Genomic DNA, 72,089 nt, shown 5'->3' with positions numbered 1-72,089 from the left:
CCCCTTTTATTAGTATGTAGTGACCTTCTTTGTCTCTCAAAACATCCCTGCTTTTAAAGTCTATTTTATCTGTGATTAATATTGCTACACCTGCTTTCTTTTGGCTGTAGCTTGCATGAAATATTTTTCCCATGCTTTCACTTTCAATTTTTTTTGTGTACCTGTGTTTAAGATGAGTCTGTTGTATGCAGCATATTAATGGTTCATTTTTTGATCCATTCTGTGAATCTATATCTTTTAATTGGTGACTTTAATCCATTTACATGAAAGTTATAACTGTGAAGGCATTTCTTGAATCAGCCATCATATCCTTTGGTTTATGTTTGTTGAATATATTTTTCCCTCTCTCTATTAATATCCTTTAATGTACCCATACTGAATCTCTTTAGTACTGAACCTTTCTCCAAGTCTCTCTCTCCTTTCTTTGTTTCTCTGTCTGTATGGCTCCCTTTAGTATCTCTAGGGCAGATCCCTTGTTAGCAAATTCTCTCAGCATTTGCTTGTCTGTGAATAACTTATGCTCTCTTTCAAATTTGAAGGAGAGCTTTACCGGATAAAGTGTTCCTGGTTGGAAATTTTTCTCACTCAGAATTTTAAATATGTCATGCCACTGCATTCTCACCTCCATGGTGGCTGCTGAGTAGTCACTATTTATTCTTATGCTGTTTCCTTTGTATGTGGTGAATTGCTTTTCTCTTGCTGCTTTCAGAACTTGCTCCTTCTCTTCCGTATTTGACAGTGTGATCAGAATATGCCTCGGAGTGGGTTTATTTTGATTTATTCTATTTAGAGTATGCTGGGCATTTATGATTTGTGTATTTATGGTGTTTAGAAGATTTGGGAAGTTTTCTCCAACAATTTCTTTGAATACGCTTCCTAGACCTTTTCCCTTTTCTTCTCCTTCTGGAACACCAATGTGTCTCATATTTGGATGTTTTATATTATCTATCATATCCCTGAGATCCATTTTGATTTTTTCAATTTTTTCCCCATTCTTTCTTTTGTGCTTTCATTTTCCATTCAGTCATCTTCTGTGTCACTGATTCATTGTTCAGCTTCCTCTAGTCTTGTACTGTGAGTATCCAGAATCTTTTTAATTTGGTCAACAGTTTCTTTAATTTCCATAACATCATCTGTTTTTTTATTTAGTCTTCAATGTCTTCTTTATGCTCTCCTAGGGTCTTCTTGGTGTCCTTTATATCCTGTTCTATGCTCTCCTTGATGTCCTTTATATCCCGTGCCATGGTCTCATCATTCATCTTTAGTTGTTTGATTAGTTGCTCTAGGTACTGTGTCTCTTCGGATCTTTTGATTTGGGTGCTTGGGCTTGGGTTATCCATATTGTCTGTTTTTTTTCATATGCTTTAAAATTTTCTCTCATTTTTGGCCTCTTGACATTTGCTTAAATTGATAGGGTTCTTTTAGGATTTGTATAACAATTGAAATCCTTATCTCTAATTGGTGAGATCTACAGCTTCGTGGAGTTCACTTTCTCTGACTAACCAGCAGGTGTTGTCCACGAGCCACCTGTTCTCCTCAAGCCAGTTCTCCTCTGCTTTGCCTCCATGGTGAGTGGGGAAGTAAGTCTTGTGGGGTCCAATTGGTGCACCAAGCCTGCTTGTGTAGTTGGTGTTGCCTGCTCTGTATAATGGGTTTGTGTCTGGGCAGTCAGGGAGGGGGGAAGCTCTTACAAACAAATCTCCCTGGTGTTCGTGGAGTTTCAAAGCTGCTGCAATAGTCTAATCCTTCAGTTCAGTCCTGCCACAGTTTGTCTCTGCCACTGACCCACAAGTCCTTGGTATTGGTGTGTGGCCCCTGAAACTTGCAAGTGGGTCCCTCTTCCAGGCTTTGTACCCCCTGGTCCTCTGTTGAGGGACGAGTGTGCTATGTCACAGGTGAGTGCCATCCTCCCAAGGCAGTTCTGAGCTGCCAGTCTGTGTAGGGAGGTTCCCAGTCAGCTGAAATGACATCTGAATGGAGCTTGCTAATTTGCACTGCCCCACCTTCCCAACTCTTGGACAACCAGCTGAGGGTGCAGGGAAGGCTAATGTCCATGCCCAATTTTGTGGTGTATGCATGTTATTGGAAGCACTTCCATCACACTCAGTTGTCTGAGGCAGCTCTGGGCTATGGGGCCAGTGACAGGCAGTAGTGTTTCCTGTCCACAAGGATGATGGCTGTGAGTGGATGCCCCCCTTTTCTTGGGAAGTTGTGGTGTTTAGTGAATTTTCTCAGCCACTGGATTATTACCTTTGGCTCAGAGCTCTCTTAGTTCTTCTCTTGTCTTGATCTACCCAAATTGTAAGTCTTTGAGGCTTTCTGTATAGGACTTCTTAGAGTAATTGTTTTAGAAAATGAAAAAAAGATATAAAAGAAAAAAAAGATAAAAAAGGGCCCTCCTGGCAGATCTAATGTGTTATTGAAATGCTAAAAGACAAAGCAATTAGGACTATTAAGGAAAGATCCGGGGGGCAGAGAGATCAGTTTTCCTTCAGGATTTGCAAATGAACCTCAGGGACTGAACTCTGCCCTTCCCCTTTCTATGTTCACCAGAACTCCAGAAAGCCTGCACTTTTATTGTTGAGTTTTTCTTGCTCTTTTTTGCTATGCCTATCTCCTCTCTGTTGGGCGGGCTGCTCTCAGATTCTCTGGTGTCTGGTCTCATTCTATCTATGGTTGGAGTTTGGATCAATAGAATGAGTTTCTGATTAGTGCTGCCACTGCAGTTTTCCCTTCTCCTTCCCAGCACTGATGATCCCTCTTCCCATGGGACTGAGACTGGCAGGGAGGGGCATGGGTACTCTGGCTGCAAAAACTTACAGATTTCACTGATCTCAGCAGATTCACGTTTTCATGAGTGTTATATGAAGTATGCCCAAAGTCAGATTGCTCTGCAGTGTCCAGTCCATGCAATTCCTGGCTTTCTACCTACTTCCCTGGAGGAGTAACTAAAACATACACTTCACCAATCTGCCATCTTGCCCCACCACCTAGAATTCTTGAATTAAGATAGAAAATAACATTGTTTGGCATATAAGTAAACAAATGTTTACCACTCCCCACCCAACATTTCTTAGGAAGCTTTCCTTTAGAGATAAGTCAGAAAAGAGATACAGGAAAGGAAGGCAGATGCAGACCCAAGACTTAGGGGACAGTGAGTAAACCCAAGGGAGAGGGTGAGGATCGGGCCCTTAGGAAGGGTGGCTGAGCCTGCTCCCCAGAGACAGCCACAGTGTGATTTTCATGAAGCTAAGCACATTTGCTTTCATAGTGCCCTTTCTCCATAAAAATATATTTTTAATTATGTTTATACTTTTGTTGAAATAAATGAAAATCTAATTTAGATTCAATTATATTCAACTTTTGCTCTTATTTGAAAGAAATTAAGCTGTTTTATAGGCCACGGCTCTGTCCCTATTGTATATTAAGGATAACATAGCCTTGACCAGAATGTGAGTTCTCTTGTTTGGAGCAGAAGTGTAAGAGGTGCTCTGAGGGATAAGGCTGGGTACTCCATGGTTAGGTAGGAGAATTGAAATTAGAAAGAACTTGAGGGTGTTGTTAAGGGATGGATTACAAGGACATAAATGTATTTACACACTTGTGGGAAGATATAAACCTGTAACAAGGTTTTCTACAAGTCAGCCATGTGTCAATTATGAATGAAAAATACTGTAGAGATTTACTGGGGGTCAGTAGGCCTCAAGAACAGAATAGAATCAAACAGTGGGAAGAATGAGTAAGATTCTGAGATATTAAAGACTTTTTTTGTTTGAATATTGATGGGAGCCACTATATATCCTAATGTTGACCTTTCTAATACCGCACAATTCCAAAGCCCCATCTTTTAAAACTTTGAGAGTCCTAGGAAAAGTCAAATACACTATCCTCTCTTATACTAAAACATTTGCACAAAATGATGTTTCATTACATCTTTTTAAATGGACCTTGACATGTTACTATTTGGAATAAGTTCTATTTGCTTATTGTGGAATTTTTGCACTGAACCATTGCTGCATTTAAGTTTGACATATATAACTGTATATGAGATTACACTATAATTATAACACTATCTATCTTTATTTTGATATTATTCTCAATAGAGTTTTGGAAATTGGGAGGTTTTAAATATTTTTCTTTTGTCTGCAAGAGTAAATGGCATAAGAATGAAAAGTTCCTTATACGTATTTAAAGGATAAACCAATATAATGACATGAGTTGCCAAGTTCTGGACATATCCTTTTGGCAGGTTTTACAATTTTACTTGCATGCTGATTAATTTAATTGGTTATTGTGGATATAAAGCTTTTACCTTCCATTGAGATTTTTATATTCTTTACTATATATGTTGCTAAAATTTTGAAAATTTCCATTATTATTGTGATTAATCTGATATTTTATTACTGTTCTTGCCTAAACCTCCATCTTGGGATATGATTTATGATTTTCACTAGTTTTTTAATTCATGGATTTTTATTTTTGTTTTTTTTCCTTGATTTTTCTTGGGTTTATTGTTATTTAAATTTTAGTTTCCTGAGTTGAGCCCTGAGTTTAGTTTCTTTTATTTTTCTTGAATTAGAATAAAGATTATGCATTTAGATCCATATTTAATTTCTCTGCATCCTGAAGTTTTCATTATTGATACTTTCCAATTAATCTTTAATTGCATGTTTGAGTTACCTTTTGATCCAAGAGTATTTCAGTAATGTACTTAAATATTACAAGTAGATATATTTCTATTTACATTTTTATTTTAAATTTCCTGTAGTATTCTCATTGGTTCAGAAAATGTGATGCTGTTTGTCCAAATATGAAGTCAATTATGTTGTTTATTTGGGCAAATGTATAGCCTCTCTTTTTTAGTTTTCTGTTTATTTTTTAAGCAGTTTTATTCACATTCCATACAATCTATCCTAACTGCACAGTGTCTCCTGGTATAATCACACAGTTATGCATTCACCAACACAGTCCATATGAGAACATTCTGATTTCTTCCAAAAAAAAATCCCATGCCAACCCTTCATATCCCATTATTGACAATTGCCTTTGGTATTGTGGCTTTTTTACAATAAGTGAAAGAATATTACAATGTTACTGTTAACTGTAGACCTTGGATTGAATTAATTGCATTTTACCATAAACCACCCATTTATTAACACCTTGGAATAATGATATACATTTGTTTTAACTCATGTAAAATCTTTATTATATTTCTACAATTAACCACTGTCATGAATCACTCTAGATTTTCTAAGTTATACAGTCCCAGTTTTTATCCTCTACCTTTCCTTTTAGTGACATGCATGACCCTAATCTTCCTTTCAGCCATTCACAAACTCAGCTTTGTTAATTACACTTACAGTATTGTATTTTGCAACATTTATATATTGTTGATCTCCACATCATTAAATAGTTAATGTTCACTCTCATTTCACAATTTTTGAATTTTAGGACATGACCATTAATTTTCTGAAATGTATATAATCTCAGAACTGACCTAGGCCATCTCTTTGTCAGATTTTGATAAATATTTTAATTCCCTTGGGAAATTATTTTGCAAATTAAATCACTACTCCTTTGTATTTGATTTTTCAATAGTGCTTAATTGCCCACCTCAATCCTTCCATTTGGTTCCCTCATTCTACCCCACAGCTTCTTCCATCTCTGTCTCTGTTTTTACATTGTCATTCTTGAAAACCATTCTTTCTTTTCTGTAATAAGCTCTGCATGTGCAGTGTTTAGTCATTAATTTCATTCTAAATGTTGATCATCAATAATTATAACTATATAGTCTTGTTTATGATGGATGAATAACTGAGCCATGATTGACTCTCCTTTAAAGCTCAGTGTCCCTTCTCCTACAGCAATGCTATTCCTAGAAAAGGACAAATAAATGTTTTCTTATACAACAATATTTCTTATACTACAAAATTACTATATTAATTCTTCATATACAGAACTTGGCCTTATTCTGTGCTTCTGCTTACGCTGTTCAACTTCTGATTGCCTGTCTCATTTCTTGTTGGAAGAAGTATTTGCTTTCTTCAACATACTTTTAACTTACCCCTACATATAACTCATTTTATCAGTTGCTTGACTTCCATCCCATTCTTTTTGAAGACATTATTTTTTTGAGTTTGTGATTCTCTACTCTTTTTACCTCATTTTGGATTCCTCAAATAGCTGTAATACTATGACTTCTTGGTCTTCTAGGTTGGTTCCCAAACACTTTTCTTTCACATTTCCAATAAAGCTTAATATTCATACATTTTAAACTAGAATCCCTTTTCAAGCAACTGCCTTAGAAGATGCATATCAGTAGAAAAATTTGTTAGTCACTCCATTCATATGTGAATACATCAATTTATCCTACACACCATTTAAGATTTTTCATTAAGTTTATTTTTAAATGCAATTTTATTGAAATATAGTCACATACCACATGATCATCCAAAGGGTACAATCACTTGTTCACAGTATCATCACATAGTTGTGCATTCATCACCACAATCAATGTTGTTACTTCAAAAAATAAGAAAAAAATAAAAGTAAAAAAGAACACCCAAAACATCTCATACACATTCCCTCCCCATTATTCACTTGCCTTTTGTTCCCCCTTTTCTACTCATTTGTCCATACACTGAATAAAGGGAGTGTGAGCCACACCATATAAGCTATATGGTAATGAAATCATCTTGAAGAACCTGGGATACTGGATTGCAGTTCATCAGTTGCAGCTATTTCCTTCTTGTTATCCTAATACTTTGAAAACTAAAATGGGATATATCTGTAATACGTAAGATTAACTTCTTGAATTACCTCTTGACTCCATTTGTGATCTCTCAGCCAATGAAACTTTATTTTTTTTGTTTCTCTTCCCTCTTTTTGTCAGGAAGACATTATCAATCCCATGATGCCAGGTCAAGGCTCATCCCTGCAAGTCATGTCCCACATTACCAGGGAGATTTACACCCCTTAGAGTTAGATCCCACATAGAGGGGAGGGCAGTCAGTTTACTTTCCTAGTGGGCTTTGAGAGAGGGGCCACATTTGAGCAACCAAGGAGGTTCTCTAAGAGTGACTCTTGGACACCAAATAAGTAGGCTTAGCCTCTCCTATGCAGTAACAAGCTTTATAAGGGCAAGCCCCACAATCAAGGATTTGGCCAACTGTAATGGTAGTCCCCAATGCTTGTGAGAGTATCAGTAATTCCCCAGGTGTTGAAGTTTAATATTTCCACAATTTTCCCCAGGACCTCAAGGGCTAATACTCCTTATTCCCTGCCTAAATTACTCTGGGATGTATTGGAGTTTCATGTTAACCTGTACAAACTAACGAGCTCTCACTTCTTATTCAAGGTTCCATGTAATTATGGTGTTTGAATAAACTAACCATATAAGTTAAATTATAGAGTGTGCTACAGAAAGTATAGATTTTGCACCAAATAAAGATCTCTTCCTCTGGTCTTACACAGAAATTGAGGTTTTAAAACACAGTCAATATCATCTTTCACACTTTAATCTGGTTTACCTTAGTTCTAATCAGTTTTGTTTCATTCATAACTAATTGAAGTATGATGTCTTCTTCAGCTTTTTTTAACATTTGCTGTATGGGGTAATGCTGACATTCATAGCTGCTGAGCTCTGGCTCTGAGTCTCAGATGTCACACAAATAACCTAAGTTACAGGAACCAACCAGGTTATACACAAAGAGCTCAGAATCTCAGAATTTAGAGATAACCACTACAACTCTTGAATAATTGTGACTGCTGTAAGCACTTACAATCTAGGAACCATTACCATAAGCCTTCCCCTGATAACCTATGCTCTCAGATTCAATTCTCAGAGTTTGTACATATATCAGAGTTAGTCCATATTAGTGAGGTGTTATAATATTGGTCTTTTTGATTCTGTCTTATTTCAATCAACACAATATCCTCAAGGTCCATTCACTTAGGTGTACACATCACAACTTCATTTCTTCTTGCCATATCTTGGAAGTCCATTGTATCTATACACCACAGTCCACCATTCTGTTTATCAGTCGATATACACTTAGACCATCTCCATCTGTTGCAAATCATGAATATGGCTGCCCTAAACACCAGTGTACAATGTCCACTCATGTTCCTGCTGTCAGTTCTTCCAGGTATATACCCAATAATGGGGTTGCAGGACCATATGGCAACCCCATAGTTAGCTTCCTGTGGAACCACCATATTGCCCTCTGACTGGGCTGCACCATTGTACTTCCCTACCGACAGGTAATAGGTACATCTATCCACATATTCTCCACCACTTGTATCCTCTGCTTATTTTTAACAGTTTTATTCACACACTATACAATCCACCCTAAGTAGACAATCAATGATTCCCAGTTTAATCACATAATAATGGCTTTACCACCACAATCTATATGCAGATATTTCCATCTCTTCCTCAAAGAAATAGGAAAAGGAAAGAAAAAATGAAGAATAAAAATACAAATGATAGAAGAAAAATAAAAATAAAATACAAGGAAAAGTTCAGACATCACCACCCCCAAGAATCCCATATCATTCCCTTATATTCACCTCTTATGGACATTTAGCTTTGGTATATTTCCTTGTTATAATTAATGGAAGCATCTTACAAAGTTACCATTAACTACAGACTCTAGTTGCCTTTGACTGTATTTTTCCCCTACACCATCCAATTTTCAACACCTTGCCATGCTGATATTCATTTGCTCTCCCTCATTTAAAAACTTTTTATATTTGTACATTTAATCACCATCACTGACCACTCTAAGTTTTGCAAAGTTATGCAATCTGAGTCTTTATCTTCTATCTTTTCTTCTGGTGTCATACATGCCCTTAGCCTTCCTCTTTCAACTGTACTTACAGTCATCTTTGCTCAGAGTACTTACAATTTTGTGTTTCCATCAAACACGATAATGCTATCCACTCCATTTGTGGATCTACACAATCTATCCTGTTGAAACTTCTATAATTCTTCAGCATCAAATGCCTGATCTATAACCTCTTTCTATTTCTGATAACCTGTGTTCTCAACTCTCAAATATGCTCATCCATGTTATTCTATGTTAGTGAGACCATATAGTATCCATCCTTTTCTTTCTGGCTAATTTCACTCAATGTAAAGTCTACTGTCTACCATTTTGTCTTTGGATTTTAAATGTCATACATCATTTTACTTTTATTTTTTTCTTTCTCTCCCTTTTACTCTTACTGATAGTCATCAATTCTATACTCTTCTCTAAACCTCTCTCTCCTGACTTATCCTATCTGCCAGTGGTTATCCCTTTAGTATTTCTTGTAGAGCAGGTATCCTTTCCACAAACTCTCTCAGTGTCTGTCAGAAAATATTATAAACTCTCTCAGTTTTGAAGGAAACTTTTGCCAGATATAGAACTCTTGGTTGGAAGTTTTTGTCTTTCAGTATCTTAAATACATCATACCACTGTCTTCTCTCCTTCATGGTTTCTACTGAGAAATCTGCACATAGTCTTACTGAGCTTCCTTTAGATGTGATGGTTTGCTTTTCTCTTGCTGCTTTCACAATTCTGTCTTTGACATTTGATAACACAATTATTATATGTCTTGGAGTCAGTATACTTGGATCTATTCTCTTTGTGGTATGCTTTACTTCTTGGATATGTAACATTTTATCTTCCATAACAGGTGGCAAATTTTCAGTGATTATTTTCCCCATTATTCTTACTGCACCATTTCCCTTCTCTTCTATTTCTGGGACACCCATGATACATATTTGTGTGCTTCATAATGTCATACAGTTCCCTGAGATCTTGCTCATATTTTTCCATTCTTTTCCCTATCTATTCTTTTGTGCATAGAATTCCAGATGTCCTGTTCTCCAGTTCATGAATACTTTCTTCTGCCTCTTCAAACCTGCTGTTGTATATCTCCACTGTGTTTTTCATCTATTTTATTCTGCCTTTCATTCTCATAAGTTCTGCCAATTGTTTTTGCAAACTTTCAACTTCTTCCTTATATTGGCCCATTGTCTTCTTAATATCCTTCATATCTTTTGCCATATCTTCCCTCTACTCATTGATTTGATTTTTGAATTGGTTTAGATTTTTTTGATTAATAATCAGCTTTTTCAATTCCTGTATCTCAGTTGAAGTGTATGTTTGTTCCTTTGACTGGGCCATATCTTCCCCCTTCCTAGTGTAATCATAATTTTCTGCTGCCTAGGTATCTGGTTTCCTTTTTTACCCCAGTCAGGTTTTCCCAAACCAAATCAACCCAGGTCTCAGGAGGAGAGTGTATACAGTATCAATTTTCCCTAAGGTGAAACCCAGAAGGTTGTCAGATTTTCCAGTGATGTCTCTAGACCTGGTGTTTTCCTGTCCTGCCCAGCAGGTGGTATTTGTCAGCCCACAGCTCCCCACCAGTGTAAAGAGGTACTTAACTCTCAGTGAACCCTGTCCAGGCCAGTGACTGAGGGTATCTGAAGCCAAGCTTAAGCTGTTTCCATGTTTTATTCCCCCCCCAGGCCCTGGGGTCTATGTTCCCTGAGGGAGGTCCATCACTTGAGCTGGGCCCTGCCCCCTCCTTTTCTTAGGGAAGATACACCCTTTAGGGTATTTTCTCTTGCACTTGAGTTTTCCCTTTGGCTTTCTATCTTATCTCCACCTTTCCCTGGGTCAGTGCTGACAATTGAAAATGCCTGAGGCTTTCTCTAATGAGCTACTTATAATGAGAGAAAAAAAAGGGAAAAAAGCAAGAAGTCCCATTTCAGAGCCAGTCCCTAGCCCTCTAGTTCACCAGCCAAGAACTACAGTTGGTACCAGGTACTGTGTGTGCCCTTTTTTGGGACACAGCCTTTTTCCAGTACTCTGAGCTCAGCAGACTCCAAAAGCCTATGTTTTTATTTATATATGTATTTTTTTCCCATCATCTAGGCCTCCTCTCTGCCAGGATAAATCTCCAGGTTCCTTTCCTGCATGCTCTGTGTTTATCTGTGCTCATAGCCTGTATTTAGTAGTCCAAAGTTGTTAATTATAACCTCAATTGGAGCTTGGTTGAGCTACATTCTCTTTCTCCCAGCAGGGACTGCTACTTTCTCCCCCAGTGAAGTTTTGCAACTCAGACTGCTTTGTCAGTGGGTGAAGGGTGCCAGTTTCACAGTTTAGGAAGCTTTACTTACTGTTCTATGCTGCAATCTCAGCCATTCCACCAATTCCCACTGGTGTATGATGTCCAATCACAGAAGTCCCCACATCAATTGTTCCAGACTATTTTCTAGCTGTTTTTGGCTATTTGCTAGTTGTTCTAGGGGACTAACTAAATTTCCACCTCTATGTGCTACCATCTTGCCCCACCTCCTTTCATCAGGTTTTAAAATAATTTTACCTAGAACCTTTAAGTCAATTTTTCATTCATTGTTGCCACAGATAAGTATGAAACCATTCCCCTTCTTATATTTTTGTAGTTGACTTGTTTTAGTGTTATTGGTAAAAAAAAATTGAGGTTTTTTCTTTATCCTTGTTACTTTCAGTTTTAATAAAACTTGCTTTAGGGGTGGGTCCTTTGTGTTCATACTGCAAAGCAATTTGATAGGACACTTCATCTTTAAGCAAAAGCTTTATATATAGCCACTTGAGTTTGCTTGGTAAGTGAATCACTGAAAAAATGAAGGGATTATGGTTTCATTGCTGAATTTCTAAACATTTTAGGACTACTTTTTACTCATACATTATCTACACTGGGCTTATCTTCCTAACTCAATCTCTGGAATAATCTTGCAGGACAGTTCACAGTGAATGGGCCTTCCCAACCTGTTATTGCTCATGTATTCAAAGATGTTGTCTTCTCCTGTCACCTCAGTCCCTCAATGGATGCCCAAGGCATGAAGTTGAGATGGTTCCAGGATTGAATCCCATTTGTCATTCATATGTATCAAGATGGCCAAGACTACATGGAATTGCAAAGGAAGGAATACCATGGAATGTCTGAGTTTCTGAAGGAGAACATTACCCAAGGCATTGTTGCCTTGAGTCTCCATAAGATCCATCCATCAGATAAAGACCAGTATGACTGTACGTTTCAGACCTTGACATTCTATAATGAGGTATGTTTTCCATTGCCGGTTGCAGGTGAGGTTTGCAAGCAGTTATTAAGGATATTGGATTATTCAGTTCCTTATCCTTTGTTTTCACTCATTATTTCTTTTTCTTTCCCATTATCTTATTCTTAATTCTTTCTTTCATTAATCTTTATGTCCATTTCTACCTTTGCCTATTCAAGTTTCCCCTATTATTTATTTTGTGACTTTTTCAATATTACAGTCTCTATCCCATGAGTTATTCTGTCTCATTGCTAATGCTCAATTGAGTCTAATCCTCTCCTCCTATTCAGCTTATTGATTAAGGAAATATTTAAATAGCCAAGTTAATATAAATAGATTTAGAAAAAACAGCAGTAAATAAGACAGACATTTTACAACCATTAAAGAGTTCTTGAACAAATGAAATCACATTTGCAAGACAAGAGATTTTTATATTTAAGAAATGGAAAGTATTATAGTATGGCTTTAAAAATTTAGTATGTAAGTGGCATTGAAGATGTGGTTGTGGAAGGGATGTTGGAAATTTCAATATGGACTAAGAATTTTAGCTTTCTTTTGGTTACTATTTGCATTTGTAGTCATCATGGTTCTCTAGGGAAATTGAACCAACAATTGAACAAATTGACTGTAAGAATGTACATTTGAGATATTTATAAGAATTGTCTCATGTGACTATGGGGTGGGCAAGTCCAAATTCTGTAGTGCAGCCACAAGCTGGGAACTCCAATGAAGGTTGTCAATGAATTTCCCAGGAAATGCTGGTTGGCTGAAGTAGAGATGAAAATTCCTTCTTCTGACTGCTGAAGACATCACTTCTCCTTTTAAAGCCGTCAACTGATTAGATGAAACGTCTCTTATTGTCAAAGGCAGTCTCCTCAGTTGATTGTAGATGTAATCAGCCATAGATGCAATCAACTTACTGAAGATTCAAGTCTATGAAATATTCTCACAGTTACAATCAGGCCAGTCCTTGCTTGACCAAACAACTGGACACCATAACTTGGCCAAGTATATGCATGATCTAAACCATCACAACATGATATACACTGGTTCATATTTTTATATTTAACCATCTATGTTTTTATATTTAAAGTAGGTTTCTTATAGATGGCATATAGCTGGGTCCTGAATTTTCATCAAATTGTCAATCTTGGCCTTGCATTTTTATTCAATCTGTCAATATGTTTTATAACTCATGTGTTTAGATCATTCATTTAAAGTGATTATTGATATGTTTGAATTGAATCTACCATTTTGCTACCTGTTTCATTGTGTTCCATTTCTTGCTTTTTTTCTATTTTACTGCCTTCTCTTGTGCTATTTGAGCACTTTTTATTATTCCATTTTATCTCCTCTATTGACTTATTCCTCTTTTAAAACAATGGCTTTCCCAGTATTTGCCACATAGATTTAAAAGGAATCAGAGACTACCTTTAAATAATTCCATGCCACTTATGTATTATCCATTTTTCTCTTCCATCTTTTTGGGTATTGTTGACTTATATTTTAATTTTACATATGCTATAAATACACAATGCATTGTCACTAGTTATGCTTTAGAAAATCTGTTACCTTTCAGAAACATTAAAATAAGAAGAGGAAATTATTTTATTTTACCTTAATTTATTCCACTTCTAAAGACCTTTGTTTATTTATGTAACAAATAAACAAAGCCCTTTTTTATGTTTCTGGCTATATGCCTGAGAACTTATCTTAACCTTTCTTGTTATACTGTTAACAATTAATCCTGCAGTTTTTTCAGTTTGTCTGAGAAAGTATTTATTTATTCTTCTTACTGAAGAATATTTTCACATGTTATAGAATTCTGGGTCAACATTTTTTTAATCCTTTACAGAGATTACTCCATTGTCATCTTTGCATGATTTATTTCAAGAAGTTGCTTTAATTCTTATCTTTCTTTCACTTTACATAATTTGTATGTTTATTTTCTCTTTGACTGTGAGGTTTTTCAGTTGTCTTTGATTATCAGCAGTTTGGACATACTAGTGCTGGGTGTGTTCTCATCTTGCCTTTTGTTTTCTGAGGTTCTTAAATATATGCCCTGGTATCTATTATTAATTTTACAATATTACTGGCCAATTTTTCTTCAACTATTTCTTTTCTTCATTCTCCCCTTTTATCCTTGTATTCAAATTATGCCTACATTAAACTGTTTGAAATTGTTCACAGCTTATGGAAACTATGTTTTTTGTCCTGCAGTCTCAGATCTCTGATGAGCTCAAGGAAAGTCACTAATTTTCCATTTCCTAGTTTTTTTTACTCCTTTTATGGATGAGAATAATACTATATGCACCTCTCTATATCTTGCAGCAGCAGAAGAAATTTAGCCGGATTATGTAGAATTTGAATTTATGCTAGGATAATTTTATTTTATCAAAAGATGACTTTTTTAGGGAAAATATATCTTAGAGAACTGTGACTGTAAGAATGCAAACTAAAATATATCAGTAAGACAATAAAATTGGTAATTGAATGAGATATTTAGAAGCTAAGTCAAAAGGATTTCTTCAATGACAGAATTTGGAGAATCTATGCAGCTTTATAAATAATGTTTCATTCACTCAGATAGAAAATATGATTGATCAGAAATAATGTTTGGAAATCAGGTGTGAAGTCCGGGTTAGAAATGTAGATGTGTGAATTGTTGTTTTGACAAAATCATTGAAAGGAGGAAGGCTCAGCAGGTGGGTAAATAGCAAGTCTTAGTTTGCAGGTATCAGAGACAGGCTTGAGTGTCCTGAAAGCACCTCCTCCAGGAGCTGACCAGGCCCTCCAGTTCCCCTGGAAAGACAGAGACTATCAGCAACAGAAGCTCTGGGCATTGGGCACATCTGACAGAGAGTTATTTTCTGTCAAGGATGAGTTCAGAGTAGAGATACTCAAGGGGGCATCTCTGAACAAATCAGCTCACCCCCAAAAGCTGGTATTTGATAAAACAATATCAATGGCCAAGTCAAAGTCTCCTGTTAACAAATCCTGCATAGTTACATTCATTGAAGTATCCTACTTAGGATCACTACTCTCATCACCATATTTCTTGTTCAATGGGGGAGATATTTATCTTTCCCTAGTTTTCTCAACTATTATTATTGCCATAGCATTTTTGTAAGTCTTCTTTGCAAATTAATTAACTTATTCAGCAGTTATTTATGGGATGACTATTATGTGCCAGCTTTTGTTCTATGTGTCTGGAATATTGGAGAACACAAGACAGATAAAGCCCCTTCTCCCAGGAAGCAGAGATTCCAGTGCAGGAGAGGAGACTGACAATTAACTGAATAAACATTGTGTAATATATGTGGGATTAAAATAAAAGCTCTTTCAAATGAACATGAAAACTGGGATTGAGGATGACAGTAAATTTTAATTTTAAAAAGTGTTAAAAGACATCTAGTAGTAAAAGGTTGTTTTGGAGCAGAGATCTCAATGAAGAAGGTGTAGAATGAGCCATGGAAATCATAAAAAAATGCCAATCTGTCTGTCTTGAATATTCAGTCAGGCACAAATAAACTTTATCTGCAGTTTTCCTTGAACTTACTACATAAATTAACATGCTGAAGATGGTTGAACCAATTTCCCTGCTTACTTGCTTCACGGAAATTACACAACTGGAAATATCAGTGAAACTTTATTATTTACATGTCTATTTATTGTGTTTTACTTACCTCACGGATGCTCTAATGAAGTTTACTTCCAATTCAGACTCTATTATACTGAAAGTTGTTTAGTATACCCAAACCCTGTCCCTTTAAATTATAAGTATGAAAATATTTCTTTATTATTATAATAATTTGAGGTGTAATACTTTATAAAACTTGGTGAATAAAACATATTTAAGAAATTGTATTGCAGAAATTATTGCAGTCCTTACAATTGATTTGCTATAATATTCTCCCTCTATTTATCTGTCAATTTCCCAGGCATAGGCTCAACCCCTCATATTCATCTTGAAGGGGGTGAGTCCCATGAAATCTGGCTGCTCTGCACATCCTCGGGGTATATCCAGAACCCGGTGTTGGGTAGACAGACTTCAGCGGTCAGGATCTACTGCATCGCTCTGTGACAAAGCATCAGATGGCCAATGGTCTGTTCCCTGTGGAGACAACAGTCATCCTGCTGACCCAATGTGAGGGCTCTGTGTTATGCTTCATTCACAACACTCTTCTTGACCTCAAGAAAGAAGCAAGGATCTCTGTGGCAGGTGAGACCCCATCCAGCCTGTCTCATCAATGTGCTTAGATTCAATCCTGCAGACTGGAGGAAAAATGAAGGGCTACTTTGTCTATTCCCTTTGCTACCCACATATTGAGGTCCAATAATCATGATTCTTCCTATTGATTTCCCAAGGCCTTCCTTGGGAAGCTTACATGAGCTTCTTTTAGTTCCCTAGTAATGCAAATAAAGGAGGTTCTGATTCCACCCCATGGTCAACCCTTCAGCCAGGGTGATGTCTTGAGAAGAATTTCTCTAGTTTAAGTAATGAATGATTCCTGGAAGGAAATTTTGTTCCTATACAATTATTAGAAAGAATTCTGAGACACATCCTGTGTTGGGTCTCCAGGAATGATACAAAACATATTGACATGCCTTGCCATTGGAGTTACCATCTATAAGGCCACACACACTATGGTGGACTAAGAACTCAACATTGGCACAACTGTAAAAGTTCTGCCTTCCCAGAAAGCTGGGTGCAGACATGTGGAGCTGTGGTCCTGGCAACACTGCAGCTGCTGTCACAGCAGGGTTCTTCCCACAGCCCACAGGCTGCAGGTAGACACCAGAGTGATCCTGCAGAGAAGTTCCACCTGTCTCCAGTGCAAAATAGCCAGAAGAGCAAGACACAGGCTTTTGTCCCATATTTCCCTTCCAAATCTTATGAAAATGCATCTCATTGGTGGAACCTAATTTCATGAAACCCTTTGCTGCAAGGGAGCATTGTCCACTTCCCTAACTAGGATAAGTTTGGAATGGATCAAAGCCCTTCCATTTTGCACAGTCCACAGGGACCAGTACAGACCACAGTATCTGATTGCCTATTTTTTGTTGATTTCTTTCCTGGTCACCAGGTTATTTTCTCTGAATTCTTGCCTAGATACCTCCTTGAATTTTCTTGGCTAATACAGTATCTGCCTTTTGAGCATTACTAAATTAGCTGCTAACTTCAGTGTGTATTTATGGGAGTTCTGTTTTGTTAGATGAGTTATATCCCAGAGTCCTCCTCCTCGTCTGTGCTGCCTTCATCTGTAGACAGCAAAGAATGGGTCAGAGTTTGGACAATGTGAGTTATAAAGGGATTGGGAACACATGGTTGGCGATTTGTGGTTGTGACTAAGTGGGTTGTGTGCAAATGGGTTTCTCAACCTCAACACTTGGGTAGGACAATGCTTGGTTGTGGGGACTGTCATGTGCACTGGAGGATGTTTAACAGCATCTCTGACTTCTACACACTAAATGACAATGGTGCTCCCTAGATAAATAGAGAAATTTAACAGAGAACAGATAGGAAAAATACAAAATAAGCTAGATGGAAGAGGAGAAAATTAAAGGGAGGTAGGGTGGGGACTGTGTGCCAATGGCCACAGAATAGGTCGCAATTCCTGAGTTGTCATGACACCCTGGAAGTTTCATCTGATGTCAGAAACAAAGCTAGAATACCAGTTGTGGATGGATGTGGCTCCTTTTCCTAGGGTTGTGTATGTGTGTGTGTGTGTGTGTGTGTGTGTGTGTGTGTGTGTGTGTGTGTGTGGGTAAGTTATTATTCCTATGCCCCTATGCACTTTTCTGGAACACAAAATAACATATAAGCAAATACAGAATCCAACAGATGCTCAAATTATTCTGCAATGTATTAACCACATTGGAACTGATTCACAGTTTTAAAACAAGAGTTTTAGCAGAACTAACTGCATTTAGACTTTCCTGATGTTTCTTGATGAAAATTCAAGGGCACAGAAACTAAATGCAATATCCAGAAAGCACAAGAAGTATTCACTTGTGCAAGAGGTGAAATAATGTTAACTCCAGATTTACTGATGTTAGATATGTTCTCTCTTTCATTCAGCTGTTGAAATGGAAGAGGATAAGGGTATCTCCAATCCTGGGGCCCACAGCCTATTGATTTTCCCTCAAACCAGAGGAACATGCATGCTCAGAAAAGAGGGTCCTCAAATTTATCCTAGTCTCACCAAGAGATATTCCACAGTTAATATCCTTCCTGTCCAGATGTTTCTCCTCCTCAATGCTCTATTGAAGTACAAGTTAGCATAATCTCCAACTTCATATAGCAGCATTATTTACTTATCCTCTCAGCAAATATTTGCGTGTATCTATGTGCTCTTAATGTGCCTATAACTGAGTTTATGCTGATAATCAATATGCATGAACCATGACCTCATAAACCATAGGTCTATTGGGGAAGACAAACAAACCAGTGAAAAATTGTACATTAAATAATCCCAAATTTTGAAATGCTATGCAGGAATGGTCAGGTTATCTGGGTATAGAACCATGGCAGATGGGTTTATTTATATCCATCATCAGGCAATCCTTTACTGAGATAGACACATGTAAAAGGTGGAAATTTTACTACATCAGTATCTTGGAGCATTCAATTCAGGACAATGGTCAAATTGTGGAATCAACAGAACTGCCTGTGGATGTGAAAGAAGACCTATGGGGTTCAGATGAAGTGTGGGACAGAGTGGTTTGAGGTGGGTTAGGAGAGGGAAGTAGCTGAGGCAATATGACCACTGAGCTAAATTGTGCTTTTCTTGTGCTACAAACACATAAACATTTTGGATATTTTAATAAAATATTTACTATATAGACACAAAAATGTTAATATAAAATATCTCAGCTGCAAAGATTATCAATGTCCTATTCCAAAATCAACAGGAAGCCCACAATATAGGTTATTTTAAAGGAAGTGGTGCATGTATGGATTTGTAAATATTAACCATTCATTAGCAGGGGATATCTAAGAAGTCAGGACTTGGAGAAAAAGGAGGTTTTATAAAAACATGTAGATAGATTTTGAGACAGCCTCTCGGAAAAAGAGGAGGTAGTGTGATTGCCTGCCCATTACACCAAATACAGGGAACAAAGACCCTCAGAAGATATTGATGTATGTCTGAAGAAATATGAAGAACAAAAGGCAACTAATGTTTTGCCTCTGCCTGGGAAAGCAACAGGGTGAGGAAAGATAGAGAGATGCTTTTTGACTACATTTCAATAGAAAATTAAAAAAGGAAAAAAAGCAAAATAATTACAATGTCTCCAGTAAACTCTCAATGGCTCAGGGAAATTTAGTTGTATTTAAATACATAAAGCAAATGCAAACATTTAGCTCCTAAATCTATTATTGTGACTATTTTTTGAATCTGGAATAATAGAAAAATAAAACCTTGCCAAGAAAAAACATAGGGGACATAAGCAGATATCCTTGGTCATGTGACCTCTGCTGCCATCTGATGATGTTAACAGACAATTTGGCTTCATTGCTAGAATAAACTAGTATTGCTCAGAACAATGCAAATGACTCTGTTGTCTCATTCAAAGAAATTAGGCACATGTCTACACAAATCACAGAGCAAAAGATACAAAGTCTGATATTCCTTATTGAATATTTCTTACTGCTGTTTAAACTACCCATGAGTTTGATTCTCAGAGAATAATTATAGTTATTTCTTATCCCACATTCATTCTTCCCTTCTTTCTTCCTAAAATAATTCCAGATTGGTCAGGATTTCACTCCTCCTTCTGCTTTAGAGGAAAATGACTGAAAATCTAATCCCAAGGTCTTATCTATCTTACCTTTGGGAATCCCATTCATGGTTGACAAAGATTCATTTTCAAATGGACAAATGAGCAAGTTGAAAGGAGTGTGAACCAGGATGTGTTTCTGGAGGTCTTGTGGGAGAAAGTAAAATTCACACACATGTACACACATGAATGTTTGTGAATGGTGAGTGTGTATATCTGTGTGAGTGTGCATGATATGAGCCCAGAAGTGCTTCCTTCATTGCTTCAATAAGTAATTGTTCATTGCCTTATAAATGCCATTAACTATTCTGGGTCTATGAGTATACAAGTGAAAAATAATGTCTGTATTCTTAGAGTCTTCAGTTGTATTTGGAGGAAACTGTTAACTAATAGATACATGATATAAGTGGAGAAAAATACATCAGTTAAAGAAACAGAAACTTATAAAGGTATTTTCCTTGACTCTAACTGGGAAGCCCATGTGATGAGGAAACACTATGTAGCATCTTGCATGACACTGACAGGTGACCCTGGTGGCCCCCAGGGGAAGTTCAGAGGAGGACATGGGTGCAGAGTCCCCAGAGGACAGTTAAAGGGTCCAGTGTGGTTGGAGACAAATGAGTGAGAAGAGAGGAGAAGGAGCTGAGGTCAGAAAAGTCCTTTGGTTCCTTAGTGTTATGCTGAATAAAGTGGGAAACCGTTGAGTAGTGTGAACACCAAAGTGACATGGGTCTCACCAATGTTTTAAAAACATGATTTGCCCTCAGGGTGGATAAAAGTTTGCTTTGGACAAGGATGGCAGCCAGGGCTCCTTTGGAAAGCCATCTTCTCATGAGCCTGAGAACAGAGTGGCACAAGCATGAAGGCAGAGCTGAGAGACCCACGGGGAAATTGTGTCATACTGGACGGAATGCACCCGAATCCTGTCTACCGTGGGAATTCTGTTTTCATGACTCAGTAAATGTCCTGTAACTAAGATAACTTTAATTGCCTTTCTGTTGCCTCAGGTTCAAGGATCCTGTTACAGTGACATAGAGACCTCACTAAATTCCAAACATGTGAATTGCCTAATTTATATATCATGATCACATTGTAACAAAAGTTGAAACTAAAAAATAATGAAGCCATGGTAAAAATAACTTTGGAAATGGAAACAAACTTGGATATAATAGGAATTATACTGTGTTGAACTAATAACCTGTCTGAGTCTACATACATAAAAATTTTGCCTTTATTAAAGCATAAGAAAGAATGAAAATAAATGGTGAAGAATGTGATTCAAGTTTTTAGAAAGGATACTATTTAACTGTATGGAACACAGAATTTTTCCTTAAGAAAAAAATGTGGAAAGTGAACAAACTTTCAGCAAGTCAAATTAAAAACAGAGGAAAACTGTAAATATATACAATATAGGGAAGAATAAAAGAAATGCAATGACTTATGTACCTCAATTCACCTCTGTCAAAATATGTTCTGCATAACTAATGGCCATAATTCTAATAATCTGTAAATTAAATTATGTTCTCAGAAAATATGTTTATGATATTTACCACTTAAAGATAGAATATTAGGAACAGAGAAAAATCTGGAAGAATTCAAGAAAAGGGAATTGTAAAACAGTTTTGAAAATGGATGCAATCTAAAAAAGTTTTATGAAGAAGTAGTATTGAATTTTCAAAGTAACAATTATTTCTTCCTTTAAACACTAACTGAAGATGCATAAAATTAGAGTGCTTACCAGAGAATTAAATTATCTGTATGAGATTAGTGATAGAAATACAAGAGAAATTGGAAACATAGAAAAGCATACCAAGTTCCTACATAGGAAGATATAGATCTTACATTTGAATTAATCCAAAATTAATCCATAGAATCAGCAAAATTCTAAACAAAATCCCAAACCATTTTGGAAATTGGAAAAACCTAGCAGTTCATTTATAAGTAAAGATAAATGAAAATTGAAAAATAATAAATGTAATAAGTGCAAAAAGTGATCACAGTTACATATTAATATGCATTATGAATCTACAGCAATCAAAATAGCATGGCACAGTGTGGAGGGATACATGGACAAATATAGGAGAGATCCCATAAACCAAGAGAATTGTTGGGTGTTTTTTAATATTTTTAATAATTTGTTGAAAATGACATTTTAGTCCAGAGCTGTATAATATATTATCCCATTAGTGGTTTTCAAAAAATTGACCAATACTTTATGGATATAAAGCATCCGATTTCTATCACATAACATGCAACAACATTTATTCCATTTAAAATATAAAATAAAGAATGACATTAAAGTATTAATATACAATATTCAGAAGGATGAATAGTTTCTTATTATACAGACAAAATCATAATCCATGAAGGCAAGGATTGTACATTTAACCAAATATATGGTAAATGATTGTAGAAGATAAAGATATAATCAACCAATTAAATGGAAAAATAATTTATCAGAATAAAAATATCACTATAGTTATTATACTAAAATATCTTATCAATAATTAACAAAAGAACATTGCAAAAGAAAATATAAAAATACCAATTTCTGAGAACAATCATAAAATCTTCCCACAAATAGGTAACAATTTTATTATGTTGGATAATCAGTGATCCCCTGCCAAATACTTTTTTTAAGTGACTGTGGAAGGATTTTAGGAATATTTTTCAATCTCTGTAACTATTAATTATGGATCAAATTGCTAACTTATTTGACTAAGTACAATTCTCAATAGAATTAAAATTGCTCTTTTGATCCCTCTGATAGATAATCACAAATGTGGGCAATTATTCCTCTACAAGAATGTTGCAGCATACTTTCAATAGTTAATTGATAAAATTAGTATGTGAACATGATTAAAAGTTAATTAATACTACTGGAATAATGAAGTTATATTAATATCCTGAATAGGGAAATCTATACCTACAAACAGGAGATTAGTGTTTGCCTGGGGCTGGGAATGGAATGAGGGTTACTTGTAAACAGATATGAGAGGGATCTTATTCAATGAGAGAAACTTTCTAGAACTGTACTGTGCTGATGGTTCCACATCTCAATATACTTACCAAAAATAATTTTAGTATTCCCTTAAAATGGTGATTTTTGGTATGTTAATTATAACTCGATACATTTGCTAAAAATTAACCTAGTGCAATAAAGACTAATGAAGTCTATGAAGAAAAGTAGCAGTGCCTTCCATCCCTAATGACACTTCAGTGATCACCCTCCACACAGCTATTGCACTAAATGTTTTCTCATTTCTCTGAATGTTTTATGCTGCCATTTTTACTTTATCATTTTACATGTAATCTAGTAATTTAATATGATGATAGGTTTTGATTAGCTTTTTTAATTCTCTCCTCTATTTTCCAAATATCTTTGTATCTTTTTTACTATTAGTTATACCGTTAAAATTTTCAGGTTATTTTGATTATTTTCTACTGCAGTAACAAATAGTTGGAATTTATTTTCTTTGTTCCCCTTTTTTTTTTTTTTTACTTTTTCTAGTGTTTGTGGTGCCTTCTTTTTTATTGCCATCATTTATTTTCATTCAAAGTGATATTTATTTAAGCTCTCACACATATGAGGTACTCTGTAAATGCTTTTTTCCCCCAAAGACATTTCCAATTCTCATGTTCCAATTACAGCTGGTGGCACTCAAAGCACACTTTGGAGGCTATGATACTGAAACATCCTGTATAGTACTATAGATCTAAATCTACTGCTTCTTAATCTCTTCCTTTCCTCATTATTGGTTTTCTTTCATTTTGCTAGAGCACAATTCCAATGAACAGATAGGCAGAAAGAAACCACATAAGTCATAGCATGTCTTAAATATGTTGTGCTACATTTGTCTTTCAATAATAGTATGGCTGGGTGTAGGTTTCTATGTTTAAATACAATTCTTTCTCAGCATTTTAATGCTACTATGCCACTTTACTGTAACATGAAGTGTTGGTGAAATGTTGCTAGCCATTTTAGTAATTTTATTCAGTCCAGAAATATTTAAGAGGTTCTCATTATTTTAGGCTTTCAAAACTTCAGTGATGTACCCAAGTATGTTTATTTTCCTCATTCATTCTGCTCCAAAATTAATTTGTTCATATGACATAGAGGTTAGATATTTGGTTTGGCAATTCTCCAGCATTATATTTAAAAAAAAAAAACTTATTTTTTCTTTGTTATTCTTTCTGAAATGCCCTATTTTTCCATATTGCCTCCCTCTTGGATTGTTTTTTCCATGTTGTCTGCCTTTTCCTTCAAACTGCCTGTATTTATGTTTGCTGTTGGACATAGTCTCCTCTGGAAGATTTTTTTGATGTCGTCTTTCAAATGTTTCTATTTAATATTTTTAAAATCTTAATTTCCTTTTGAGAAACTATTGTTGTCTATCTCATTTTGATTGTTTCTGATAAACTTAATATTTTTATATCTCTGATAATATTAAATGGGGGATTATTTTATATCGAAATATTTTTTATTTGCTGAATGGGTTTTCCCCCATGATGTTTTTCTGTTTGATCATCTGAGTCTATTTCATGTTACACAGGATGTCAATGTCTGGTGGTCCTTGCTGTCTCTTCACGGTTAAGAACAAGGATATGAAAAGTGCCCTGGAGTTCAGGGGATGTGGACATGTGACTAGTGTGATTCACTCAGAGTCCTTACACATAGCAGCAGCCATTAGGCTGTGGATCCTAAAGGTCGGAGTGCAGAGGTCATCTTCTCTGGGCATATGCATTTCTTTTTAGCAAGCTGCTCCCTGAATCTCCACAGACAGAGCTGAAGTTCTGGCTCAAGGAATTCTGTGCTCCATGGAGAGGGATGTGATAAAGAAGACTTTAGCTTCCTCCAGGTATGTCAATAATCCATCAGTTTTCAGCCCACTGCAGTCCTGCCTTACATCAGAGAAAATATTTTGGATTCCTGAATTTTGGGGGACTGTACAGAAAATTGTCCCTTCCCTCAAAGGTTGACTTCTCCACAAAATTTGGGATTGTTTGACCAGTGGCCACTTCTCAATCTCGTTCTTCCATCAGCTGATGGTTTCACTTTCTATACTCTCGGTCATTGTGTATTAGTCAAGAGCTTTACGACATCACTATTACTTTAATCACTGGGGAGAGGGGTGTATGAATGCAGGTAGTTCATCAACCATTTTGAATCTATTTTTCATTTGTTAAGAACAAATTTTAGAAAACTACTAATAGCAAATTTTAGTGGATTTTAATGGAATCCATGCAATAGTAAATATGATATTGTGAATAAATATTGGTTATTATGGAAAATACTCACATAATTGATAAATGAAAAAGATTATAAAAATTATGTTCCTATGGGGATTTTTGTCTCTTTTATTCTGTCCAACATTAACTCTGCATACATTCACTTATTATATGCACACACACACTCAAACATAAATATATAGATAAAATGTGCAGATTTATATTTATATTTATGGCTATACTTATGACTACAAAAACATAAAATTAGTTAGATATATGTATGCCAAAATTTAAAAGTGATAATTCTAAGTGGGTTGTAGAGTATTGAATTATGGTTATGTGTCTAAAATGTATATCTATCCAATTGGTTTGTAAACTAGATAAACTTAAAATGTCATGAAATAACTGAATTTCAAAATAGAGACAAAATCCTTGAGAATTAGTGTCATGACTATGCCATTTGTTAGCTAAGTGTTCTTGTGACTCAAACATTTGCTGGTTATTGAAAACAACAGTATCCTGTATCTGTCATTTTACTCCCTAATTATGGAGCCAATTATTTGCAGGGTTTTAGATAGAAGTTTAACTAAGTATTCTATTATTTTATCAAACCTATCTGTGAAAAACGGGTAAAATGTACTGCCACAATTCTAAAGTCTTCTGGCTGCAATTTGAGAACAGACTCCAATCCTCAGCATGTTTCTCAGAGCCCCCAACACTTCCTTATTCTGCAGGCTGTAGATGATGGGGTTCAACATGGGGATGAGGGTGTTGTAGAAAAGGGAGACAGCCTGGCTTTGCTGTGCTGAATACTGGGTTTGAGGTATCATAACCAGAAAGACACCTGAACCAAAATAGAGGCTTACAATTGTGAGGTGGGAGGAGCAGGTGGCCAGGGCTTTGCTCTGTCCCTCTGGGAATCTCATAAGAAAGACACTTAAGGAAATGATGCCATAGGAGGTGAAAATGAGTCCAAAGGGGATGAGGAGGAACACAATTCCCATGACAAACAAAATCATTTCATACGTAGAGGTATCCTCACAGGAGAGCTTCAGGATAGCTGAGACTTTGCAGAAAAAGTGCCAAATCTCCTTGGAGTCACAGAGTGGAAAGTGTGTGATATAGACAGTATGGAACAAGGAATTTAGGAACCCCACCACCCAGGAGAGAGTAGTCATCTGTAGACAGACTCTGGGATTCATGATGACCGGGTACCTCAGTGGGTTGCAGATGGCAACATAGCAATTGTAGGACATCAGGGTCAAGAGGAGACATTCAGAACCTGTCATGGTGACATACAGCAGCATCTGTATTCCACAGCCAATCTGTGAGATGGTTCTTCTCTGCACCCAGAAGTTGGTGACCATCTTGGGGATGGTAGTGGAGATGAGAATTAAGTCCATAGCAGAAAGATGACTGAGGAGCAAGTACATGGGAGTGTGGAGTCGGGAATCCACCCCAATTAGGAGGATCAGGATGGAGTTTCCAGAGACAGTGATGATATAGCTCAAGAAAATGATGTAGGTAAGGAAGCTGATATATCTGAAACTGGGAGATAGTCCAAGGAAAATGAAATCTGTGTCTGCTGTTTCATTTCCTCTGCTCATTATGTTGTTAGTGCTGAGATAGTCTGGGGAAACCAATTAGAGTGTGAGGGATGGACATTTCTTAGTGGATATTCTCCATAGATCAGTTTATCAAACCTACTGCATGACTGTGTCAAGTTCAAGTATTAAAAATTAGCTTACATCTTCCATTACAAAGATCAAGGACTTGAATCAGACTAGACCAAGTTTCACCAAATCTAACTGTGTGTTCTTGAGTAAATTATTTAATTTCTTTAATTCTCAGTTACTTTGTCTTTAAAATGATGGTAATAATAAGGTTCACATATTGAGACAGTGCAGTGACTACATCATAGTAAGTCAAAATAAACATTATATTCTTTCCCCTTCTCCTACAGCTCTTTGCCTACCTCATAATAAATGCAACCTATGGTTCTTCTCTTCCAATTAATTTGGTGATTTCTCTAAATTTAGGATCAACTTTCTATTCAATTTTGCATTCCCCAAGAATTCATCTGTAATGTTGCCTTACACATCACAAATGCTCAATAAATTTTGCTGAAAATAATCACTTCTCAGACATATCACTGCTTAGAGAAATATAATGAATTGCCATTCTCAGAAAAATTTAAATCATTTTCATTTTTCTATGATATAAAATCATCCATTGGTTAATTATTTAATTGATTAAACTTAAAATTAAATATTTGTTCTGACCACATTTGAACAATTTATGCCTTGAAAATCAACATTGCTTATGAACATTTATAACTGACAAAAACTATAATTGTGACTATTTCCTACATGCAATGATTCTGCTTCTGGGATGAACTAAATCACTTCATCATTTATTTCACTGTTAATTTGAAATGAGACAAATATGAGTGAACCATGCATTGGACATCAATTTTTGAAGGAAAATACTGTTATTTATCCAGGAGCCTATTAATGTATGATAGAATGATATTTTTCCTGCCCAGTTCCTTCTTCTTTGAAATGTTTTTCTTTTGCCTTTTCCCCAGAATATTATAGCTCTTCACAAAGGGGTTCATTGGATATATTCTATGCATTACTAATTTCCTTATGTAGAAGTTGTTATGTTGTAATATTTCTTCTCTCAACTGAATAACAGCTGATTTAACTGTGATTTGTATTTTCAATATTTTGGAGGTTAAATACTAGTTTATGGGAAAGGACATGAATGTAGAAACAAACATGCAGACACACAAGGGCCAAAAGAATAATGGATCAATATTAAGGGAATTCAGTCCCTTGACTTTAATTAATATGATTTTGTAGTATAACTACTTTTCCTCCTCTTCCAAAGTCTTTAGATAATATTGATTAGTTTCTCTCATAGGATTCTTGATAAATGCACATTTTCCCCTTTGGTTTTCTTGACTCATTCCCCACATTCCTCTTTACTAGTAACCAAAGACTTTCTCCTTGACTCATACAGCTGTTGTCTTACAATTACTGTAATTTTTTTAATGTACTCATTTTAAATTACTATTTCAGTGGTATGAAGGAAACCAATAATCTCTATGATCCAGAGATTTTTTACATCATTTACCTTAGCAAAGTGGAGATGGAAATGAGCAACTGGTTCTTGTTTGGAAAGATACTTCATTCTTTTTATATTACATAATAAAGTCCAAGTCACTATCCTGAGCTTCTCTTCAATAGTCATGCTTTGGAATAAAAAATAAAAAAGAAAGGAATCCCAGTTGTTAGACTAAAATCATTGTTTGGGTGTCCCTTATATGGGAAAGTGTTAAAATTTCTCAGAACTTGGTATCTGTCTTGAAATATCTGAAAATTCTTATGAGAAATGGAGTCAAATGAGATAAAACTAAGTCCACAGAGTGCTAATTATAGAAAGTTTTTACCCTCAAAATAATATTTGTAAAAGAATATTTCAAAGTGTAAGAGAATGTAATTATGTTGACTCCCTTTCTAACAGAAATGTCTGGTTACAAGCAAAAACAGACAAAGTGAATATTACAGGTGGTGACATAAGCATTTGCTGAGTAGTGGAACTAGATGAATATTGAGGAGACATAGGAAAAAAATGATTTGTTTCACATTTAGTAGGGGATTCTGTTGAATTTACATGCTCAGATAATATAAACCAGTGTCTCATTTACACTAATTGCCAAACATCTATTCATAGAAATGTGTAACTTGCCAGTGGTCAAATCTTTAAACATGCTCATCTTAATCCCTCCATTGAATCACTTCAACTTCACATGGTTCATAAAAGGTGTACTATTGTGGAATATGATTTTAAAAACAGATAGACTTTCTTAGAATAATGCTCATCCTTGTCAGACAAACCAACCATAAAATGGTGACCTGATCCCAGACCTCCAGAATTTTTTGAAAGTATTATAGTTTCAGCCATTCAATGTACCATTGGGAGTAGACAAGAAACAAGAACATCTTTGATCATGTAGTGTGGCAGGAGGTGGAAAGTTATAATGACTCCCACAGCAGCCTGTAGTTTAGTTCTATGTACCAGCCCTTTTCACCTCCTCAAGGATGTTGCTTCTGGATTCTCCCTCTATGGCATTCTGGATTCTCCCTCTATGGCAATTCCGTCTTCTTTCTGTTTAATGATTCCCCAAAATCTCTTATGTCACATGTCTTAAAATAAAATATTTTCCTTGACTGCTGGCCCTCTGTAGATATTTCCTGTTTCTCTGAATAACTTCTTAGAAAGACTTCTCAAAAGAATTATTTGCAACTGGTGTTTCCATCTCTTCGTTTCCTATTTGTTCTTCCTCCCAGTAAAATCAGACTCCTGGCCCTTACACAGCAGTGACCTCTATAATGACAAACACTCGAATTGACTCCATCCTGCAGCAAAATTTGCAACTGTTGTCTGAGCCCTAATTCTTATTTTTAAATGCAATTTTATTGAGATTACTCACACTCCATATAATGCATCCAAAGTATACAATCGATAGCTCACAGTATTGTTATATAATTGTGCATTCACCACCACAATAAAGTTTCAATCCTTTTAATTATTCCAAAATATAGAAAAATATATATAAATAAAAAATTAAATGAAAAAATACCCAAACCATCCCATACCCCTTATCCCCACTGCTATTATTATATTTCTGTCATTACTTTATTATTTATCTTCCCATACACTGGTTAAAGGGAGAGTCTGTCACCAGGTTTTTATTATCACATGGTCACACAATTAAAGCTATATAGTTATACAATTATGATAAAGAATCAAGTCTTCTGGATTACTGTTCAATAGATTCAGGTATTTCCTTCTAGCTATTCAAATACACTAAAAACTAAAAAGGAATATCCATATAATGCATAAGAATAACCTCCAGATTGATCTTTCAACCCTATTTGAGATCTCTCAAGCACTGAAGCTATATTTTGTTTCATTTCTTTCCCCCTTTTGATCAAGAAGGCATTCTCAATCCCGTGATGACAGGACCAGGCTAATTGCAGGGAGTTCTGTCCCTCATTTCCAGGGAGACTTACACCCCTGGGAGTTCTCTTCCATGTAGGGGGGAAGCTAGTGAGTTTATTTGCAGAGTTGGCTGAGAGAAAGAGACCACATCTGAGAAACAAAAGAAATTCTCTGGGGGTGACTCTTAAGTTCTCCTTTACAGGGATAAGATTCATAAAGGGAAGCCCCAAGATCAAGGGTTTGACTTAGTAAATTGGGATTCTCTAATGCTTGTGGGAATATCAGGGTTCCCCAGGTGAGGAGGTTTAATATTTCCACTTTTTACCCAGACCCTTAAGGGGACTTTGGAAGTACTTTATTATTTTCTGCCCAATTCTGGGGTATATTGGGGTATCATACTAATGTGTACAGAATAACAAGATGTCAATTCCCATTCTGGGTTCCATGCAACCATGTTTAAATAGACTGACTATACAGGTTTTATTACAAAGCATGCTACAAAGAATATAACTTCTGTAAAACCCATAAATGAATATTTCTGTGCTTCATGTTGGCATTAAATTCTGGGTCCCTGTTCATATTTTTCCATTCTTTTCCTATCTGTTGTTTGTAGGATTTCAGATCTAATATCCTCTAGTTCACTAATCCTTTCTTCTGCTTCTTCAGATCTGCTTTTTTGTCTCCATTGTGTTTTTCATCTCTTCTACTATGCCTTTCATTCCCAGAAATTCCGTTTATTCAAGCTTTTGAGTTCTGTGTGGTAACTCAGTGTCTTTTTTATATTCTTCTTTTTTTGCCACATTTTACTTCAACTCATGGATTTGATTTAGAAGATTTGTTGGAACCTTTTTAAATTAGTTGTTTCAACTCCTGTATCTCATTTTGAGCATTAATTTTTTCCTTTGACGAAGCCATGTCTTCATGCTTACTGGTATGACTCGTGATTGTTTTTTCTGGTGTCTAGGCATCTGATTTCCCTGATCCGTTTATTCTGGAGGTTGTTTTCTCTGTTTTACCAAGGGTTTTCCTGTTTGCTGGCTTTGTTCTCTATCTGTTCTTTGACACTTATTCTAAACTTGTGACATAGCTTCTGTTTAACTGATCAGAATTATTCAGTGTTTGTTTTTCTGGTTCTTGTCCTGCCTGTATGGAAGCAATTTGTGAGGAGCCTCTCCCCAGATAGGATCAACCCAATCAGATTTTCCCAAGAAAGAGAGGCCCAGGATGCAGGAAGAGAGTGTAATCAGTATCAAGTTTCCCTGGGGATGAGACCCAGCAGATTGATAGGCTTTCCTGTGAAGACATTTTCTTCTGTGCTTTTCCTGTCCTGCCCAGCAGGTGGTGCTTGTCAGCTCACAGCTCCCACCAGCCTGAAGTGTTAGGGTGCCTTTAGTTCTCAGCAGACTTCCCCCAGCTGGGGACACATTTGAGATGGATACTGAGGTGGAAGGGGACTTAAACTGTTTCAATTTTTCAGCCCCTGGGGTCTGAAATCTATGAATGAGGGCTTCCACTTGTGCTGGGACCACCCCCCCCCTTCCTTTCTTCAGGAAGATTCTCTATTCAGGGTATTATCTCCTTCATCTATTTAATTTATTCATCAGATATTCCTTAACTCCACCCTTGCCTGGTGCAGTGTTGACAACTGAAAATGCCTGCTGTGTTCTTAATGCTAAGAAGAAAAAAACAAACAATGAACATTGACAACAACAAAAAGAACCAACCAAACAAACACACAGAAAAAAACCCAGACCACAAGTTCCCGAATCAGGAACCAACATTAGTTCCAAACACTCTGATTTTTTTTGTCTTAGAGATAGCAAAATTGCATCCCATGAGAATGGATTTGGAATTTTGATATCACCAAAGAAAATTTGATACTAAATTCTGGTGAATAAAGCAAGGTAAGGGATGCCCCTTTTGGCCAGAAAAAAAGTGCTCAAAATGTAACAACTCCAAAAGTCCCCCAAAGAGAATTCTTAGAGAGGATATTTTTAATGCATTTTTATTGCAAACTTTAACATATACACAGAACAGTGATAACTTTCAAAATACATGTTAACAGGTAGTTAAAAAGTAAATTTCAAGGAGTGTCATGGGTCACAGTTCCACATTGGGAGCTATTCCCATTATTGTAAAATATAACATACATACAGAAAGATGTTAACATTCAATGTACAGCTCAACAAGCAGTTATATAGGTAATTTCAAAAATTGTTATGGGTTACCATTCCACAGTTTCAATTCTTTCTTTATTATGCAATATAGGTGAAGACTTTCAAAGCACAATTCAGAGCAGCTATAGAGCAAATTTCAAAGGATGTTATAGGTTAGAGTTCCTCCATGTCATTTACCTCTTGCCAGCTAGTCCAACACCGCAGCATCTAAAATATACATACATATTTCTATATTTATATAAACTTTCAGTAATCATAGACCTCTGTTAAATCTTTTCTTGTTTGTTGTTACCCCTTCCTCTTATTTAATCTGAAAATAGTTTAGGATCAGAGTTTTCTTTCTGCTATAACTGTTTCACCAAGTGATCCATAAACCTTCTTTATTTTACTTCCTTCCTTATCTGGTCCTTTAAAACATAAAAGCTTGAATCAACATGCTCAGAGTCCACTTGTTGCCTGCTTTAACTTCCTGTTCTGGTTTGCTAAAGCTTCTGGTAATGCCAAAACAGAAGAAATAGATTGGCTTTTATGAAAGGGATTTATTAATTCATAAATGTACAGTTCTCAGGCCATAAAAGTCTCCAAACCAAGGCAATAACAAAGGATACCTTCACTGATGAAAGGCCAATGGCATTGAGAACACCTCTGTCAGCTGAGAAGGAATACGGCTGGTGTCTGCTTGTCCTTTGCTCCTGGGTTGCATAGCCTTAAGCTTCTATTTCAGTGGCTGTCCCTTTAAGCACCTGTGTGATTCTGCCTAGCCTCTCTGGGGCAAACTCTGGCATTCATCTATTAGCTTAGCATCTCCAAACCTCTTTCTGTAAGCATCTCCAAGTATCCTGAGCTCTTTCAGCTACTGTCCTCCTTGCTTCTCCTGTGGGAAAACTAAATTATATCTCCCAGCTTCTCCTGGCTCACTTATAGTTTTCAACTGATTGGATTACATCCCACTGATTAGATTCTCTCACTGCAGAAGATACTCCCTAATTGATTGCAGATTTAATCAGCCGCAGATACAATTGACTGATGATTTAATCAACTGGTATTCTGGTTCATTAACCAGCCACAAAATGTCCTTGCAGTAATGAATTAGGCCATATTTACTTGACCAGACACCTGGGCACCATCACCTGGGCAAGTTGACACATGAATCTAAGCAGCACACTTCCCAATATATGGGAGTGGTGATGAGCCTGTTTTCTGTTTAGGAGTAAATCTCACAGTGTTTCTTGAGGGGCATGAAAGAGAGTGAACCAGACCCCAGAACTGGTCCTCTGATAGCCCACATGGAGACAGAGTCCAATTCTTGGTTTTGGGATGCTGCCCCCATGTGTGGGCATCAGGACCCTCTTGCTCTCAGTCCAGCTTCCTGGAACAGGCACTGGGGGGTGAGCAGGAGGACCAGCTGTGTTTCCCTCTCTGAATCTTTCTCAGAAGTCATTTTATTCACAAATATTCCCAGGTCTTGGGCTCTTTCCTGTTTCCTGTACCTGAAGGCATGAGGACTGCCCTCATTTCAGTCCTTCTTGTTCTTTCTGGCTTTCTGGGCTCCTTTCCTAATCCTTTCCTCTTTGGCTCATGCAATATTTGATTGTCTAGATTTTATTGATCTTTATCTCCAAGATACCTGAATACTAACTCATCAACATTTTTGTGTAGATAAAGTAATATAATTCATAAAAAGTTGTTTTTAGTATGTAACCAGTACACATGGCATTGTAAATTACTACGTTTATTTTTTTCTGTTTAATTTTACATGATGGTATTCCTAAATTGAGACTAGAAAAGTAAATTGTATACGCTTCCCTGAGGGATGCTCTCTGTACTCTGGTGCACAATGTAGACTAGGGAAATCTTGATGCAGTGGACAAATATGTGAATTCAAATTGGTTAATAGAATTGCAAAAATAGTCCAGTGTTACAAACAAATAAACAAAAAGCTTTCCCTTTTATGAACATTTTGTCATTAATTCCCTGTTTGTAAACCCCTCTTCAGCAATTAGTAACTTGTTTTCTTGTTTCTGATTCTGGAAATTTGCTTATTGTAGTTATTTCATTTTAGTGAGATCATACCATATGTGTATTTTATGTCTTGCTTATTTCATTCAACATGAAATCTTCAAAATTCATCCAGATTGTTCTTGTATTAGAAATGCATTCCTTTTTAGGACTGAATAATAAACCATTGCATATATACACCACAATTTGTTGATCATTTCATCTGTTGATGGAAACTTTGGTTGCTTCCTTCTTTTGGTAATTTTTCATAATGTCACTGTCAACTTTGGTGTGCAAATGTCTCTTCAAAGCCCTACTTTCATTCCTTTGATGATAAACCTAGATGTGGGATTACCAAGTCATACAGGAATTCTATACTTTATTTTCTTAGGAAAAGCCATACTGCCAAACTTTTTCTACAACACCTGCACCATTTTCCATGTCCATGAACAATGAAAAACTGTTCCAATTTTCCCACATCCTGTCTAATTTTCATTGTTTTCCTTTTGTTTAGTAGCCATTCTAGTCAGTGTAAAATAGTATCTAATTCTGTTTGTGATTTTCAGTGCCATAGTGTCTAATGATGATGAGTGTCTTTTCAGCACATAAATATAATTCTTAGCTATTGGTATAACTTCTTTGTAGAAATGTGTATTTTAAATGTCATGCTACTACCATGCTGTTTTGATTACTGTAGCTTTGAAGTAAGTTTTAAAAGCAGGAAGTGTGAGTTCTCCAGCTTCATTCTTCTTTCTCATGTTAATCTTGGCATTGGGGTCCCCTTGCCCTTCCATATGAGTGTAATGTTTGTATTTTTAGTTTCCACAAAAAAGGCTTTTGGAATTTTGATTGAGATTGTGTTCCATCTGTAAATCATTTTGGGTAGAAGTGATATTGTTTTGGTTTCCTAGATGCTGAAACAAATACCAGAAAATGGGCTGCCTTAACAACCAGAATGTATTTGCTTACAGTCATAGAAGCTAGAATGCTAGCTTCCTCCCAGGGTTGGTATCTTCTGACTGGCTGGCAATCTGGGGCTCCTGGTTTTTCTGTATCTTGCCAATGCACATGGCAATGACTTCATCTTTCTGCCATGGATTCAGTTGATTTTTGTCTTCCAACTGTTCCCCATGGTGTCTCTTTCTGTCTGACTTTCCCTGTGCTTATAAAGGACTCCAGTAATCAGAAATCCTTCTGCCCTTCTCTCTTTCTCCACCTTCTCGGATGGCCACAACATGTATATTTGATGGTATATTTAATGGTGCCCCACAGTTTTCTTAGGCTCTGTTCATTTTCTTCATTATTTTTCTATCTGACTCTCAGCCTGAACCATAATAATTTTCTTATCTTTGAAGTCACTGATTATTTATTTTGCCAGCTCCAGTCTGTTATTGAATCCTTTTAGGGGATTTTTTATTTGAGTTGTTTTGGTCTTCAGTGCTGTTTGGTTGCTTTTAATAGCTTTTCTCTCTTTTATGATACACACTTTTGTTTATATATCATTTTCCTAATAGCCTTTGTTTCTTTCTCCATGTTTTTCTTTACCTTGTTAAGAATATTTAACTTGATTATTTTAGTCTTTTTCTCCTATGTCCAAAGTCTGTTCTTATTCATTTATTTGTGATGCCTTAATGTCTTCCTTTGCATGAGCCATCGTATAAAATTTCTTCATTTTTATTGTAATGTTTTATTGAACACCATATATTGTAATATTTTAATATGTTAACTCTGGTAGTTAGTCCCTGAGCCTTCTGTTCCTTAAATTTATGTCCTGCTAGTGATATGACAGTGATTTTCTTGAGGTACACAGTCTAACAAAAACCAACATACCAATACAAAGAACATCTTTTACAATCTTTGCAAATTTCAAAGTGTGGGCATGTTATTCTTTTTGGATCTCAGCCATCCTACCAAGAAGATCATCCAGCAGCAAAAATTCCAGGGGCCTCTGGGCTTTACTGTCTCATCCTGGGCATGCATTTATTTCCTTAGTGGTTCCCCGATTTACAGGGATCTGAATGCCCACCCTTCTCCCAGTGAAACTGTCTTTCCAGTGCTAGGAGCTCTGCTTTTCATTCCTGGGATCTCATCATAAAGACAGGTATCCTTTACATCTTACTCCTATTAGATTGATTCTTACACTGATTTAGCTGTCCACAAGCTACTTCTTGGTGTAGGTCAAGCTCTGGGACAGCAAGCTATATATGAGTGTCCTGGGTCAATCCTTCATTTTTAAACAACCTAGATTGTCACAGAACTACATGCAAACCAGTAGCACACAGGACTTACTCTGTCTCCTCCAGAATGTTCTAGGGATCCATATTGGAAGTGCATGTAGCTCCACGTGGAGCCAGGGAGGATGTGTTTGAAGGGCAACAAGCATGTCACGGGCTGTTCATACTATTCTAAAGTTGTGTTTCCTTGATTCCAATTGGGAATAGGCTGCTTGTTTTATTTTTGGTGCTCACATTATTGGAATCTCCTCAATTGAGAACATCTCACCATAAATTTTTCTTTGTCATATATCTTGATACTTTCCATAACTGTTCCCCAATGGAGTCTTGGGACATTTCTTTGCCATTCGGAGGAATTTGTACAAAAACATGCCATATTATTTACTAAGTAAATGCAGAAATTGGGAACTGGTAGAATCATTGGAATAGGCATCACTGGGTTCCAGGTGTTGCTAAAAGAAATTTTGGCTTATTTCCTCTTGTTCACACAATACCCCAAGATGCACAGCAGGTTTCCTGGAAGAAGTGCAAATGTGATACCAAAAGCTGGTACATGTTATAATATGGATGAACCTTGGAGACATTATGTCCTGTGAAATAAGCTAGACACAAAAGGACAAATAGGGTATATCTCTTACATGAAATTCTTAGAATAAGCAAATTCATAGATTCAGAAAGCAGAACAGTGGGCTGACTATTAGGGGTGAAGGAAGTGGGGAACAGAGAGGTATTGCTAAATGAGTATGAGTTTGGGTTTGGGATGGTTGAATAGTCTGGAAATAGATACTGATGAAAGTTGCACAGTACTGTCAATGTACACAATGCCAAAGAGTTTTCCACTTACAAGGATTAAAGTGATTTTTATGTTATGTATATTTTACCACAATGAAAAATAATTAATTTGCAAAAAGACATCACAACTGTCATATCTGCTCAGAACTATATTCAGAATCATTTGTTTAGATGCCTAAAGTGGTATCAGCTTTTCAATCCTCTTTGTTGTCAAAAGACTTTGTATTAAACTTTTGTCTGTATATTAGAGATTGTTTGTAATTTTCATGTGAATTGGCTATGTATCAACATATCACCACTCTTTAGCACAGAACTGGGCAATATCCAGGATAAAATCAATATTTGTTTAGTAAATGTGTGATCAATTTTTAGAACCTCCTCTTTCCCTGGGTGTGGTGCAACCCCCATCACTTACTAGGCTGGGATGGAAGAGAGTCACTTTCTACAAGAATATTTCACACCTGAGAATCCAGTGACTTAAAAATCCCTCTAGTTTTCTCTCATACACACTGAGGCATCAGCGGTATTGTTGAGTAACTGTTGAGAAGAAATATTCTGGGATATTTCTGAAGGTCTATGTATATACACGTGTGTGTTTCTGTTGGCAGATGTCTTGCCTTCTATTTCATCAATTTTGTGACCTGAATTAATTTGGAAGACAAAATTAAAGTCCACTGTAACATCTTAATATACATGCACACACAGACACACACATGTCCACAAAGCACACAATACAATAAAGGATACTATCCTAGTTAGTATTGCATACATTTAATTTTCATTCAGCAATATTATATGAAAAAAATACATGTCAGTGTCACATATCTAAGTACTTTGTTGAATATATGCATAAAATTCCACAAGATAGAGGTAGTTTAATATATTTGACATTGATGGAAATTGAGATTCTGTGCAGTTGTTTATATTACTGTGTTGTAATTAGTGTGAGGCAGATAATGATTCTCATATATTTCATAAGAACTTAATATTCTGTGAATATCATATATTACTTTAGCCTATTAGAGTGTCATTTTCACTGTGAAGCTTGCAATTTTATACCAAGTTTTTTTTCTATTTTTGACCAATATAAGATTGAAAATATAAAACTAAAACTACAGGTTATCATTATTTCAATTGTGCTTCTATATAAACTAAAGAATCAGAGTATTTTTCAATGTTGATTATCTACTGTCATTTAATCTTTTCTCAATACCCTTATATGACCTTTGATGATTTTCCTATTATATGATTTGTCTTCCCAGTTCTGTACTTTAAGTAATCATTGCCTAATGTTGATATTAAAGGTACAGCCAAACCAAAAAGATCAAACTTTATCCATTCGTACCTTTCAAAACAATGTGTAATGTGTTAGGATAATTTGGATGATAATTATCTCTAAAATACTGAACTGTCATTAGAATTTGCTCCAAATCATGGGATGTAAAATATCTCTCCAGTTATTCATGGATTTTAGGCTATTTAGTAAAATTTTGTGGTGATATATATATATATGCACACATATGTACATATATAGCATTTCCAACTAATTTATTATTGTATTCCTTGATGTATTATACTTGGATAATGAGTGGGTGCCCCACTTAACATTTCCAAATGTTTAATTGCTCAAAATCAATATTGAGGTTTGTTCATTTATCCAAATGCTGAATTAACTTATTTATTAAATGTCTTCTCTTATTTTATAGAGTATTCAATCAGCTAAAAGTATCACTGTATTTATCTCCCTATCTCAATAATCATATATTCCATTAATATGTCTATACTTTGGTAATTTACATGAGAACAATACTGCATGTGCTTGCAACATGATAAATGGCATTGTAGTTGTCCCTTGGTTTTATTTGGAATGCTGTAGTTACCCATTTTGTATTATTATCCTGTGTTTATTGACCACATGCTAGAAAATTGCTTTCTTAAAAAAATTATATTATGTATGCATAATGATTCTCATTTTCCTAGTGAGGAAGTTGAAAAGAACTTCTCCAGTGCCAAATGACAGCTATGTGGCTGATTGAGATGCTGGCACAGACCTTCCCATGCCACAGTCCATGAACATTTATGGCCAAGCCATGTGGGCTGCAGGAGTGTCCTTTCCCTGGAGGGTAATCCTGGCATCTGGTCATTCATGTCAGATATCCTGTTCATGTTCACCAATCATATTATTTCTTGTGATGTTTATTTGGTCCTGGTTCAAAGAGCTTCTTTATAGACTTTGTGCCAATTCAATACAATTTTAAGCACCCAGGCAATGCACTTGCTGGTCAGAAGCTGATCAACTCTGCCATGATTCAGTGGAGAATATTTCATGTGGGTACATTCATCCCGAATATGCCCATTAATCATTATCCAGGAATCCCTATCAGTGTAATTGGGCACTGATTGTATTGGAGCAAATTCCACTGAAAACCCTGGGCAGGATGATTTAGTTTCATTTGTATTTCAACCAGCTCAAACAGTAGGCACTACAGGGAAGTGTTCATAAGAACAGTTAAAGGGAACATGCCTAAATGTGATCTAATTCTCATCACTAAAAATTAACAAACCATAAGATGTTAGTTCTACATTGTCTGTGGCTTTTCATTGCTCTCAGTTATTGATTTATCCAACATCATCTTAAAACCACCAAAGTAAAACATATTTCAGAACATGCAAAACCAAATGCTGAGGTAATGGTAAGTTCTGTTGACTAGAATGGTGTGGAATTAGGAACTCTAGTTTTTGTTATTGCACTTTTTAGGAGAGAACACCATCTGGGAAATGTGTCAACAGCTTCTGATGGAGTTTTAATTGGCTGGGTTTTTTTTTAACATAATCGGAATACAAGGACTGTGCTGAGAAAAAAAAACTGCTTCAGTATTAGACAGAATTACCTTATCTCCCCAAAGTAAGGTGAGAACTGTGAGAAATGACAATCGATTTTGAAGAATGCTTGTGAGAGTTGTGCTAACTATAAAGACTCATTTTTCTTATTAATTATGTAATATACACAAAATCCCAAATCATAGCAAATAATAACAAATAGCTTTAAGTGTTCTGAGACAAATATAATTAGAGGCTGGGTGTTTGCTTTCAAAAGGGGTTTTTCAAACTATCAGTATGATCAGATGAAGGAAAAAGAAACTCATGGACATAAAGTGGATGTTGTTATCTTGTCACTCAGGAAATCTGAAATTCAAAAATACAAAGATATTCCATCCTGATCACAGACTCTTATATCACCATTGTTTTCCCACCATGTTTCTCTCACTATAGAAATTATACCAATTAAACTTCAATCAAGAGAATTCCAATTTCTTGATTATTTGAATTATGTATGATCTATTTTCATATCAGCCTTCACTTTCTTAATCAAGCCAAAATTCTCTTTTCATTATTTCTGACATTATTTTATTTTATAAATAATTTTAATACACAGAATGCATATGTTTCTCATCTTTCTCACCTTAGATCAAAATAAACATGAGGAGAGAAAACAAGAACTCTGTAGTGGGTCTCACCCTCCTACACATTTCCCAGGAATGTGACACATTGGTTTGCTCATATGCACCATTCACCTTGGATATGTTGTTGCCACTAGGGAAACACTGTCCTTGTCTCCCCCTCTCTCTGGGTTCCTTGTACCACAGCCCCATGTACTTCCTGCTCAGCCAGCACTACCCCCTTGGACATCTCTCTCATTTCCATGGCTAACCCCAAGAAGTGAACCAACTTATTCTTGGGACATCAGACATTTCCTGCTCTGGCTGCAGGGCTCAAATACATTTCCATTCTTCCTTTGTAGGCAAGTAATGTACTCTGCTCTCTCTGATGGCCTAAGACTCATATGTGGCTATTTGTAGCCCCTTGGGTTACATGGTCATTATGAATCCTGAAGTTTGCCTGCAGATGGTCACTGTGTCCTAGGTTTGGAGAGGCAATGAATCCCTGACTCCAACCAACATATACCATCCACTTTCCCAGATGTATCTCATGAGAAGTCCACTGTTTCTTCTGTGAGCTCCAAGCAGAAGCTTTCACATGAGGACATTCAGCTTACAAGAGAGTAGAGCTAGTGCTGGGAATTTTATTTATCCTCATCCCCTTTGGCCTCATTCTTACTTCCTACATTCTCATCTTTCATATTGTTCTCCATGTACATTCTTCCAAGGGGTGGAATAAAGCTCTGGCCAACTATTCTTTTTATATGATGGTGTTTCTCTACTTTGGTCCAACCAGTTTCCTCTACAATATTCCTAGAACCTTGCACAATTCAGAGATAGATGAAAGTCTCTGTATTCTAAGCCATCCTCAAACCCGTATTGAACTTCATCATATACAGCCTAAGGAATAAGGAGTTAAGAAAGGCTCTGAGGGATATTCTGGGTAAGGTGTAATCATTAATTAACATAATAACACTTGGAGATATGAAAATGTCATGATTCAGATTACAATTACCAGTTTCCCCATTCATGAAACTTTTCAATAATGAACACATGCCTTAATTTATCAATTTTAGAAGAAATAATACAGTACATTATGAAACAGTACAGATTAAAATAGCTTAAATCATTGTAAATATTTAACTGGGTGAATATGAATTTGACCCATCTAGTAATTTTATTGATTTTTATTTAGTCAAGATAACTGTTTCTCCAAAACTTAAAAAATCAAATGATAAACTGTGATAGAAAAATAACTTGCCCAATTTGTCTAGTATCAGTTAGATATTGAATCAGCCAAAAAGAGTAAGCCCATGATCAATTTCTGCAGTTACTTGTGATAGAATATTTTTAAGTGAGAATGCTCATATGCTCATAAATATCAGTGCTCAGATTCTCAGGCTGTGCATAAGCTGCACTTAAAAATAATCCACTATTAACAGAGGGAGGATGGGCAACAGATAATAAGTTCATTAGAGCTTTCATAATTGGATTATTCAAAAGTGTTCATTTTGGGCAAGTCAGTCTTGAACATTCATTCTGTATATACTTCCCTGTTTGATAAAAATACCATAATTTTCCAAAAGAAATCTGAGGTTGAACTTCATGCTCCAGATATGAATGGAAATGGCAGCTGTGAATTTAGACTTCTGAGATGAATTCAGGGGATCATTTTCCATTTTATTAAATGCAATATTTCTATGGTAAACAAGCACATTGTTCATTTCATCTATTGTATCTTTGTGTTCATATAAAAGATCTCATATCTCATAATTGTTTAAACTGGGACTCCTGTATTAAACTTCTTTGTAGGACAAACACCAAAATGATTCCTTCTGCCAACCTCCCACCTAGAGATTATCTTCATAGCAATGGCCTCCATTAGTGCTATTGAATTAAAGAGATAGTAATTATTTGCAATTCAATTTAATTTCTAAATATAAGGACATGGTCACATAAAATTGAGATTGAGAAGTTTTCTATTAATTATTCTTTCTTTTCATTCTGTCCCTCTGGCAAAGGAAACATTCCATGTCAGTGCCTTTCATCATAAAGAAAGTTTGTTATCAACATGCCACTTCCATAATTAATTTAGGCATAATTTGGGTTTCAAATTCCAAGTTACTTGAAAATGTATTTGCAGTCATGACTGCCTCTCAAGGGGTCCTTGAGTCAGTGTACACCAGAAGTCCACTTTTTGTCTTCCCCAGTAACTCATGTTAACTTGTCATTGTACCAGGTCCAAGTTGTTTCCCTTGGACAGTTGGTCATAAATGTCAGTCTATGAAGCTATGTTGGAGGCTGAGTGACACATATGGTGGCTGTGACAATGGAGTCACAGTCATCCAATTCCTCAGGTCTAATTCCAGATGGACCACAACCATATTACCATATACTACTACTGGGCCTGCTGGAAAATATGACTTGTGCACATGAGATTCCAGCTAAAGAGAAGCAGCACCTACACATGATCATCTGATTTCCAATGGTCAGCTGCATTGAGTCTACTAAGATCTAATATCCCTGATTTTCTAAGAGCACAGTTCTCAGCCACAGATGGCACTGCCTTGTTTAGAAATCTGTGTGTTTGCATTGTCATTATGCCTGTGGCTCTATCCATCATCATCATCATCATCATGGACTCATGGAGACTTTTGGAACCACTGGATTTTCTGGATTCTTTGTCTCAAAGTTTGGGCAGTTTGCCCTGCAGCCTGGGGCAGTGACACAGTTCCATTTTCTCCATGTCTCTTTAGATACTGATGGATTTTCAGGTCATCTTTAAGCAAATAATTCCAGGTGTGTCACATGCTGCATCATTAATCCAAAGCAGGCCTCTTACTCATGAGTAGGCAGTCCAAGGGGCATGACTTTTTATCTTAATAGGGTATTTCTGTCATGCTCTGGATTTTTGAAACGCTAAAATGTTCATCATAATGGCAGGTCCTTTAACATTTGTAGAGTTTACTTCCCACATTTTTGCAAAGGTCTCCAAGTGCAAAAAACAGTAGTGGTTGCTGTGTGTGCATAAAATGTCTTTAAATTTGAACTAGAAGGAGGTTCTTCCACCAACCAAGGGACTGTGAATGTGGAGCATGGCATTCATGAAGACTATCGGTGACAATGAGGAGAAGTTGGGAAATTCCAAAAATAGAGAAGATTTGGATGAAGTGGGTGTATCAACTCAATGGTGTACTAGAAAAATATCAGCTAGGGGTCTAGCATTAAATTACATAGTAGTACATGGTAATATGGTAATATGATTGTGGTCCATCTGGAATTAGACCTGAGGAATTGGATGACTGTGACTCCATTGTCACTCCTCTACTTGTGTCTCCTTATTTCTACATCCTTCCTCATTGTAGATGGACATCAATACTATAATCATCTTTCTTACAGATAAAGGGGCTGAAATTCAAAGATGAAAATATAATCTCTAGCTTGCTATTACTCTATATTAAAAGATAAATTGTAAAACTTATGAAAAGTAATGCAAACAAAGAGAAAGCAAATGAATTTTCTCTAACATCAAAGAGAATGTGAGGTTTTGAGGACACTGTTTCTTTTCTTATATTTCAAATCTTGGCCCTGCCATATATAACATATGTGTATTATAATCAAACCATCAAATATCAAGGGTAAAGACAGAATCCTGAAAATTGTGAGAAAAGCAAAAAAGCAATGCAACAAATACAAGAAGCCAACAAGAATAAATGCCAATTTTTTCATCAGAAACCTTTGGACCAAGGAGGCAGTGGTATGACACATATAAAGAGCTAAAAGGGGGAAAACAGTCAACAAAGAATTTCCTATCTAGCAAAACTGACTTTCAAAAAAAGAGAGAACAGGAAGCTAAGTAGGTGGGTACCATAAGGTCCTGCAACCTCATAACAGACATTTACTTGGAGGATCTTAGAGTAGGGACATGAATGGACATTTGCATACTGGTGTTTATGGAGAGTATGCATGATTTGCAAAGGGTGGAGGTGGCCTAAGAGTGAATTGACTGAGGAATAGAATGGTGAACTGCTTTGTGTGCATACAATGGATTATTGAGCAACTGTGAGAAGGAGTGAAGCTGTGAGACACACAGCGAGGTGAACTGAACCTGTAGACAGCATTTTGAGTGAACTATGCCAGAAACAGAGGCAAACACTATAATGCCTCACCAATGTGGACTAGCTACATTGTATAAACTCAGAATTGAATCTTAGAACACAGCTTATCAGGGGAACACTTATTGTAACTGTCCCTAGATTGTAAGCTCTCATAGCAGTCACATCTATTCCTGAACTGTAGTGGCTATCTCCAGATTTTGAGATGCTGATCCTTTTATGTATAACCTGATTGATCCCTGGAACTTTGGTTATCTGTGTGACACCTGAAAATCTGCATACATGATTCAGTGTATATGAATGTCAGTATTAGCACATACAGCAACTGTTAAAAAAAGAGTTCAGATTTCACCTAGATATGTGAGTGAAGCTGATGTGGTTAGGACTAGGGCAAATTGGGCCAAAGGGTAAAGGACAATAAAGACTGTGTTTAAAACTTCAAATTCCATGTGAGACCAAGGGAAGAAATATTTAGTTGGTGCAGGATCTATATTTCCTAAACAATATTACTTGTACAGTTTGTTCAAATACTGTGATTACATGCAACTTTTAATAAGAAGTGAGACCTGGTAGGTTTGCATAGGTTAGTGTGAAATATGACACATCCCACAGTAATTTGGACAGAGAATAAAAATATACATGCAGGGCCTCCCTGAGGAGCTGGGAGGAAATACAGAGGTGTCAGGCTTCCTCACCTGGATTGTTGCTGATGTTCTCACAAACATTGAGGACTGGAGGTTTGATATGTTGAGCCCCCTATCATGAGACTTGCCCTTATGAAACTCATTACTGCAAAGGAGAGGCTAAACCTGCTTATAATTGTGCCTAAGATTCTCCCCCTGAATGCCTCTTTTTGCTCAGATGTGTCTGTCTCTCTCTAGCTAAGCCAATGTAGCAGGTGAACTCACTGCCCTCCCCCAATATGTGGGACCTGACTCCCAGGGATGTAAATCTCCTGGCAATGCAGGATATGACTCCCAGGGATGAATCTGGACCTGACATTGTGGGATTAAGAACATCTTCTTGACCAAAGGGGATGTAAAATGAAACAAAATAAATTTCAGTAGCTGAAAGATTTCAAATGGAGTCAAGAGTTCACTCTGGTAGACAGTCTTACACAGTATATAGATAACACTTTTTAGGTTTTAATGCATTGGACTAGCTATAAGTAAATACCTGAAACTATCAAATTGCAACCCAGTAGCCTTGACTTTTGATGATTGTATAGCAATGTAGCTTACAATAGGTGACTGTGTGCTTGTGAAAGCTTAGTGGATCAGATTCCCCTTGTCTAGTGTACGGTTGGATGAGTAGAAAAATGGGGACAAAAATCTAGGTTAAAAATAGGGTGGGAGGTGGTTTGGATGTTCTTTTATATTTTATTTTTTATTCTTGTTTTCACTTTTTCTGGTAGAAATAAAATGTTCAAGAAATGGATTGGGTTGATGAATGCACAACTGCATGATGATACTGTGAAAAATTGAATGTACACTTTGGATGATTGCTCAGTGTATGAATATATCTCAATAAAATTGAACTTTAAAAAAAAATGAGGGAGGGATTAAGATATTCCCAGATAAACAAATGACCAGGGAGTTTGTCACCACTAGGCTGTCCATACAAGAAACACTACAGGGAGTTCTTAGGTTGAAAAGAAAGGGCCCTAGAAAATAGATCAAAGCCTCAGGATAAAATAAAATCTTTGGTAAAGCTAACAACATGGGTAATACAACTGCAAGTACTCTTGTATTTTTGGTTTATAACTCCTCCTTTTGCTTCTTACTGAATCTAAAATTAAATTATATAAAAAGTAATGCTAAATTAATGATTTGGGACATGTAAAGTATAAAGATGCAAGTTTTGACAAAGGCTACATAAAGGCAGGGTGTTGAGTGATATACAAACATGTGTGCTGTTGATGTTCATTTGGCATCCAAGCAAAGGATATATTTATAGATTTAGGATATAAAATCATGGGTAACCACAAAGAAAATATCAAAAAATATGCACTGAACAAAATGAGAAGGTATAAAGGCTTCACTAAAAAGATCAACTAAAAACAAAAATAGGCAGTAAAGTAAGAATTGAGGGACAAGAAATGAAGAAAACACTCAAATGTTCATCAGCAGATGAATGGATAAGCAAAATATGGTATATTCATACATTGGGATATTAGTCCTAAAAAGGAATGGAGTTCAGGTAAATGCAAGTATAGGGATGAACTTGGATGTATCATGTTGACTGAAATTAATCAGACACAAAAGCACAGATGTCATATGCTTCCTCCTCTTTGAAATAACCAGGATATACAAAGACATTGAGATGGAAATGCGAGTACAAATTAGCAGAGGTGGGTGGTGGATGGGGAGGGAGTGTGCAGTTAATGCATAGGGGTATATAGTTTCTATTTGAGGTGATGGGAAAGTTCTGGTAATTGATGGTGGTGAAGCTGGTACAACATTGCAAATGTGATTAATCCCTCCTGAATGCAATTCTTGGGTGAGATTGAGATGGAAAAGTTAATTTTGTATAAAGATCTCCACAATGTAAAAAATGAGCAACTAATGAGACAATGCCATTAAATGCAATACATGTTCCTGGATTGGATCTAAAAATGGTGGAGGAAAGGCTCAAAAGGACATGGCTGGAAAACATGAAGAATTGTAATATAAACTGTATGCTTTATATCAATATTAAATATCTGCAAATTTATAAATGTACTTAAGGTGGTTACAAAACTGGAAATGGTTCTTAGACATGTACAGGGAAGTACTATGTGTTCACAGAGCTGAACACATGTATGATGCATACTATCTACTCTCAGTGTTTAGAAAATAGATAAAAGAGATGATAGAGTAGATAGGTAGATGGAGAGAGAGAGAGAGATTGAGAGAGAGAGAGATGATACAGCAAATGTGGCAAAATGTTAAAATTGGTGTATCTGGGTATCTGGTGTGAGGGTACTATGGAGTTCCCTGTAGGGGTTTTGTATTATTTTTGCAACTGCCTTGTAATTTTTAAATTATTTCAAAGCAAAATGTTTACAAAAATTAGTTAGAGCTTTTGAAATTTATGTGGGAATAACAGCTCTTGCATGATGGTATGAAATTATTTAGAAGAAAAAAATCAGCGAAGAAATTTACTAGAGAGAAAGAGGGAAGTTACATATTTATAAAAGAATTAATCTAATGGGAGGAGAAAATGACAAATCCTCCGATATAGGTTGGCATTTCAACACTCCTCACTCAACAATAGAAATAATGCCAAGACAAAAAATAAGCAAGGGTATAGAAGAACTCACCAACACATTAAGAAGTCAGTCAGTGCAATCAACCATTACAACAGGCTAAAAAATACATAATCATACCAATTGATTCAGGAAAAGCATTTGATAAAATTCAGAAACCATTCATGATTTTAAAAAAAAACTATCAGCAAACTAGATATCAAGGGAGAATTTCCTCTACTTGATAAATAAAATATACCTAAACTACAACAATGACAAAAACAAAACCTATAGCTAATATGATATTTAAGAGTGAAAGAGTGAATGCTTTCCTTCTAAAATCTTTAAAAAGGCAAGGAAGCCCTCTCTCACCAATCTTTATCCAAATAATACTGAAAATTCTAGACATTGCAATATGACAAGTAAAGGACATAAAAGACATAGTGGTTGGAAAAGAGTCCTCATTTCAGTGGGTTTTTGTTCTCAAGGCTTCATTTACTTCACTCTAATGTGGTGTAAGAATCTGAGACACTGCAGTGACTCTTCCCATGACCTTATCCAACCTGAGCACATGTGGAGTTTGGATGTGGCAGGGTGAGGGAAGGGTGCTAAACTTCTTGCTGTAAACTTCAATGAGAGGGATGAACCCCTTTAGACAAATACTTACCTTATGGATTAATGTGGGAAATCTTGGAGGCAGTGTTTGTTCCTCAGAACTTCCCGAGATTATAACTGAGGTTGCCCGCAGGAACTGGAAAACATCTCCTTATATTGGTTATTATTTGTCCCTATTTTACTCCCCCCCAAACCATCCATCCCATTTCTTGAGATTACTTCCTGTGCTTGAGTCAAGCTCTGCTATTGGAGAATTTATCAAATTGAGGAGTAATTTAAAGAACACAGCTACTTGATAAGAAATTATCCAACACATTTTCAAATTATTCTGAATCCAGAATTTGTATCCAATCTACTTAGGGAAATTGAACAGAAGCATATCAAATTGTGGATTGACCTGAAATTTACCAAGGCCATAGATATCAATAAAATGAATGATTAAATTAGAAATAACCATCTAAAAGTTTATGCAAAACATGTCAAATTTTCCATCCAAAGGGAATCACCAATATCTCTTTGCAATAAAATTCATATAACAGACATACATTACTGCTAAAATGATTTAAAAGCAGAATTTGGCAGAGGACAGCAACATAAATGGATTTGGTGTATTAGATTTTGGAACTGAACAAAAAGATAAATTAAGTGTATTAGGTAATGTTCATGATTTCCAAAAAAAAAAAAAAAGTCATCTGTGACAAGGTGGGGAAAGAAATGGGAATTAAAACTCAAATCATGGAATTTCCTGTTAACTTTAGGCACATAATTAAACCTCTGTTTTCTTAAGGAAAGTTAATTTTTTCTTAGTAATTGATACAGAATATCTGGAATGAAAGCTGTGCTGCAAAAAGTGCTGTTCCAAAGTATCACTTTTCATGAAATAAACACAATTGAAGAATTCAATTATAGAGTAAAAGGATCCATGTTTATTTAATGAAAATTCCATCCAGATCCATTGCTTAGGTATGTGAAATCTCAGATGAATGGGCTGTTCTGTAATCTAATTAAAGACAAGTTTAATGATGTCACAGTAATTGTGATCAGTGTCTATATACAGATAGAATAAAATAAGTGTAGAAACAAATCAGAAACTTGCTTTGTTCATCTAAATTTATGTATACTTGATGATAAGTAAATCAGGCCATTAGGTAAACTATTTTATTTATCATAGGCATTTGGCTGTAAATCCAAAGGTTAAGAACTGACAGAATAAAAATTAGCAAAGTAATGCCTATACTTAGTAATCACAGGCCAAGTTATAGTCATTTAGATAATTACAAAATTTTGATGATTTTCATGATGTAAATATAGGCAGTTAAAACTTGTTAATAAAAAATATGTCCTGATCCACAAAGAAGTAATGAATTAGATGGCTGAAAATTGCAACCAGATTCCCAAATTATTCAGAAACTCTTAATATTACCATGTTACCCTGTAATTAAGCTTTACCCAGAACTTTCTTTAGAGCCTCTCCCACCTCCTTGTTCCTTAGGCTGTATATGAGTGGGTTCAGCATGGGGGTGAGGAAGGTATAGAAGATGGAGAGACCCTCATCTTGCTCTGAGCTATGCGAGGCACTAGGAATCATATAAATAAACATGGTTGGACCAAAGTATAGAAACACCACCATCAGATGGGAGGAGCATGTGGCAAGAGCTTTAATCCTTGCCTTGGAAGAATTTAAGTGAAGAACACTGAGGAAGATAGATATGTAGGAGGCTAGAATGAGGCCAAAGGGAGTGAGGAGAAACACAATTCCAATCAAAAAAACAACTTTCTCATAAGTTGAAGTGTCCTCACATGACAGCTTGAGTACTGCCTGCAGTTCACAGAAGAAATGGTTGATTTCTCTTGAGCCACATCGTGGAAAATTCATGGTATATGTTGTTTGGATTAAGGCATTAAATGCACCCCCTAACCAGGACACAGTGGCCATCTTCAAGCACACTTGAGGATTCATAATGACCACATACCTTAAGGGTTACAAATAGCCACATATTGGTCATAGGCCATCAGAGTGAGCAGAATGCATTCACTGCCTCCAAGAGCTGAATGGAAATAAACTTGAGTTGCACAAGCAATGTAAGAAATAGCTGCCATCCCTGAGAAATAGTTGGTGAGCATCTTGGGGACAGTCATGGAGATGATGGCTATGTCCATGAGGGAGAGCTGGCTGAGGAGAAAGTACATGGGGCTGTAGAGCTGGGGATCCAGAGAGAGGAGGAAGACCAGGGTGATGTTTCTTGTGATGGAAACATAGATGAGAAGAATGGTGCAGATGAGGAAGCCAATATGCCTCAATCCTGGGAACAGTCCAAGGAGGGTATAACCTACTGTGGAGGTCCCATTTCCTCTCCCTATGTTTTCTCTACAGCTAAATGAATGAAAGGGAGGAGCATGTCAGTGTCCTCTATGGGAAAATTATTTATAAAGGAAAAAGATTTTCATGTAATGACTTTGTGATAAAATTATTATCCCTAATTTGTCCTACATTTGACCCATCCTTGAAGAGAAACAGACTAAAATTATCTTTAGTATTTATTAATAAACATAGTGATAAATGTCAATAAAATATACATTAATGATTATTGCATCCATAAATTGATAACAATAGCTAGGCCTGTCCTCCCTACCTGTACAATGAAGTTTATGAAAATTAAGAGGATTATTATGAAGTAGCTTTCTACATGCAATAATCTTGGCATGTAATTCAAATGTTGATATTTCAGGATTTTTGTAGTCATATATTTAAGGTTGCTTGGGATATAATTGAATTTCCATGTGATTAACCTGAATAACTGGGATGGAGCACAATGATGATTTGCATAGCATATTAGTACTCAAAATTCCAATTTTACAATTTATTTCACTCTGTGCTGGATGACATCCAAGTAACATAATTATTGCTTTGTCTTCATCAGTATCTAGGCAGCTAACAAGGAAAGTAAGACCATAAGAAGCAGCTCACCCAGTTTTATTGGAAGAGGCTAGACCTCTGCCTCTTGGTGGGAGTGTTCAGCAGGGCAGCTTCAGGCTACTGACTGACACCCAGTGATCACTGGGATGAACCATCTCCAGAGCACTGTAAGTAGGTGTCGAGAGAACTGCAATAGCTGTCCATCCTGTACCTTGTGGTCATCAGAAAAATTCCTAAAAGTAGCTAAGTCTGTCTTCCCTTACTTGTACAATGAAGATTTTGAGAATCGAGAGATTTAGTGTGAAGTCCAAAACTGAGCTACATTTTCTTGCTGGTTGCGCCTATATGGGCAATCCCATGCATTTTCAAATATGTCATATGTCCTTCCATTAGGAATGGCACATCTCACATCTAAATATTAAGACCCTTCTCTATTCCTGAATGAAGGCAGTTCTTTCAGGTTGCACAGTATATACTTAAAGAGATTGCAAAATTTTTGTGTTGTTTTCAACTTACATAAACAAATACTATAATTATTGCATCATCCTTGGAATACTGTGGCACCAGTAAGATTGCTAAAATTCCAGACTTCAACAGATACATCTCAGGTCTCTCCTATTTCTATTCTTACTACTTTTACTTAAGAAACATTGAGTGAACACCTGCATGTTCAAGGCACTATGCTAGTTGATATGAGAGATATGAAGCTTGATAAGAAATGGTACTTCATGATAATTTAAGGCTCAGTGGCAGAAATAAAAGAAAAATAAACATAGAAATAATTCTGACACAAAGCAGAAATACCAGTGATAAATCTGCCTCTCTTCTGCCATATTTTCAGCTCTTAACTCTAACTGTGCATCTATATCTATACTATGTATTTTGTGCCAAAGGACTAAGAGGTCAAAGTGGAAAGGTACACAAGGGAAAGTCCTCAGCCCCTACAACCCAGCAGATGCGCAAGCTGCCAGAACCCTGAGTCCAGTGTTTCCAGCTCACCCAACTGCCTCCATTTCTGGGATGCATTGTATGTATCAAAGGCACAGCAGGGTATCCGGGACTGGAAGAATGATATTCTAAGTGCCTTAGACTTTATGTAGTCAGGAATGGGAGTGAGTGCTGATTCTCTAGTGAAATCAGGGGATGAACATAGTGAACTTGTCTTGTGGAAGACCATGAAGGAACCTGAGAGCACACTGGATGATACAGCTAAAGGTGCAGTCCTGCCCTATTTCGTTACAACCAACAAACACATCTACATACAGCCATTCTATTTCACTGCTTCATCTACTTCATTGACTGCATGACCAAAAACCTTAGATATAACATGTATCTCAAAAAAGGAATCATTGGCAGATTTTTCTGCCATCACCATCATCTCTTATACTGAGGTCATATTTTGTTCCTCTGTATCCTACTTCTCTGACAGGTGACATGATTCTCACATTGCCTGCTTTCTTGCACCTCAGAATCCATAACCGAGCAGTTTCCAAATAGTGAGTTTCACTATTTAGAAGTAAATGAAGAATTCTGGCCTTGTGAAATCAGCAGCATTAGTAGCCCAGAGAAATGTCTTTGGAGACTTCTATCCCTTGCCTTCAATTAGCTTGATTTTCTTTTTAAACAGATTTAACTTTCTTTGAAGTAATTTTAGAGAATAATTACCTGCTCCTTCTATTTGCTCTTTTGAGAATAGCAGTATCTTCCTCCTTCTCAATTCAGCATGCAGAAATAATTGTGCTGTAACTATTCTTGGCTATATGAAATAAGTAGAATAAGCAAATTCATAGAGATAGTGGATTCCAGGGGCTGCAGGGTGAGGGCAATGGGTTGTTCTTGCTCACTGGATGCGGAGTTTCTGTTTGAGGTGATGAAAATCTTTGGGAAATGGGTGTTGGTGATGGCAGCACAGTATTGTGAAACTACTGAGTTGTACACTTGAAAGTGTTTTAAGTGGGAAATTTTCAATTGTGTATATGCTACTAAATTAAAAACTTAAGAAAAAGGAAGTCTTCTTCCAGAAATTATAATTAGAAACCTGGCAGAAAATATGTAAAGTGACTGTTTTTAAGGCAATAGAGAAAAACCAATACAGACCAGACTTGAAGGCCCATGATTTATGAGAGAAGGGAAGCAGTAAAGAATGATTACTTTCTAAAGAACATTTTCAAATCATGATCTGGGGGAATAGAATCCATGATGAAAGTGAGGGATCAAAGGAAAGATCTTAGGGCTCTCAAAATGATTGTGACTTAAGGGACAAACTAAATTTTCTACTCAAAGGGAAGGACACCCAAAATCCACATATAGACCCCTTCTAGACACTGGAATTGCAAAGATAGGCACAGAGGAAGATCCAAGAACCCAAGCAGAAAACAGGAGCTGGAAGTCAAAAGAGATAAGCAGAGCATCCTGATGCCACTTGATGCTGGACAGTGGAGGCTGGAGTTCATGTCCGTCTATTAGGAGAGTCCTCTGTCAGCACCCAGGAGAATCACTGGGTACTCCCCACAATGTTTCCATTCAGCCCCTTGGATTTACAGCTGGTATGGAACAGGGAAATCTGACTCTTAATTAAACCAAAGCATACTGAACCCCCATGGAGGGTTTTGACATGATATTTCTGCCTAGTGTTTGAAAGTCAAAGTAAAGAAATTCAATGAAGCACTGGTAAGTGATGGGGGTCATGATGACCCTTTAAGGTAGCCAATTGTCTCACCAGTTAGTGACATGCAGGAATGGATGTATGCATTTCCTTCATCCTTACTCTCCTTTGGAACCAGAGATCAGGGAAAGGACTCAGGAAAATCAGTTGGGAAGGAAGTAATACCTATTCTAAATATTCCTAGCTAATATTTATATGTCGGTATAAATTATGTGTCACTTAAAAAACACACAAGAAGGTGTTTTTTCAATCACTGTCTACAAATATATTACCTAGTATGTCATATACCTAATAAAATAAAAACATTATTTTGCTCTGGGAATCTCATATCCCTTTGAAGGATACTATTATGTAATGCATGCAGAATGCATTAAAATATGAGGAAATTCCATAGGATGTTGGCTAGAATCTGGAAAAATGGAATAAATTTGATAAATATAATTAATCCTAAATTTTGAATTAAACATAGTGTCTGCATTGAGGAAAAGTGTGAAAGTTACTTCTGCAGATTATGTCATCATGAGAGAGAAGAGCAATAGACTAAATAACAGAAAAAATTATTAATCTGTGATTTTACATGTTATAAATTGATAAGCCAACCCTGAAAAATTTAAAATAACTGAGGAGGGATTGTCTATATTTGAAGGAATTGTTCTTTGGTGTTTGTTTTTGTCTGTGGGAGAAATGCATACGTAGATATGCACATTCAAACTTTAAAACAATTCCTTATAACCAAAAGTAGTTTTATTAATCCAATTAGTTGAACACTCTCCATAACCCCCAAGTTATTGAAATACCTGTAAGTACAACTACTTGAAGGCAAGCATCTTTTTTACCATATAAGTAAACTACAGACTGACCTTGTATATCAGAATGCAGGATATTTAAAAGACTTAGTTGTGATCAGACGTCCTCAATACAAAACAAGTTATAGTACATGACCGACAAAAATCCACATTACCTGAATTTCTATTCAGGATGGGAATGACAGTGAAATAATGTTTGGTTCTTTCTCTGTGATGCTTATCTTAACACTAACAGTCACACACAGTGCCTTGAAGTATATAGAACTGAATATCATGACTCATTCCAAACAGAATGTGGAGTGTTATCTGAAAAAAATTCCACTTGTTGATCATCAAAAATTTTTTCAGTAGGAATCTAAAATTCTATCTCTATCACAAATAATTTTCAAGTTGTTTTGCTTTTGGATAACCAGTATTTTAGGTAATTTTCTTCATTTTCTTTTCAAATTTCAAACATGAAACAAAACAAAATCTATGAACTTGGATGGCTATGACTACATCAGTTCCAAATTTTGAAAACAGTAATTATTTATATATTTTTCTTTCAGGTATTTAATTTCCTTCTTTGTTCTTTCCTTATTTTAATTTCAATTTAATTAACATTTGAGTTCAATACTTCATTAATTTACTTTCATTTTTGCCTGTTTCATCATACTTTTTTAAGGATACTTATTAATCCTGAAGATGTACTTTTCTCTACAATTTATAATGGAAACATTTTTTAGAAATAAAAATACTTATAATATTTTTATGTCTTAGTGTTGTTTCTTTCATGAGATTGGAGGGGCAGTTTTCTACATTTCATTATTAAATTGTTTATGGTAGTATTTTTAAAATAACTTTTATCTTGTTAACAATGTTTCCTTCTATTAATATCTTTCCAAGAGATTTTTAAATTAATGTTATTATTTTGAGATAATTGTAGATTCATAGGCAGTTGTAAGAAATAATACAGAGAGACCCTGTACATCATTTATACAACTCCCCCAATAGTGACATCTTGTAAATGTAGTACAATATAACACCAGGATATCGACACTGATAAAGACAAGACACAGAACAGTTCCATCACTGCAATGTTTCCTCAAGTGGCCCTTTATACTTTCAGGATTATTATATAAATGGAAACATTTAGTGTATGACTGTTTGGGACTGACATTTTTCGCTTATGAAAATTTCTCAGATATTCAACCAGGATGCTGTATGAATCAATAGTTCATTGCTTTGTGTTGCTGAGTAGTTTCCCGTGGAATAAAGGTACCACAGTTTGTTTAACCTTTCATCTGTTAGATGTCATCTTTCACAGATGGACTTATTGCAGTGTTTAGTTATTATGAGTAAGCTGCTAAGAATATTTGGGTACAGGTTTTAGTCTGAACATAAGTTAACTTTTTCTGGGATAACTGTCCAAGTGTGCAATTGCTAGATAGTATGGTAGTTGCATGTTTAGTTTTTAAAAGGAACTGTCAACTGTTTCTCAGAATGGCTGCATCATTTTACATTCCCAATAGAAATGGGAGTGACCCAGTTTCTTTAATCCTTGTCAATATTTGATGCTGTTACCATTTTTTCTTAGTTATTCTGAGAGGTGTGTAGTGAAGTCTCACTCAGTTTTAATTTTAATTTCCCTAGTACCTCTTGAGGTTGAACATCTTTTCTGGAGTCTGTTTACATATCATCCATGAAATGGATGTTTATGTCATTTGCCCATTTCTAATGGGATTGTTTGTATTACTGATTGAGAACTTTTTATATATTCTAGATACTAGCCCCTTGTTCAGTATGTTATTTTCAAAAGTTACTTCCAGCCTGGTAGCACAAAATTGTAAATGTTGTTAATGCCACCTAATTCTCCAGATGAAAAGTAGTTAAGATGTGAATTGTAATATATGTATAATGACAACAAAATTTAAATAATAAAAATTCAAATAATAATAATATAAATGGATCTTAGACATTATAAAATACCACAACCACTTTTTATTTTACGTGCTCTCTCTCTCTCTCTCTCTGTATGCACACACACACACACACACACACACACTTTACTGTATGTACCTGCTCGAATGAACTGATTTAACTTTGCAGTTTCAATTGGCCTACTATTCAAATGAAGTAATATCCTCATGATTCTGATAGTGTGTATTTTAGACTCACTGAAATTGCCAAAATGGAGGAATTTTCACAGATTGTGCTCTCCATTCAGTAAGAATCATTATAATTACAGGTTAATTCCCTCTGACTGAGGTTGCAACATTAAGAAAGATTTTTATTGAAAACCATCCTCCAAATTTATTCACAGAAAGACTTTTCTTTGCAAGTTTGATTGAATATATTTAGTGGGTTAAATGAATTATTGATGGGATTTCCCAGGATACACATACTGTGGTCTGAGTGAAAAGAAATAAAATGAAGACAGTGGTCTACCCCATATTTTCAAATAAGTGATCAGAGAAGAGAGAGAGAAAAAATGAAGTGATGAAAAAGAAATACAGGGACTTCAATGTGTATGTATTGCTTATTTTAGAAATAGAGAGGCACAAACACAGAAAAGTAGAACTAAGAGCAACAGTGAAGTTGACAAAAGAAGAGAATGAGTGCAGGAGAGTACAAAGTACAGAAGTGACCTGAATGAGGCAAAAGAACCAGAGGAGTAGCAGCCTGGTGTGAGCAGACAGCAGGACAAGTCATGGATGTTGTGTACAGGCTGCTTGTGGGTCATGTGGAATGCGGGGGGCGGGGAGTTTCTGGAAGGCAAAAAAGCAAAAAAAAAACTAAAGTGAAACAGAATAATTAGGCCACATGTCTGAATGAATTATACACTTTGTCAGCGAATTTACTCAGCATTGGTGAAAGCATGGAGAAGATGTGAAGAGAGTGACTGAGTGCAAATTCCACTCTGATAAGGGGAAATTACCTGGGTTTTGTAAGGGCATAAATTGTGTGAATGCCCTTTCCTCAAAAGGAACATCACATTATCCCTCCTCTTGGTTAATTCACCTGTTGGTGTTCTATCAGCATCCTCATGGTAATGACAAATTGTGCAATTGTTTCCATAATTATTATTTCTTGCCTATCTTACAAACAAGAATATTCATCCATGATAGGAGAAGCAATATAAATTTTTATGGTAGTGATTTTGAACTCAGAACAATTCCTGTTTAAATTAAGTATAAAATAAATATTTGTTTTGAAATAAATTATTTATGAAATTAACACCACAGTAAATACCATGGTAATTTTGAGTACATACTATAGGCTGAACATTTACTACACTTATATCACAAAAATACATATTAAATGACTATTGTAAGCAAATATTTTCCTTCGGATATTGACAAAAATTGTGTATCATAGATAATGAACTGCTGGTAATAACTATTAAATGGAGATTACATGTTATGCAATACTAATCTTAAATTCTTTATATTCTGAATTAGTGTCTGGAACAATAGATGGGATGAAAAATCATTGGGAAATTTTATGAAAAAACTTTAAGGGTAAAAGTATAGGGATTTGACTTGAAAATTAATCTTAAATTCCAGAAGATATTCAAAACTATAAATCTGAAGAACTTCTACCTAGTTAACCGCTCTGGAAAGGAAAAAAAAAAAAACAAAAACAATGGATAAAGAGTAGAAATTCTACATCACTTCAGTTCAAAGTATCAGTTAGAAGTCCCTAAAAAAGTCTGCTCATATACTGACTCACATAAAATCAACAGTTATCCATAAAGATTATGTGAAAGATACTAATGCTTGCTTTAATTTAAATCTTTCCATTTGAAAATAGCTTGCTAATTAATTTAATCATCAAGTATTACTTATAGCTTAGAATGAGCCAGACATTTGCTAGTTACAGGGGAGAGGCAAATGAGACTACGTCTTTATTCAGTAAATGAATTTTCTTCCTTATTCTTCATCTGCTCTAGAGTTTGAAATTTACTTCATAGACAGAATGGAGAGTTTACTAAAATTTGCAACTCCTGACTCACATATACAGCCTAGAGTAATCAGCAGTCAGACCTCTATCACTCTTTTGCTCTTTTAAAAATTTTCTTCTTGCAAAAACATGTTTGTACTGGGTATGAAGGATAGGAACATGTTCTAGCTGTTGAGAGATTTAGTGCTTGTTTAGTTGTATAGTTACATATTTGTAAAATTTATTTTTAGATTTAGTGATCAGAAAAAATGATGATTTTATAAAAACTCATTGAAACAGCATATTTAGATTTTAAAAGTGCAATGTTATTTAAAATAGATGAAGAACTTACCTACAACTTATGGAACACTGAGTACAATTATCAGCATCTGTTTTAATTTATCATGCTTTAAAAGGTAAAAAGTTACATGGATCCCCATAAAATGAAGAAAATTAAATTTCTCAGGAATTTAAAAATGTGTCTTAAGACTTCAGTTCTATTTTTTCCAGGTAAATGGAATGGCAAACACTCCATTCCACTAATACTCAATTAGTGGTCTCCAGATGTTTCCCTTTTTGATGTACAAATGAACTATTGCTTTCTTAGTACTTGAAGAAGAAAGAATCATCAAAGTCCAACATGATTTTTGGAGTCAGTTTGGTTATACACCATGCCCAGAAACAGTGGGTCTTCTAGAGGCTGGATTCTGACATCATGAAAGTGAACATGGGACAGAATATTTAAGATACATTGATAATCTTACACCATTTACAGTCACAGCATAATTATTAGAAGATGCTAGTGATGCATAAGAGGAAGGAAAAGCTCTTCTCAAAACAACTCATAATTATCCATTAATAATTATTCTTGGGGAAGTTAAATCAGGTGAAATAAACTTATAATTAAAGGTTACAGATAAAAGTCACTGAGGGCATTCCTCTGGGAGAGCCCATGGTCCTGATTGCACATGTCTGGGATTTTCTGTTCAGCTCACCTACTAAATGGCCAAGCTCATCTAGACACTCCTGAATTATGGAATTCAAGATGCAATGAAGCAGGTAATGTGAGATGGTAGAATTCACTTACCTGAGGACTCAAGCTAATGGCCTTTTTCCAAGATGAACTGCAATGCACCTCACAGCATCTGGAATGTGGTATCAGCACAGGAAATGAGTTACTTCCACAGCATTTTGTTCATAAGGTAAGTCATAGAAGACGAAAACCAGAAGAGCTTTGATGAGCAGGTTGCCATGTGTGTTTGCAAGGCTTTAGAACATGATTGCATATTTATGCATATATTTGACAGCAGTTCTAATTAATTCAGTCTCTTATCCCACCCAAGAATTTCCACTCTCTCAACCCATTTTATAGACAGTTCAAGCCCCTAGCATGTCATTCAAGATGAAGATGTCTTCCCAAATTAAAGCTTCTTTTCCCCTGATATGCAAACTTGCCAACTGCATTGCAATCTGGTGTGTTGGGAAATGCAAGTATTTTATGCTCTTACAACACTGCACATACTCTGGATCCAGCAGCCTCAGCAATTTTAGATCTCAAACCCATTCTTCAAAGAACATTTGAACTTTCCTTTTCTAATCTTTGCTATTAGTACAATATAATGAATAATGGGGAGTAATGTGTTCATTAAACAGAGGTGGAATTGTTCTTTTTACTAGAAATGCACCTTTCAAACTGGAAGACAGCTTTAGCTGTTGGAAAATAAATGGGCTTTTTACAAAAATGATGAAATGATAAGAAAATTCAAACTCTCCATGAAGTTTCACAGTAAGTCTACCAATTTTCTTTTTTTCTCTTTCTGTAAGTTAAAACCAGAATATGAATGATTTAATGGAATTTGGTAACTATAATAAAAAAGCTGGGCATGTCAGCTACCAGCTCACCTCAATTTTGTGTCCTACCATGACAGTTAGCCAATGAGTCTCTCAGGGCAAAGAATAAACTGGAGTTGCCCTTCTGGTCCACCCACAGTACAAATCAGAGAAACTTCTGCCTGCAGTGAAACTTTACGACCTACCTCACATATTATATTCCCCTGGTTAGCAATCCAGAAAGTATTGGAGAGAAATGAAGTAAAAATTACACTTTGTAGATGCCCTCATATACAGAAGGGAAAACTATACTTTTATTATAATGTTGAGAGAGTAATTATACTTTATACAAAAAATTAATAGGGTTATTACATGCATTAACTGTGTGGTTGATGCAAACACTGATTCAAATGATTGTGCAGATATGTATGAGGAGTAACTCTGCAACTTTAGAAGGAACTAGAGAGATGAAATTATCCAAAATTATTCTAAGCTTAAGAACAGAACATGTTCACACAGAAAAATCTAAAAACTTTTAGAAGTTTATGCCTGTTACAAATCTGGTGGAATAGGTTGGAGGCTTATGCAGAGTATTTAAAAGACACAGTAAAGTTCAAATTCATCCACATGACCTTATCCTTACCTAATAATTTCTAGATGATACAACATTTGAATTTTATGCCTTGATTCATGCATGCAGGAAGGAATCTTTTGGGATTACCCTTTAAAGTTTATCTTACTAGACCTTATCATTAGTTTTAAAAATGTCAAAGGTTGATTTAACTTTGTTCCCTCCTAGTTCTGGGTCAGATTTGGGAGAGTTATATGATGCTTGATTTTATACTATGATCAATTAATGGAAGGCTGTCCTCCTACATACTATTTCCTGTTAAATGCATGTATCTTTACTATTATTTGTCTAGGTGTATAGGAAACATGGGGAGAGGAAATGAGACTTCTGTAGATGGTTTTACCCTCCTTGGACTCTTCCCAGAAATGAGACATGCTGGCTTTCTCATCTGCACCATTCTCCTTGTCTATGCTGTTGCCATCACAGGAAACACCACCCTCATCCTCCTCATCTCTCTGGATCCCCAGCTCCACAGCCCCATGTACTTCCTGCTCAGCCAGCTCTCCCTCATGGACATCTCCCTCATCTCCACAACTGTCCCCAAGATGCTAGCCAACTATTTCTCAGGGACATCAGCTATATCATACATTGGCTGTGTGACTCAGGTCTATTTATATTCCTCCCTTACAGGCAGTGAGTGCATTCTGCTCACACTGATGGCCTATGATAGATACATGGCTATTTGTAATCCTTTAAGATATGTGGTTATTATAAATTCTGAGACTTGCCTGCAGATGTCCATTATGTCTTGGTTAGGGGGAGCACTAAATGGCTTAGTGCAAACTTTCTTTACAATGCACTTTCCCAGATGTGGCTCAAAAGAAATCCACCATTTCTTCTGTGAGCTAGAAGCAGTCCTCAAGCTCTCATGTGAGGACACTTCAACCTATGAGACAGTTGTGTTTCTATCTGGAATCATATTGATCCTTATTCCCTTCAGCCTTATTCTGACCTCCTACATTTTTATCTTCCTCACTGTTTTCCACTTAAATTCTACCAAGGCAAGGCATAAAACTCTTGCTACCTGCTCTTCCCATCTACTGGTGGTGCTTTTCTACTTTGGTCCTACTATGTTGATTTACATGACTCCCAGATCCTTGCACACCACAGGGCAGGAGCAGGGTCTCTCTGTCTTCTACACCATCCTCACCCCCATGCTGAACCCCCTCATATACAGCCTAAGGAACAAGGATGTAAGAGAGGCTCTGAGGAAAGTTCTGAGAAAAGTCTAGTTCTAAATAGGATCATAACATTCAAGTCCCTGGTTACTTAGTAATTTTACTAAAAATTCATAGCTATCGATTACATTACTTATTTTCAGGTTAGGGTATATTTATTTATTTATCAATTTTTAAGTCTGGCTATGTGATCTTTATTAATATAATCATATAGTTTTATTATATAATTCAATGGATATATAATTTGGCACCTGTGTAATAAATGTAGCACTACTTTATTCATTTTTATCCTGTCACTTATTAAGTACTGTATTTAAGCCAATCAGCTATGGTAAAAAGCAGCAATTTACCTGATTTACTTAGCAACAAATAGTCATAAAGTAAAAGGATTAATTTTATTTTGTACCTATTTTTCTATCCCTTAATGACAACTATCATAAATAGCTATTCTCTTACTTTAGTAAAATTTTCTTCAAATAGATCATAAAGCAGCCCATTAATAGAGATCTCAGGGTATATGAACAATGCATTGGAATGGAATTTGTATTACATTTTAAAACAGGCATTAATGATTTTATACTTTTGCACAATTACAATGAATTCTTCAATTACATATGCTTCTTTCTGTTCATTTGATACTATGGCAGAGCAGCCCAAGCATAAGAGATTGCATTCCAGAATTTCTTTTCCCATTTTAGGAAAAAATATTAGTTATTTTCAGAAGGAGGAAGTTTATCATCTTCCCAAGTTGAACAAAATGTTAGTTGAAAATTCTGTGGTTTGAACTTGAATTCCCAAATATTTTCCCACAATACCACAGGTAATTTTTCTTTTAGGAATCAACAATATTAATCAGTACTATTAGTTTACCATTTGTCTCTGATCCAAATGCATGTATACTAACTTAATATTATGTTGTTTCTAAAAAAATTATGTTGTTTCTGAAAAATTCTCACTTGAAATCATTTTAGTAACAATGATCATCATAAATGATAACTGGGAAGAAATAGTGATGTTTCTTCTTTGATGGAAAACTGTTGTGAGTTCATAAAATTATACATGAACATGTCTGATTTGACACTTCTTTCTATCATATATTTAAGACCTTGATGAATGTCATGATATTCCACAATTCTATAGACTTCTGTTCATAAAGGTATGTAGTCAAAAGCATGCCAGTCCTCAAAGTAGATTGACTCAATTTCTGTATTTGACTGCTGGGTCATTTGAACATGTAAGAGAATTTCCAGTCAAGTTGTGATGTCCATTATATTGTCAGTGAGATTTGTGTGGTTCTCCCTTAAGTGTGATCTGATTCAAGCACAAATATGCAGCTAGTTTATTTGAAGGTAACGCCAAGGAGGAAGAGAAAGGAATTGGGCAGAGGAAAATAGGAAAAAAGTGATGTCACATGATAATTTCTAAGGAACAAACAGAATGCCTCAAAGAATTCTTCCATAATTCATAGAGAGAGTATTCATCTATACAGTCCTATCTTTATCAAACAAAATTTTCTACAAAGAATTTACTCCCTGACTCCGTATTATAATTGTACATGTGTGCATGCTGAGTGTGATCCCAGAACTGAGGTGGCACTGTAGAAAACCTGAAGTGGAAAGGAAAGGTGAGCAGTGCACCCTCGTGATGAAATACCTTTAGGGTGAAGTGAATGAAGCTTGCAGGGAACAGTCCCCTGCACCATGGTTGCATTAGGAGAAGAGGCTTACAGGGTGTGAGTTACATCATCCAGTGCACTTGGTAAGGTCCTGCCTACATTGTTCAGATGAGCTCTTGCTCTCCATGAAGACTGACCTCAACCCCTATCTCCCAATAAATTCTGAGCTACAATCTGTACCAAAGACTTAACATGGGAGGGCAAGGAGCGAAATTACACCTCTGATGCAGTTGCTGATCCCATGACTGTCCTTGATCTTCACCACCTTCCCCCCAAATCCCAAAAAGGATTATCTCACCATTGGCTATAATTTTTACAGGCCTGAGATTATTGATGCATTCTCCCTCTGCTGGTCCATCAATATGTGATGAGGAGCCCAAAGGGACCAGGCAACATCACAGCATTTAGTGTAACCTGTACTAGAAACCCTAAAAGTGGGAAACAGGGCTGTAAGCCATAGAGATTAATACTGTAGAGACTGGGAGCAAAGTTTGCCCAAGTGATTCCATAATTCTTCCTCAGGGTCACCGGACTCCCTTATTCTTGCGGTCAGGAATGTGTATTAACCAGGAGCTGACTTAGCACATTCAGAGCATCCTGTGGGACACACTGGCCCAAAAGGAAAGATGCTGTCTCTGAGATGCACTTTACCTGACCAGTCATCCCAGTAAGCTAACTGTTTCCATGTGATATGGCATAAGGTAGGAGATGGATTCTATGGTCACGAGACATGCATTGCCCTTTTATCACCATTCATCCCTTATTCCATACTGTTTCATTGGGGGTGTAATTTTGGTAAATCAGCTTCCTATTAATGCACACATATGATGCTGACTGAGAAACTTCAATAAGGGAAGGAAAAGATACATCTGGGGTATTTGTCAGTGCTTGTAAAGATAAGCTGTATTTTGTCCTTCTATGAGTCTGCAGACAAGACTTTTCCCCCAGCTATCCTTGTTTTGGTGTTTCCAGTCTTATTTCAGAGCTCTGATCAACTGTATGTACCATCAAAAGCCTAAGCCTCATGCTATTTCTCTCTCCATAAAAAACAAGTGGACAAGGACACTCCAAACCACTGTCCATGCAGAGAAGTTTCCCTCATGATTCCAAGGAAACCCATGAGCAGGGATATAATATAGCAAATTTTCACTTTTGTTTCTCATACACAACTCATGTAAATAAACCCATGATACTGCCTCACATTTCTTGTTTCATTCAACTGATCACAGAGACCACTAAATGAGGACAGAAGAAGGGGTGTAGCATGAGATACCAATGCAACAAAAGTAACTGAGTGGGTGTTTCAACCACTTACCTGTGTGCCTACTTGGGCTTTCTGGACATTCTGAGCCCATTCCCAGATGTATTGCTCCCATGTCATAATTAATGCCTGTGGTGCATGCCTCAGTTTAGGACTACATGTCTGACATTACGAAGCCTATTAGGCATTGAGGATGTTTTCACATCTTGGTGAATGATCAGCCTCTCAGTCCCTATTGCAACCTAGTAGAACTCCAAGATCAGTATTTCTAGTTTCCAAGAATGACAGAGCCCTGATCCAGAACATAGGAATCTGCATTATGACACCCTTATTGGGGTTTCATGGACCCAATCCGATTCCTTATCCACCATGAATAAGTCCATAACATTGTATCTGCTAGATTCTATGACCTAAGAGGCAAGGCAACTTTTGAGGCAGCTTGGACCTGTTACAGAGCCTTCTTTTGCTCTTGTTACTATGAAAAAATAGCAGATTCCCCAGTCACATGATAGACGAGTTTTGGCTCTTTTTTCTAGGTGTTGTATATTCAACCTCTTAAAATCCAGAGAAGGCCACAAAGCACTACTCATTATACACAGGCAGGGCATCCAGTGACACAATGTGTCCTTTAATTCAGAGGGATTTTTCAGTTGCCACAGACTTTTATGAACTTAAAAGCTCTACAAACCCAGCAGAACCTCAAGTCTTTGAAGTATTTACCTTTCACACATTTAGAAACTGATATATCTAATAAGGACATCATGAGGGCTTGATTTAACTTGTTTATCAGGTCCAGTTTAGGTGGCCTCATCAATACTCTGCAACATTGTGAGATTCTGTGGTTAGGAAAGATAACTGATCACCCTACAGACTAATACTGTGACAGAAAAAGAAAAGTAAACATTACATTGGCACACATAAAAGAGAAATGTTCTGGTCATCTTCAGTGATGAGGTTCAAAAAGAACATATTCATCATAGTAACTGGCTTAAAGGGTAAAATGCACTTCTTAATAAAGAAAGGAGATGCAGCACAGCAACTGAACATATATCTTGGTTAGGTCCATGGTAGTACAATATCATATGACACAATCCATCTTCTTTATTAGGGGCTGCACTGTGTATTAAATGAGGACATGATGGAAAGTAAAATTTTCTCATCCTTTATTTTCCAATACTGGTGTCAATCATTACAATTCATCCCAAAATACAGGATAACTTTTTAAATATCTATAAATTTTGATCAATTTCAAGGGCTTTCACTTGGCTCTTACTACCACACTCGGATTTATGGGACATTCAGGGAATAAATGTTAAGTCTATTTAATTGGCTAAGTGGATCTATGTCAATTTTGGTGCCTTTTAGAAACATTAGTCCTACTGTGCAATGGGCTTGGACAGGAGTCCACTTGCATCTGATTTCAAACATTCTTGCTTTTATAGGGTACTCATGATTCTTTGTCAGACTCGGCATCAGTGTCAGCTCAGACTCTAGAAATAGTAGACTTCACATCTCCAGATGCCTCTTTTCCAAAGTACTAATCTCTTGATAACTCACCATTTCACCCAGTGAAACAACTGCAAAGAGCATATTGTGTGTTATTGTTTGGAATTGCAGAATATTTCTTCCAGGAAACCTAGCCTTCACCAAAAAATATACTGGTGGGTGGGGGCTGGGTTTGTTGTGAACTGAGGTAAGTCTAGAAACTAAATTAGGGATCTTAAATGATCATTATGCTGTTGATCAGTTTTCTGCTATAATGAAACCTGAAATTGCCTCAGGTTTACTGGCCATATAATTACCCTACCCATTTTCAGCTCTGGTCTCCCAAGCCATTCTCTGATTACTGCATGCAACCTTCATAATGACTAGATACCATGTGATGGCTTCTGACCATGAATGACTCCCTTTGTTTCCCTTACATAATTTAGACACCTGAGTTGGTGTCATTCCAGAAGGGGAACAGACCTTCTTTACATGTCATCCAAGTACCAGCAATGGTGTGGGGTGCTGCATTTGCATAAACAAGTCATCATATATCTGGACTGAAAGAGGATTCTGCCAGAAACTATGTGACTCCACATGTGCAGGATGACATTCTTGTATGACCATGATTCACACAGCCTCATTGATAATAAGGAAATTTTTACAGTTATGGAAATGCCTAAAATGGGAGCAGGGCTTGGTGACATATGCTACAACTCGGTGGTGTATCAGGAAACAAAGGAAGGGGAATACCAAGCTTATGTTGTGTGAGTATCTCTCTGAATATTTCCTAGTGTTTTTCAGTGGATTACCAACTGTGGCTCATTGAATAATAATGTATGAAAATCCAAAATTCAGAACAATGTTTCTCTGTTATTATTCTATCTCTGTTGATTTGCATGGATCCCAATCTCTCCAGAAATCTCATCCACTTCTGTTCAATGTAGACACTCTGCTTAAAGTTAAGCAATTAGTCTCCCAGGTTTCTCACATATCTTTCTTTCTTCTGGATTCTAGCTTTCTCTAATGACATTTCCTCAATTGTAATTTTTTCTACGTGTTAGCAAATGTATATAGCATTAGATAATTTCAAATCAATAATATTTTCTAATTTCTTTTATAATCTATTTGATCTTATTCAGAATTTTGGATGTAGAAAGATGTTGAAAAACTTCTTCACATTTATTTATACTTATATTAATCCATGATTTGAAAATATTTAAAAGTATTTTCTGCAAATATTTGGAAATTTGAAAAGATTTGTTGCTCAACTTGAAGTTCCTGTAAAGTTTCATAAATACACCATTGAATTAGAAGAGAATTTCTATTCCACTGAAGACCAAAAGTTTGCTCAGTGCTTTAAGTTACTTAGGGCTTCCCACATGACAGAGTAGTTTGTATTAAACTATGGCAACCTGTATTGAAACAATTACAAAGCTTAAAACCAATCCACATGACTATTTGAAGTGAGACCTTCAATCAATGGCCTTCACATGTTTCTGTTAGTCAAGATTGATCTCCAAATACCTGCAGGAGATTCTCCTACTTTCAATTTGATTTGGGGGATACGTTTAGTCTCTTTGACACTATACCCACCAAATAAGGACTTCCAGACAGTGTGGAAGAGAACACTGAATAGAACCTGAGGATACAAAAAGGATGATTCATACTCTACAGTCATAGCAAAATTACTAGAAATTGCTGGTGATGAGCAAGAGCAGGGAAACTATTCTCTAAATACTAGTAATTACCCACTAGAAATTATACTTCCAGAACTTCAACCTGATGAATTAAATGGTAAAATGAAGGCCAAGTATAAAAGTCCCTGAAGAGACTCCTCTGGGGGCAAAAAGTCTCCTGATTATTCATGGCTGTGCTCTTCAGTCACCTCCTAAATAGGCAAGTTCTTTCACCACTCCTAGGTAATAGAACTCCAGGTGCAATGAAGCAGGTAAATTTAGAAGGTAGACATCACTAACCCAAAGAATCATATCAAGATCTATTTCAAGGAAGAAATACAACATACCCCATGGCTTCTAGAATGTGGAATGAGCACAGGAAATAATATTACTTTAAAAGTTTATTCTCATAAGTTAAGTTTATGATGAGACAAAGAAGGGCAGCAAAACATTAGAAGGATTCAGGTGTGTTTGTCAGTGTGGTTTGAAACCATGTAAGGGTCTTTTTGCATTTATTTTATAAGCCATCATGATCACTTATTTCTGGATGGCTCAAATAATGACAGATCTGCACATTAATCAGAGGCTCCCACTAAACAGTCTCTTGTTTCTTTCCTAGTTTACTGAAAGTCTAAACTCTTTTAATGGCAGTCAGGATGCAGTCACCATATCTCCCTTTATGAGACTTACAAAGCTATCATACTGTAAAGCAAAGAGGGTGATGGGAACTGACAGTTTTTAAAGTCTGAAAATGCTGACATTGCCTAGACCTAGAAAGTACTTAGGACCTGTCAGCTGTCATTCTCATTTCTTCTAGAAAACTTGGACTTACCTTTAGTAACCTTCACTGTTAAAGTGCTGCAAAATCTGTAGTAGCTGTGTTCAGTTAAATAGAGTTGGCATAAATTTAATATTGAAAAATTAATGAATGTATCTTTCAAACTGGAAGGCAAAAGGTATGCTGGAAAATACATGAGATTTTACCAGAAAAGACCAACTGGCAAGCATATGCAAACTGACCTTGAGACTTCACAATATCTACCATTATCCTTCTTGGTCATTCTGCAAGAGAGAAAAAATGTATAAAGAGTTGTGTGGAGTTATTCTGATGATCAGAAGTTGAGGTTATTTGTGTCAGCTGCCAGTCACCTCAACATTGTGCTCTGGGGATGACTCTCACAACAAGGAGTCTCCAAGTTCATATAATAACCTGCAGCTGCTCTTCTGGTTAATCCAGGGTAAAAAGTTGGGAAAGAGACACACCAATGAAACTATGGAGACCTCTATCTCTTATCATTACACATTGGTTTTCAATACTCTAAAATTAGAAAAGAGAACTAAAGAAATCATTGTATTTCCCAGATGCTTTCCTGTGCAGAAAGGAAATCTATTTTTATTAATATGGTAACAGAGTGAGCAATTTTACTTCACACAAAATATTGCTATAGGTTTTTTGTAAGCAATAACTATACAATTAATGCAAACATAGATGGAGATATTTGGGAAATATGTGTATGGAGAAAACCTTCAAATTCACAGGAAACTAGAGAACCAAGAAAATCTAAAATTTTTCTAAGTAGGAGAAATAGAACATGTTTACATAAGAGACAAATTGAGTTTAACAAGTTTGTGCCCGTCCCCATAAGGCAGGAGCATGTTGGGTGTTTATGCATTGCAATTGAAAGCACCATGAATTTCAATTCATCCAAAACATCCTCATAAATGCTGATTTCCAAACAACCCAATATTTCAATGTTATGCTTCAAAACATGAATGCAGAAAGTAACCATCTAATGTTTATCTTATCAGACTCTGTCTGGATGTTTAATATAAAATCAAATGTTAATAAAATCCCTTTCCCATCTGCTTCTTGGTTAGATTTTTTATTGGTTTTATTCACACATCATAAAATCCACCCAGTGTGTAAAATTAATGCCTCTATATTGTAATATTCTTTCAAAAATTGCAACAAAGTTACTATAACAATGTTAACTGTCAATAATAGGGGATATAGGAATTATGGGATTTTCTTTGTGGAGCAAGAAGTCTTTTCAAATTGAATGTGGTGATGAATGTACAAGTCTGTGATTACACCTGGTTATATTTTGCAAAGAGTTGTGGCAATTGGTTTTATTATAGAGTCACAGCCACATCTTTTTTGTAATAAATATTTAATACTTTGATAATATGATGTGTTTGTCCCTCTGTTGTCTAGTGGTATGCAAAATAGGGGAAGATGAAATGAGACCTCCACAGTAAGTTTTACCCTCCTTGGACTATTCCCAGGATCAAGACATGCTGGCTTCCTCATCTGCACCATTCTCCCCATCTATGTTGTTGCCATCACAGGAAACATCACCCTTATCCTCCTCATCTCTCTGGATCCCTGTCTCCACAGCCCCATGTACTTACTGCTCAGCCAGCTGTCTCTCATGGATGTCTCCCTCATCTCCACGACTGTCCCCAAGATGCTCAACAACTTCTTCTCAGGGACATCAGCTATATCATATATTGGCTCTGTGACTCAGGTCTATTTATATTCCTCCTTTATAGGCAGTGAGTGCATTCTGCTCACACTTATGGCCTATGATCGATATGTGGCTGTTTGTAATCCTTTACAGTATGTGGTTATTATAAATTTTGAAACTTGCCTGCAGACATCCGCTATGTCATGGTTATGGGGAGCACTAAATGGCTTAGTGCAATCTTTCTTTACAATGCACTTTCCCAGATGTGGCTCAAAAGAAATGCACCATTTCTTCTGTGAGCTAGAGGCAGTCCTCAAGCTCTCATGTGAGGAAACTTCAACTTATGAGACATTTGTGTTTATATCTGGAATCATACTGGTCCTTATTCCCTTTGGCCTTATTCTGACCTCCTACATTTTTATCTTCCTCACTGTTTTCCACTTAAATTCTACCAAGGCAAGAAATAAAGCTCTTGCCACCTGATCTTCCCATCTGCTGGTGGTGCTTTTCTACTTTGGTCCAACCATGTTGATTTACATGACTCACAGATCCTTGCACACCACAGAGCAGGAGCAGGGTCTCTCTGTCTTCTACACCATCCTCACCCCCATGCTGACCCTCCTCATATACAGCCTAAGGAACAAGGTTGTAAGAGAGGCTCTGAGGAAAGTTCTGAGAAAAGCCTAGTTCTAAATAGGATTGTGACATTGGGAGTCCCTGGTTACTTAGTAATTCCAGTAAAAATGCATAGCCATCTGTTACATTACTTATTTGTGAATAAGGATATATTTATTCATTTATCAATTTTTAAATCTGGCTATGTGATCATTATTAAAGTGATCAAATATTTTAATTTTATAA

The 72,089-nt window shown here is 36.2% G+C and overlaps 2 protein-coding genes and 1 pseudogene across 2 annotated transcripts; 1 reads left to right on the top strand and 2 right to left on the bottom strand.

The window, feature by feature from the left end:
- Positions 1-24,706: 24,706 nt before the first annotated feature.
- LOC119524731 (olfactory receptor 2AE1-like) lies at positions 24,707-62,738 on the top strand. Its single transcript, XM_037823405.1, has 4 exons — positions 24,707-24,735; positions 60,012-60,223; positions 60,699-60,807; positions 61,775-62,738. Exon 4 carries the CDS (start codon positions 61,788-61,790, stop codon positions 62,712-62,714), a length of 927 nt encoding a protein of 308 aa, XP_037679333.1. The 5' UTR covers positions 24,707-24,735; positions 60,012-60,223; positions 60,699-60,807; positions 61,775-61,787; the 3' UTR covers positions 62,715-62,738.
- LOC119524725 (olfactory receptor 2AJ1-like) lies at positions 25,756-26,712 on the bottom strand. Its single transcript, XM_037823399.1, has one exon. It carries the CDS (start codon positions 26,710-26,712, stop codon positions 25,756-25,758), a length of 957 nt encoding a protein of 318 aa, XP_037679327.1.
- LOC119524724 lies at positions 50,151-54,317 on the bottom strand (annotated as a pseudogene).
- Positions 62,739-72,089: the final 9,351 nt, after the last annotated feature.

Source organism: Choloepus didactylus (genome assembly GCF_015220235.1).
Source record: "Choloepus didactylus isolate mChoDid1 chromosome 11 unlocalized genomic scaffold, mChoDid1.pri SUPER_11_unloc5, whole genome shotgun sequence".
Classification (NCBI taxonomy): domain Eukaryota; kingdom Metazoa; phylum Chordata; class Mammalia; order Pilosa; family Megalonychidae; genus Choloepus; species Choloepus didactylus.
Note: the sequence above shows the minus strand (reverse complement) of the source record. Positions and strands in the feature narration are given on the sequence as shown.

Bases quoted from the DNA above. Each gene is read 5' to 3' on its own strand.
- LOC119524725 (XM_037823399.1), bottom strand. From the start codon at position 26,712: ATGAGCAGAGGAAATGAAACAGCAGACACAGATTTCATTTTCCTTGGA.
- LOC119524731 (XM_037823405.1), top strand. From the start codon at position 61,788: ATGGGGAGAGGAAATGAGACTTCTGTAGATGGTTTTACCCTCCTTGGA.